Below are 71,426 nucleotides of genomic sequence, written 5' to 3' on the forward strand. Positions count from 1 at the left end.
CGATGGACCTTTGGTCTGACCCAGTATGGCCAGTCTTATGTTGTTATATTCTTATAGGTTCTGAATGGCCTCCAAATTTGCCAGCAGAAACCCCAAAATTCTCTCTCAGAAATTGCTTCTGCAAAGTAGGCCAGTAGACAGTTTGCACACACAGGTGTCACACTGGTACCTTTAAACTTGCAAAATTTCAGTCACAAAATAAAGTAAAAGCAATAACACGGCTACCCCTCTGAATCTAAAGTAAGGGTAGTTCAACTCAGTTATGTCAGCTGATCTACAGGTGGACCCTGACAATGACCATAGTCTTTATTTAACAATGGGGTGGTGAGATGTTTTAAAACAATGTATGAAAGGCTGGAAGGTTTTAAGTTATAAGTAGCTTACATTGATGTAACTTTTAGGATCAAAAATTAGATTTGTATACCTAGCAAAGCAAATGTCAAATTTGGAAAGATTCATTAAGTTGTTGTTTTCATTTATTAGTAGCTCCTAAATTGGTTAATTTCTTTCCCATAGTAAATTCCCCATATTGTGAGACTAAATGCTGTAATTTCTATTGATCTATTACCACAGTCTATTTAGTGAAATAATTAAAATGATTTATTAGGTCAGCCCAGTGTCTCCGCTGTTTAATAAATAATGTTGCACTGTGAAAGGCTCAGATATTCTTAAATGCTCACATATTGGCACCTACAAGAACCAGGAGTAAGGCTATATTGCCTTCTCCTAAGGGATAATTCATGGAAATCAGTGCAGGCATCGTCAAAATGCTTGTTCATGTGTAGGGTCTCAGTGAAAATATAAGCTCAGATTCTGTTCTTGTTCACCGATGCCCATCTGAAATAACTCCTTTGGCATTAGTTCAATTAGCCCTGATTTGCAGTGTTATAACTGTGTATCATTGGAATTATTCTATATGGGCATTGGTGTAACAGCTCTCTAGGCTGTGGAAAGGCATTTTAGTAAAAGGCTGAGTACCACTGTTTGGTGCTCATGGCCGTATTGGTTAAAACTAATAAGAGTTTTCAGATTTTCCTAGTAAACTTCCCCATATGGCTGTATTTACATCATGCCCCAGATCCTGTTAGCTGAGATTAAACCATGCAACAGCAGCAATCAGCATGAACATGACTTGGGTTTGCTTTTTCAAGCAGACATGGAAAAAATACTGAGGTTGTGAGGGAGGGGAGTGGAGGAAGGGGAAGAGGAGATTCATTAGGTATATATGAGTTAGTAAATTACACTCAATGTGCATTGATGAGAAACCCAGAGAAGCATTGTTTATGGTAAGGTCCACATCTTATGCTAATATACAGGTTGACTGAATATGTGTTTGAAATACTTTCTACTGGCTAAAGTCCTGATCCTGTAGAGTATGGTGGGGAGAGGGAGAGAAAGGATGACTTATTTGGGAGAGAACTCTTCATCAGCGCAATGAGGATTCATGCTGATAACTCCCAGAAACACTAATAGAAGTTACAAAAGTGAATCACCTCATACCATGGACAGAATAGATTCCACAATAATTCTGAAAGAAGAATCGGGGCCCATGATCTCCACCTCAGCTGGGTGGATAGCTAAATGAAGCAATAATTGTAAAAATAATTACATTTTAGAATATAGGCTGCAGTATTTTAATTTTGAAGATATATGTATACTATGCCTAACTAAGCATGAAGCTTGCTTTATTATTGTAGTCTAGCATGCATTGTTTTGGCTTTATTCATTTGTACCATGATGGGGAGAAATTATACTAAGGAAAATGCCCTTTTGGAAACATTGAATTTTTAAGCTGTTTTGTTGGATGCACTTTGAAACAGACGTCATTATCTTCTTTCTTGACCTTAACCTGCCACCATTTCCATTTTGCTTCAAATGGATCCATTATTCTACAAAATGAATTCAGCTGGAACTAATTGTTTTATTAAATAAAGTTTATTTTTTAACTGACGCTCCAGGCACTAAGAAAAAACACTTCTTGCTATGGCTGAGGTAAGTCCAGGTCAAAAACTCAAAAATAAGTATTAGCAAATGGATGTAATCAAGCTGAAGGACAAGTGAATATTCTACCTCAAAGCTGGAAAAAATAAATGCGAAACAGCAGCTTTGTCTTCTGCTGCCTAACCAATGCTACTTTCACACATCAGGGGTGTATATTTTTAAAAGAACCCTGCCATACTGAAATATAACCGTAATTGTTTTTATTTTAAGTTCCTATGCTTTCATATTCATATCTGGACTTCTAATAAGAGGCCTAATTTTCAAGCCAGCATCATCCCTTGGCATCACTGGTTCTCTGCACTGTTGAAAATTTGACTCCCTATTTTAGGATTAACTATGGATTTAGGACTTTAGCAAAAGACACACATTTAAAACAAATTTTGACCCCAATTTGACTTTGAAAATTCTCAATAACAAATTCTTTTTCAAAGTGGAACACTGACAAACCAAAAGCATAACAGCTCAATAAAATAAATAGCAGATTGCTAGCACAGACATGCTCTCAAAATATGAATATCAAGCAGTTCCCATGAGGCAATGTATAGCACATTAAATTATATTTACCTGATTATTGATTAAACGTATGATTTAAAGTACACGTAAATTCTTTGTGATTATCTTTGATGAACAAATGATTGAGATTCAGATTAATCAGAGGATCCTTCATGTCACAAATACTTTGTCTCAAATAGCCATTTTTCTAGTAAGAGTGGCCCTGATTCATCAGTGTGGTGTCCCCAACCGTATGCTAATGTTATGCCCCCCTAAAACACCATAAAACTGGACTAATAGTGTTGATTCTCACCCAAGATGTTTGTTAGACAGAGCTCTGTGCTCATTCCCTGCAGAAGAGCACCATTGTCCCTTGGCAGCTGTCTGCAAACACAGTCCAGCTTCAGCTGCAAGTCAGTGACTGGTTACCTCTGTTTGCAGGACTGTTCCGACTAAATATTTTAAGAAGTACACAATTACAGGAGCCCTAAACCTGCTACTCTTATATTTCAACAAGCATAAAGAACTGAAATGTCACTCTCTCCTGGAATAATCCTTGGCATGCACAAAGGTTTTCTCTTCTTGTTCCATTACAAACTGTATAAATTAATCTCATGATAAAATTAACAGAGAGATGAGGCAAATGAACCTGTATCACCACATTCATCTATCAGCTTCCGGCATTTCTTGAGATTAGGGTTCATTTAATTAACAACCTGGGAAGCTAGCTCATTCCAGAGCTGCAGCTGTACTTATTACTTTTGACCTCTTTAGGCGCAAGCCTCTATATTTTATTAGCTTGTTGTTGCAGAGATTGAAGGAATATCTTGTGGTGAACAGGGCAGGGCTTTTTTAATGTATTACAATGGTGTTGACCCTAAACAGATCTTTTAAAATGCAGTACAATACTTCATCCCAATCAGAAGTACGCAGCTCACAAAAAGCTATATTGTGTATAGTCTGATCAGATACCTTGGAATGAATTACATGTCTTTTCCTGGCCACCCCTGATAAAATGATGAGCACTCTCAGCTTCCATTGATTACAGTCTGAATTGAGAACCTAGCATCTTGCAGGCATCAAGACTTGGATCTTCTGGGTACTTTTTGTTTTCTTCTGTATGAGAATCTAATGGAAAATCTCAGTGCAATAGAGTCCTTCCATTCATGGATAAGCGAGCTCAGTTTAATTTCTGTTACTGGAGTCTACCTGGGCTTCTCTTGAAGTTTCATGTCACATTTCATATGATTAAGGGTCCATTTATAAACGAATAATACATGACTGACTAAGCTGCCACAAACATATTGCAAGCGTGAGTATGAGTGTGACATCATATACTCACATCAGTAGAGAGTACAGGCAGTCCCCGGGTTACGTACAAGATAGGGACTGTAGGTTTGTTCTTAAGTTGAATCTGTATGTAAGTCGGAACTGGCGTCCAGATTCAGCTGCTGCTGAAACTTATCAGTTTCAACAGCGGCTGAATCTGGACGCCAATTCTGACTTACATACAGATTCAACTTAAGAACCTCAGGCATCCCCAAGTCAGCTGCTACTGAAACTGGTCAGCGGCTGATTCCAGGAAGTCAGCCACTGGTCAGTTTCAGCAGCGGCTGACTTGGGGACGCCTGGGGCAGAGCAGCGGGGTGCTGCTGGGTTGGTCCCAACCGGCAGCGGCCCAGCTGCTGTACCACAGGCGTCTGGAGCAAAGCCGCGGAGCACGGGGGCAGCGGGACAGCCCAGATGCGCCATGGCTGTCCTGCTGCCCTCGGGCTCCGCGGCTTTGCTCTGCTTTGCTCCCTGTCTCCCTGGTCTGCAGACCAGGGGGACGGGGAGCAAAGCGTCGGAACACGCGGGCAGCGGACAGCCCAGACGCATCTGGGCTGTCTGCTGCCTGCGTGTTCCGCCGCTTTGTTCCCCATTCCCCTGGTCTGCAGACCAGGGAGACGGGGAACAAAGCAGAGCAAAGCCAAGGAGCACGCGGGCAGCGGACAGCCCAGACACGTCTGGGCTGTCCGCTGCCTGCGTGCTCCGCCACTTTGCTTCATCTCCCTGGTCTGCTGGAGACCAGGGAGACGGCCCCGTTCGTAACTGCAGATCCGACATAAGTCGGATCCATGTAACTCGGGGACTGCCTGTACTGCAGATAGTTACAAGTAATCTGTTGAGCCTTATGGAGATCAATAGCAATTAATTAAATCCTCTATTAATAATGTATTAACTTGTGACAGAGTATAGGGAGTTAACAGATGAGCCTGCACTCTGATCACTCTCACACCAATTGATTCCCCAGAGAAGGTTGATTGGGGGTAATAATCAGGTGTGGGCAGGACAGCCCACAGACTTCCAGGCTCTGGGCAAAGTAGGGGGTGTGGGACAGGGCCCCCGGAAGGGGTGAGGCTTTGGGCAAAAGAGGTGATGCCTGGGAGCTAGCCTTCACCAGCTATCCCTTCAGCATTGCTGTGGGCTTCTGCAGTGATTTGAAAAGCCCAGGGCTGCCATTACCACTGTAGCAGTGGCTGGGAGGGAACGCCAGGCCCTTTTAAATCACCAGGTCCTGGGACAGCTGGCCCCTTTGCCCCCTCTATTGGAGCTTGAAAACCTTTGAATGTCTGCACCAAACATCCATGTCTTGTTGCCTTAGAAGGGCAGAGTGTTAGAGCAGGGCTGGGCAAGAGGCTGTCAACAGGCCAGATCCAGCCCATTTACCCCTTTCATCCAGCCTGCAGCAGCTCCCAGCCACACCCCCTAACAGGTTTCCTGGGCGCCTTGTGGGAGGTGGGAGCCCTTTCAACTCCTGCTATTTAAAGGGTGCGCACCTTCCCCAGCGGCTACCAGGCAATGCATTAGCGGCGGGCCAGGACCTGCGGGCCTTTTCAACTGCTTCTATTTAAAAGGTTCAGACCTTCCCTGTAGCTGCTAGGGCGTGAGCCCTTTATATAGCAGGAGTTGAAAGGGCTCGCAGCTCCTGGCCCCGCTGCCAATGCGTTGCCTGGGAGCTGCAGGGGAGGTGCGAGCCCTTTCAATGCCTGTTATTTAAAAGCCCCACCCCTTCTTCCCGAGGCCTCACCACTTCTGGGGTGGCTGGCAACCACGTCAGAAATGTTTGAAGTGGCCCCCCTTCAAAAATTATTGCCCACCCTTGTGTTAGAGGCACAGCGCCTCCAGTGAATGTCAGAAGGAGTTCATCACAAGTTGCCCCTATACCAAAGTATCTATAAGTTAGCACAGATAGAGCCTTGGAGCTGGCCAGTGTCACGCTCCTTGCTGCAGTAATGAACAAGGGATGCCCAAAGCATTATTCTGCTAGGTGCCTTAGGCTATTGCTTCTCTAATGCAGGGGAGGGGGATATTTGCTGCTGCAATACTCCCAGTCCTCCTCAGCCAGGAGGGTGAGTCTGTGGCTAACTATGAGGCTGCAATCGTTGTTTACAGTGTAAGGGGGCAGATTCTCAAAGTTATTTAGATGCCTAAAGCTCTTTGAAAATCTGGCCCTTGGTCTCTCGAAGCAGTCTGCATTGTCTAATAGGGAAACAATGCCTCCACCCCAAACATTAAATCACACTGTAGCTAATCCGTATGGGTATGTCTACACTACCCTCCTAATTCAAACTAGGAGGGTAATGTAGGCATACCGCACTTGCAAATGAAGCCCGGGATTTGAATTTCCCGGGCTTCATTTGCATAAGCCGGGCGCCGCCATTTTTAAATCCCAGCTGGTTCAAACCCCGTGCCGCGTGGCTACACGCAGCACGAACTAGGTAGTTCGGACTAGGCTTCCTAGTCCGGAATGAGTCGTGGAATGAGGAGTAACGGTAGTTCGAACTAGGAAGCCTAGTCCGAACTACCTAGTTCGTGCCGCGTGTAGCCACGCGGCACGGGGTTCGAACCAGTCGGGATTTAAAAATGGTGGCGCCCGGCTTATGCAAATGAAGCCCGGGAAATTCAAATCCCGGGCTTCATTTGCAAGTGCGGTATGCCTACATTACCCCGCTAGTTCAAACTAGCGGGGTAGGGTAGACATACCTTAAGGGAATACCTGGATCTTGTTGCAATGACTGTGCAGAGGTGCTTACGCAAAGAATTACATGGAAAAAAGGATACATTTCTTACGAAGTATCAGAGGGGTAGCTGTGTTAATCTGAATCTGCAAAAGCGGCGAGGAGTCCTGTGGCACCTTATAGACTAACCGAAGTGTTGGAGCATAAGCTTTCGTGGGCAAAGACCCACTTCGTGAGATGCATCACTTCTTACAAAGGGCCTACATAAATGAGTTGACACACCATGTGACCATTTGTGCCTGTTAAATGGGACCACCCCTGTTTTCAGGGACTCTCCTAGTATCTATGACTTTTTTTTATCTAGTGTCTGGTTCCTGGTTTGTTTAGGGTTTTTTTGTTGTTGTTCTTTTGTTTTGTTTTTTTCTTGTAACCTGAGGAGCAAGGAGGAATTCAGCAGAGAGATACGGAGGAAGGAAAGGGGAAAGTAGTTTAAAAATTAGGGAGAGAAGAACTAAAAAGTAATGAGCAGAGAGGAGAAAGCTAGAAGGCACAGAAGAGTAAAAAGACAATAAGAGAAGGAGAAATTGGGGGAAGGGAAAGAATGGTGCCTGCAGACACAATGGAAAAATAGAGTAAAGGGGTTGGACCTCAGAGGATAGGGAACACAGATGTAAATACTATTTCCCCATGTTCTGCCCTTTTCTGAGGCATGTCTAAGGTTTTAATCTGAAGGAGGGGAGGTGTTATCTTACCTGAAGAGTGGAAAAGGCAGACAAGGACATGCTTTTCCTTTCCTCCCTCAGCTGTCCTCTCTGCGCACGTCCTAAGCCTGACCAAAACTCTTCCATGAACTCCAGCCCTACCACCATCACCTACACCCATGGCCCTATTTCTTGCTTTACAATTGTGGTCACTGTGGTAATACTGCTTTTTAATTCTCCTTTTCTTGTCCCAGCTTCTGCTATTCATGTGGAAAGTAGTGTATTGCTGCTAGGTTAATTATCATTATCCAGATCTGTAGGAAACCTGTAATGCTAGAACAAAAGGTGACTACATAACATTAACTCCTGGTTGGAAGTAGGCTGTGCAGAATTAGATTCTACAGAGAAGCACTGATAGTACATCATCTCTGTATGCCTGTAATATCAACAGAGAATGCCCCCAAAAGACATAGATGTGACTACAATTCTGATTCTTCAGGTACCTGCAGGTAAGAACAACCCTGTTCATTGGCTCTTAGTCTATCAGTCTATAGCAGTCACAGCATGTCAGGTTATTCATCAAGAGAAGGAATGGAAATTCAAATAGGATGGGAAATGGCCACGTACAGGACAAATCACCACTGATAGCAAAGGAGACAGCTGAGATGTCACTATTAAATAATATCAAATGTCAAGTGAAAAACCAAATGAGTTGGGGCAATGATACTTCTGTACATAGTAAAGAAAGTCTCAAAATTTCATCTGTTCTACAGGAGTGACTATTTAGCAGTAAACAGAAATGCAATACAACAATTTGGCACAGAAAATAAAGATGACCTTCTCAGAATGAAACTACAGGAAAAATTCAGGTGGGCAAAATGCAATTATTCACACTGGAATTGGTTTAGGATATTGGGGTTTACAACTGCAACACTTCTGTCATGAAGATCATCATGGGACTCTGAGGGTGTGTCTACAGAGCAACATTATTTCAAAATAACTTAGTCTGTGTCTTCACAACAGGCAGTTTTTTTAAATAATGTCAAAATACTGTCAGGCTGGAGGACTTCTTACTCTGACCCCTGTAACCCTCATTGTATGAGGGGTAAGGGAAGTCAGAGGAAGAGTGCTCTATTTTGAAATAAGTTAAGCCATGCTGTGTAGATGCACCCTTAGTGGTCAGACTCTCCATTTCTACACTTTATCCAAAAGGCATCATCCTGAGATGCATACTGACTCTTAAGACTATGGTGGACCAAGGATGTCAGCTACTGAATAACCAGTGCCACTTCCTGTAGTACCTAATTTTGCACTAGCAAACTTCCATCTAAGTAATCACAGACTCTACTTTGCTTTTGAGAGCTGACAAGATCACAGTACACAGCAATATGGCTATGGTCCAATATATTTCATGCACCTCCTTTTAGCACATTCAAATAACTAAGTACAGTGAATTTTAGATGTAAATGAGGGCATGTGGGCATCTAACAAATCTGTCATAGAAATGGCAACATTTTATTTCTACAAAAGTGTGGCTGCAAGTAACTATGGGAATACAAGGAAAGTCCTGTTTAATGCCCCTTTAAGAACAGGCCCTGCGGTATGGTGAGCCCTACAATCATATTCTCGCAAAGAGTTCAAAGAAATCTGAAGAGTCCCACAACAAAGGCTTTATAGCCATGGATATGAAGATAATGGCTGACAACACATTTTCAGGAATATTCCTAAAATGTTATTGCAACTCTACCTTAGAAAGTTTTGAGAGAGAACTAGATGCCTTTCATCTATCAAATTCTTCATTCAAACCAGGCTATGGTTATCAATGTAATAATATTTGATGGGTGCATGTTACTCACCATTGATCGCAGAAATACAAAACAGCCATAGATGTGGTAATTTGCACAGTAGGAGTTTAGACTCTGAATGACCGAGTGAAGTTTTGTGGTGCATTTTCAGGCATGATTATGGAAGTCTTCACAGCATCTCTGTATATCACACCTTGTTACATCAAATAATATCAGTCTGCAACTTCCATGATTACTAAAGTTCCCTTACTTCTTACAAATATTTTACAAAATGAAACAAAAAAATTGTCTCTCTCTCAAAATTAGAAAACTTGAAAGTCTTTACCAATATGGCTGTTTTTATAGATATCACATCATCTGGCTATGGAAGTGGTTCTTTTTCTAAGGCGGCTTTTCTTACTTTTATGTAAATTGTTGTGATTCAGATATATCTCTCTTTCCTCCATAGCATCTGAGTTTTTGAGTGGATGTGTGTATATATCTACATGAATGTATTTTTAATGTCTTCTTAATTTAGTAGCATATAGTAATATGCCTACTAGTTGTACATGTAAATTCTTTAATGACTTGAAAATCAAAAAAGAAGCCTACAAAAAAATGCAAACACAGACAACTTGTTAAGGAGGAGTATGAATGAAACACAAGCATGTAAGGACAAAATCAGAATGTCTAGGGCAGGGGTGGGTACTAAGCAGCTCATGGGCACGACTAGGTTCACCAGGATAGACTTTGGTGGGCTGCTGGTGCTTTATTTATTGTTGTGTACACAGGTACAGCCAGTTCAGTTCTCATTGGCCACAGATTGCCATTCCCAGTCAATGGGAGCTGTGGGAAGTGGTGTCTCGGTCCGCACTACTTCCTGACCTGCAGATGGACAGGTAAAAAAAGTGCCGGCAGCCCTTGGCTGCAAATGGCAAAACTGAGCCAATAGGAGCCGTTAACAGGTTTCTCAAAGTGGTTTTGCAGTCTTTTGCATGCTCTAAGGTGTTTCAACGAGAATTATATTGTTTCTTAGCTGTTACTAATTAAATGTTCATGGGTTCAATTATAATTTATATTAAGGCTTCTTTACACTGTTCTGAGTGAGTTATTCATTACTGCCCCTTTAGACAACTGAAGTAGTTTATGTAAAGAGGCCTTAGTGTAAATGAGAATCTGGCCTCTATGTGTTGAGAGAAGCTGTAAATGTGTACTACACAAAATCATTTTAATGAACTGCACTGGACGTTTCAAATAGCAGACAGATATTGCTACCAGACTTGAACAAACATGCCTATAAGACATAAAAAGACTGTCTTCTGCAGATCCACAGTCACTGGCATGAGACTTTTTCACTTTAATTCTGATCGTAGGCTGCCATCTAGTGAAAAAGGTATTAGTTACACTGTATTTTTGTCTCATTCAGAGTTTATTTTCTCAGAATTTCCAATCACAAGCTTCCAAAGATCATGAATCAGACCCTGCAAATAACTACATTAGCTTTAAAATCTAGAAATGTTAAATGATATACTTTGGGTATTTGCTTTATTATCTACCTTCTTTCTTTTCCTTTAGGTTGAGCCATATGTTCAAACTATTCTCCAAAACCATGAGAGCCAGTAACTTTCTTTTTCTTTTGAATGAAAGTTTAGATTCTGATGTGTTCACAGAATCCCAGGACTTGATTTTAAGAAATCAATCAAATTTTAAATGTCAAAATTAATTCAAAAGAGAGGGCAACACTATTTTTTAACCACATGTATATATGTTTAATATTTTGTGCTTTTAAGGCAAATGAAATAATCTGAAACCAGATTGATAAGAAATAGTAATCGTACATTAGGGTCAAAGGTGGGACCTGGCACACTACAACTGAATGTAAATAAAACAGTGGACTGATTTGTAACAACAATAATAACAATTAGACGCAGGTGACTAAAGTTAGACACCTACATTCATAATACACACACAAAAGCTTTGTTGTGACACAAATAGAGTTGCTATTCATATAACACATGTGACAGAAACCCAGGAGAGGGAAAGGGAAAAGACAGTTACCTATTTCCTTAACTGGTGTTCTTCCAGAAGTGTTGTTCGTGTCCATTCCACCTGCCCGGAGGATCCTCTGGTCAGCCATGGCCTCATCCCCCAGCTGCCTGGAGGGGACCTGGGCCAACTGCATCTGCACCTCCCCTCCCTTCCCCAGACCCAAGTATCTGCTACTCAGCCACCCTGGAACCTGCATAGGGCATATCAAAAGTGTCTTTGAAGATGCTTTTCCCCAGAGCATGTTGGGTCAGAGGGAGCAAGAGGAGGCACAGCTATGGCTGACCCAGGGCTTTTCTGGCCAGTGTTGGGGGAGAGGCTTCTCTGGGTGGGGGTAATTTTGGCTGGCCCAGGACTTCTCTGATGGGGTACAGGCACTCAGGGCTTCTCCAGGCAGCGGGGCCTGTGGCTGACTCAGGCTCCTCTTATGGGGGGCACTTGGGGCTTCTCTGGGCGAGGGGTGGGGCATGTGACTCTGGCCATGGGGGGGGAGAGAAGGTGTGAGTGGAAGGAGTGGAGCTGAGGGCTAGCTTTTCCCAAAGAGGGCTCCACACCCTGCTCACACACCTATGCCTGTGACCCACCCAGGTGATTTTAAAGGGTCTGGTGGGTTTCCTTGGGCTCCTGGGCCCTTTAAAATCACCTGGGCCCCTGAGCAATTTCTTCCTTTACAACCCTCCAGACAGACCCCCACCAGTGGGCCTCAATGCAGCTGTTGACAGTGATAAATTTATGCCAGGTATGGGGAAACCCGCAGCGTGCTTCATTCATCTGGCCTACTGCTAATCTCTGCACTGTGAGCTGCAAGTCCCAAGCCTGTTCCTGCACTTCCTAGGTGAAGGGGCAATCAGGAAAGTCCTGTGTGCTGTCCTTGCCCCCAGGGCCAGATCTACAGCTCCCATTGGCTGGGAACCAAGGCCGGTAGGAGCTGGAGGGCAGTCCTGCAGGTGCAGACACCATGGAAAGCTGCCTGACCCATCAGTCTAGGGGTTGAATATGCTGGCCATTTCAGGGAGCAACACAGAACCTGCCTTAGCCCCATTTTATCACCAACCAGGAGCCACCAGAGGTATGTACTGCCCAGCTGGAGCCCACAGCCTGAACCTCCACCTGCAATTTCCCCCCAAAGACCCCTAAGTTTGGACTACACACAGTTTTTGTACTGCTTTAAATATAGTAATTTAGAAACAGATACTGTTAAAGTAATACAAATATCTACTGTATGCCATTATACTGGTGTAAAAGTACTTTTACTGGTTATAGTTTACTAACCTAAATAGAATAAATGTATACATAAATTTAGGGAATAAATTATACCAGTATAAACACCTTTCTACCATATAATTGTGGGGATGGCATCACTATATCTGTTTCTAAACCCCTAAATTACTTCATCGCTTTAAATGCTTTGTATAAGACTTTGACAATTCTATGTATTGATGAAAAGGAATTATAATGATGTCCACATTGTTTTACTTCAGTGTTTTTCTGTCTGCATTTCACTTAGTTGTTTTCATTTCCATAATTTCACTTGCCCTTCTTTTTCTACAAAATCCTTCTATATACACTTTGGTTTTTTGTCTTATGCTTCCTCATATTTATTGGATTAAATTTTCAACTCCTTTTCCTCTGAATGTTTTTGTTGAGATATGCACACTCATATATGTATTCCTCCCTCATCCAACATTAAAATTAAATGTAAATTGGAGGATGAACACATAGAAGTGCTGGAAGAGACCGGCTTCCCCAGGCACTGGTATTGCCTGAATCACTGGATTTACACCACCAGCCTAGCCAGCACTGATTTGATTGTTAATCTCTTCAGTGCCTCAAGAATATCAGCATATATCCAATGTGCACTTGTAGGGTATGCCTACAGAGCAGTGTTGTTTTAGAATAACTTGAGCTGGAGGACTTCTGACTCTGACTCCAGTAACCCTCAATTTGCAAGGAGTAAGGGAAGTGGATGGAAGAGTGTTCTTCCTTCGTCTTCCTGCTCTGGTGACAGTGCCAAAAGCCGAATTAAGCTATTTCAACTTCAGCTATGCAATTAACGTAGCTGAAGTTGCATAGTTTAATTCAACTTTTGTCCTGCTGCGTAGACAGGCCGATATGGCTCTAAAGACTGGTAGTGCTTATCCTGAAACTCCCATTCATGAAAATTGAGCTTTTCTTAATAGCGGTGATAATTCAAAGAGTTACATCTTTTTAAAAGAGAGAGACTGCTTGCTGTGGTGATAGTGCTGAATGTTAGGAAGATATTTAGGATGATGCAGTGGATACCCTTATCCACTGGGTCTGGGAATGGCTAGCTCACTACAAAAAAGTAATTTTCACCTTTTTTTGGTATTCTCATCTTCTCATCAGCTGTTGGGAGTGGGCCTGATCCCTGCTAATTGAATTAGCCTCATTTGCACTGGTCATCCGAATAGTAATGTAACAATCCCATCTTTACATATATCCCTGCCAAAATGAAATTTCCACTTCCCTTCAGCAAGTCCTTTGTCCTGCTCCATCCCTGTGGCAGCCTGGGTTGGCTGTCTGGCTACTTGCAGGGTGGGCAGAGTGTGTATGTGGGGGGGGAGTGAGACTCCAACCTACCACTTTGTACTCCCCTTGTGGCTATCCTCTAAGCCACTCCAGAGCCCAGCCCATGAAATCTTATGCCCAAATAAATGTATTAGTCTTTAAGGTGCCACAGAACTCGTCGTTTGTTCTTCTTTTAGCAAACCAAAATCTCTGCAGATTTGGTACTTTAGGGTTTAGGTAATATGTACCAGGATAGTAACTAGGAGTTATAGTGGACCACAAGCTGAATATGAGTCAACAGTGTGATGCTGTTGCAAAAAAAGCAAACATGATTCTGGGATGCATTAACAGGAGTGTTGTGAGCAAGACACGAGAAGTCATTCTTCCGCTCTACTCTGCGCTAGTTAGGCCTCAGTTGGAGTATTGTGTCCAGTTCTGGGCACCGCATTTCAAGAAGGATGTGGAAAAATTGGAGAGGGTCCAGAGAAGAGCAACAAGAATGATTAAAGGTCTAGAGAACGTGACCTATGAAGGAAGGCTGAAAGAATTGGGTTTGTTTAGTTTAGAAAAGAGAAGATTGAGGGGGGACGTGATAGCAGTTTTCAGATATCTAAAAGGGTTTCATAAGGAGGAGGGGGAAAACTTGTTCATCTTGGCCTCTGAGGATAGAACAAGAAGCAATGGGCTTAAACTGCAACAAGGGAGGTTTAGGTTGGACATTAGGAAAAAGTTCCTAACTGTCAGGGTAGTTAAACACTGGAATAAATTGCCCAGGGAGGTTGTGGAATCTCCATCTCTGGAGATATTTAAGAGTAGGTTAGATAAATGTCTATCAGGGATGGTCTAGACAGTATTTGGTCCTGCCAAGAGGCAGGGGACTGGTCTGGATGACCTCTCGAGGTCCCTTCCAGTCCTAGTATTCTATGATTCTATGGTAGCTGTGGCATGAGAGTATGGGAGTATACAGAGGCTAATGGGGAGCTATTAGTAAGTTGGTGGTGATACCAGGGAATGGTACTGAGAATTAGATAGGACTAGTATCTCTTCTGGTATCAAGACACGGATGGCACTGGACTGGGGAGAGAACTGTGTTGAGGACATAATATAGAATGGGTAGTATAGGGAATTGGTGGTATTGCATCGGCAAGTGGCTGATATCAAGAAATAACCACAGGGTGGGATGAGGAAGGCATTAGCCAGGGGATGGCATTAGAGAGGGAGGGAGTGGTGTGGATGAAGGAATGGTATAGGTGAATTACTGAGGAGAGGATGATATTAGGGTCATATGTGCAAATGGCTGTAATGAGGGCAGTATTTGTCAGGGCCAGAGGTGAATGTAATTTAAATTTCTTACAGGTACTGTAATATTGCATCATGCCGGTAGGGAGGTGGGGGCTCAGGGCAAAGGGCTAGTAGGGGTTTACGTGTGGATGGAGTACGGGGTGGGCTCAGGGAAGGAGTTGTGAGGATATGGTGGGGGTTTGCAGAAGTCAGGGCTACTTAGCATGGCAGTCAGCAGCAGAGCCCCTGAGAACCCAGCTAGGAGTGTGCCACACCTCCTCCTGAGGCGAGCACCTTATCCTGTCAGCGCTTTCTTACTGGAGTGGGGCACTAGAGTGCACCAGCTTACTTTCACCTCTGGTGAGGAAGTTGGTTTCTGGGAGATATCAAAGAGAAGATGGCATTCCAAGCAGGGCCATAACAAGGGCGGGGCAAGCAAGGTGCTCACCCCCAGGCACATCATAATCAGGGGCGCAAAGCTCAATAAGTAAAAATAATAAGCTGCAAAAGTAAAGAGTGCGACGCATGCTAACCTAAGGAGAGGGGGCGAATAATTATTTTGCCCCGGCGCAAAAATACCTAATTATGGCACTGATTGCAAGGGGGTATGTCACAGGGTTCTGTAGGACAAGGATGAAAGTATTGGGAGCGGCTAGAATCAGGGAGTGAATGAAATCAGGAAAGGGGTGAGATTAGAAAGTATCTGGAAGGTATTGATAAGCATGTGGTAGTGACAAGGGAGGAGTGCTTTCAGGGTGGTATTAGGATGGTGATAGTAACAAGCATGGAGTAATATCAAGGAGGGAGAAAGGATGGGAGGAAAATCAGGTAGGTTGGAACTGATGAACATCAAGGAAGCATTGATTGTGTGATATTGACAAAGATAGTATCAGAAAAGTATTAGGCAGGGAGGGTACTGGGAATATGGCAAGGGGGTAGTATCAGGAAATGAGTAATATTGGGAGAAAGGTTATGTCACAGATAATTATTGTGACAGGGTAACATTGGGAGATAAATGAGGTGACAGTTACTGCAACAGTGAATGGGGGAGTGAATAGTAGATGAAAGGGGGAGTGTAGGGGCTGGCATTAGGTGTATCAGTGAGTGGTGGGTCTGACACTGGGGGTCTGTCTACACTGCAGAGTTTTTTTGGAAAAATGGCCATTTTTCCAAAAAAACTTCAATTACATCCACACTGTACTCGCGTTCTTTTGACAAAAATCAAAAGAACAGAGGGATTTTCCGACAGTGGTAAACCTCTTTCTATGAGGAAGAACGCCTTTTCCGAAAGAGCTCTTTTGGAAAAAGGCATGTGTGGACGTGGAAGAGGGTTTTCTTTTGAAAGAAGAGGCCTCCTGGAAATAACACAAGTGCCTTGGTGGCCACTCCGTCCAAAGTAATCACAACTCTATAGTTCGTGACTCTTGGCACCTCTTAAAGCTGCAGGCACCCTGGACAAGTCTTGTGGCAGAAAGCTGGCCCTGGAGCAGCACCCTGATCACGTGGTTCTCCCTGCCACCGGCTTCCTCACCCATGGCTCAGCCACAAGCCCCCAGATACCCTCCTGGCACTTGTAGGGAGCATGACCAGGACCCACCAAGAGGTACCAAGCAGCGGGTACTCTCCTGGTCTGGAGTGGAGATCCTGTCCCTCCTCAAGCTGTGGGGGAGAGGAGGAAACCCTACAGGATCTCCGACGCAAAGTGGACATTTATGGCCGGATGACCAAGGCCCTGGCAGAGTGGGGACACCCACCCCGGACCTTAGAACGGGTCTGGTGTGAGGTGAAGGAGCTCCACCAGGGCTGTGCGAGGGCCAGAGAACGCAGCTCACACTCCAGGGCAGGACCCCACTCCTGCCCCTACTTCAACCAGCTGCACCAGATCCTGGGGGGTGGGGAAGCCCTTTCACACACACACACACACACACACACACACCCTTAGTCATCGACTCCGGCCTCAAGACAGAGGAGGAGGAGGAGGAGAAGGAGGAGGACACAGCAACCACAGTCACACTGTCCCTGGAGCTGGTACTCATGAGCCTGGACATGTCACAGGCATCGTCTGACGCCGGGGAGGGATCTTCAGGTGAGTGCTCTCAGTTTTACACACACACACGGGGTGGGGGAGGCGGGCACAGAGGGGATGGTGTGTGAGCGTCGCTTGGCCCTCTCAGGCTGGACATCATGCTGCAGTCTATACATGTGGAACCACGTGCAGATTTATTGTGCATGATGCGGACTCAGCAGGCAGCCCTTGAGCACCTCCAGGCTCCTGCTCCCAGGCTCAGGGGAGGCCACACAGACATCTGGCCCTGGGTGGGGAGAAGCCCTTCCACTGCCTGACACGGTTGGAAGCAGGCTAGCCACAAGGGTGCAGGCACAACCCCAGACACACCAAGGATCCCACACACAGCACACAGGCACACCTGCACGTGCAAGGCACCACCCACTCCAGCAGACAGCGCTGTGAGCCACAGGTGTGTGTGCCAGCCCCAGGGAAGGCCAGGCTGCTCCAGGTTCCTCTGCCACCCATGGGATCCCACAGTGACTGAACACTTCCTTTGCCTGCTTGTCCGTCGGGGGGAGGGAAGCGGGCAGCATGTTTCCCTGGGCACCTCAGGGCCCGTGTGAGGCAGGGCCTGCTGTGGAGGCCACACATAGCTTTGTTCCTGGGACATTCCCCTCCTCTGGCCCGAGGACTGTTTGTCACTGCTCACAGAGGTGGGCACGGCCTCAAGGACAGAGTCTGCATGGATGACTGACCGCCCCTCACTTTTTGTGTTCTCCAAAGAATGGGTAATTACATTTTTGGGTGTAAAAAGTACAAAAATAATAAAGCGCTGTAAAACTTAAAACAAAAATGCAGTTTTCTCCAAGTTTGCTATTTCTTTGAAATACCAGGTGCAGCTTGACGCCGACCTCCCCACAGCATTTCAAAGTGGCAGCACCACATGGAGCCAGGGGTTAGCAGGGGAGTCCTGTTGTCCTAAGGCTGTTGCTACACTTCAAAGGAGGAGGTGCCCTATTGACTAATCGACTAGTCAATTACTCAATATTTAACATCCCTAGTTGACACTGCTATGTTGGTAAGGGTGTCACTCAGTGTATTGGTGAAGAACTGGATGACAATGGATGTACTCGTAGTGCCAGTGGTATGTTGGCAGCAAGATTAAGGAAGGGAAAGCCCCAGGCTAAAGGGGCCCTGCAAAAATTCATATTTTAAATTCTCATATTTTAAATTTTTATTTATATATTTGTATTTTTGTTTGTTTGTTCTTGTAAGACACCTTGAATATTTTAAATAGGGTAAAAATATTCAAATAAATAAATAAGATCTCTGGGCAACCAAAAATGCAGATGTTTTTGCAGGGTCCCCTTATCACTGGGCCCCAAGTTTCAGCCACTAAAACCGCTGCATTCTGACCCTATCTTATGGGGGGGGAGGCGGCTCCATGTACTGCTGTTCTCATCCTCTCCCATGTTGAATTGGAGCTGCAAGTGCCGGAAACTCCATCCAAGCACTTCCCCCACCTGCAGGCTCCACTCCACAGCTCCCGTTGTCCAGCAATTGAGGCCAGCAGGAGTTTCAGGGGGTAGTGTCTGTAGGGTACCATGCAGAGTCACCTGTGCCCTCACCTGACACGCAGCATATGGGTGAATGTTAGGGTGACAGTCGATGTACAGGGTGACAGTGGTGTGTTGGTGGGGTGACAGTGTACGGGTGAAGGGATGGTGACAGTGGATGTACGGCAGCATGACAGTGAATGTATTGGTCCCAGGGTGACACTCAGTGTGTGGGTGACAGTTTGGGTGAGAGTGGATGTATCAGGGTGACTCTCGGTGTATAGGGGAGGGGATGGTGACAGTGGATGTACACGGAATGACAGTGGTGTGTTAGTGCGGTGACCCTCAGTGTCTGGGCAGGGCCGGACTGAGCCATTCCAGTGCCCTGGGCAGACAATTTAATTGCGCCCCTGGTTGGGGGAGGGCCCAGCCCGGCCCAGCCCAGCTACCACTGCTGGCGCGCAGCCCGGGGCTACCCGAGGCGGGCCAAGCCTGGCCGTTCAGGGCCCCACGGCTACAAGGGGAAGGGTGCTGCTGGCCGGCGCTGCGGGGGTTAATGTGGCCCCACCCTGGGTGGCCACTGCAGGGTGGCTGCTGGGAGCTGCTGCAGCCCACGATCCCCATAGATTGGTGCCCCGGGCAGCTGCGTGGCTAGCCTATGCCTTAATCCAGCCCTGTGTGTGGGTGAGGGTTTGGGAGACAGTGGATGTATAGGGGCCAGGGTGATACTCAGTGTGTGGGTGAGGGTTGGGCAACAGTGGATGTATTGGGGCCGGGGTGACACTCGGTGTGTGGGTGACTGGGTGACAGTGGATGTATTAGTGTGACACTGAGTGTGTGGGTGAGGGTTTGGGTAATAATGGATGTAGACAGCAGTGCATTGACAGGCTGGGTGAATCAGGGGTGGCCTGATGGAGACAGTTTCTGAAGTTCCTTTCTGCTGGAGTCTTATGAGCTCATGGGTGTGCAGAGCGTCCCGCTGACCAGTCTCACACTCTCTTGACTCATTGGTCAGCAGCACTTCGGGGCTGGTTGGGAAGTAACAACTAAGGATGTGAAGTAACGGTTAATTGACTAGTTGAGTAGGCGATGGAATTTCTATCGACTACTCAACTAGTCAATAGGCACTTGCACATTTCAAAGGAGGAATTTGGAACTCCACATGTAGCCCGGGCCAGCGGGAAGTCCCGCTTACTCTGGGTTGTACGTGGTGTGCCAGCTCTGAAATGCACAAGAGTCCCCAGCAGTGGCTCTTGGGCATTTAAAGAATCAGCGCAGCATGGAGCCTGGAGACAGGAGCAGACTCAGGGTCCCCGTTGACCCCGGGCTCTATGTTGAGCTGCCGATTTAAAATGCCATGTAGAGCAGGGGTCAGTGGGGAGGCTCCCCACCTGACCGCCGGTTCAATGCAGCATTTCCCCAGAGTCCAGGGTCAGCTGGGGACTCCCTAGCTGTTCCCCGTGGAAATGCCGTGCTAGAGCCCGGGATCCGCTGTGCGGTGCTGCCACTTTGAAGTACCCCCCTGTTCCCACCCCTTGGCTGCCACTATCTGATAGAGACAGCAAGGGGAGGAATCCGCTAGTCTACTGATATTTGATAAGCATTTGCTTATTGGATAGTTGATTGGTCCTTTACAGCCCTGGTAAGTAGGGGTGAGGCTGCAGTTCCACTCCCCTCCACAAGAGGCAGCATCACGCAGCGACCTCCCTCCTTCCTTTCACTTCTTGGTGGCTTCCGGCTGCGCTTTTGCGCATGCGCCCTCCAACTGTTCAGCAGCCTGTGGAGCACGTGCGCGCCCCTTTCATGGGGGGGGGGAGGGCAGGTGTTACTTGAACAAGCACTCCTAGCTCGCAGCGCGTGCGGCCCACGTGGGGTGGGGATGGGTGGGGCCACGGGCGCGGTGCGCTTGGTCCTTATTGGCCTTGGGGAACAACGCCCCCCAGAGGCTGTTGCATTTCAGGGCGCGAATGCTTCGTGGATAATTGCGCCCGCGAGAGGGAGGGAGGGAGGAGGAAAACTCTATCCACCACGCATGCGCGGTCTCTGCGGCGGCTGCCCTTGAAGCGCGAGGGGCCGCCCCACGCTCAGTCGCATCGTCCTGATGTCATCGGCGCGCGCCGGAAGCGCCGCGTGTTGCCAAGATGGAGAGTAAGGGCTCGGTGGGCTCCTGCCTGGGGGTTTCTGCAGCCCCCCCCCGTTTGCCTTGCGCCTGTCCCGCGGGGGCTCTTCTCAGCCCGCCCTCGAGCGCTCCTCCGTGCGTGGCCCCGGCAGATGCGGGGGGGGGGGGGGGCAGTCGCGCGCAAGCGCAGGGAACGCGAAACGCCCCCCCCCCCCAGCTCTCTAGGGCGGGGGCGGGTCTGTCAGACCCCGCAGTGGGGGCGGGGGGAGCGGTGCCTCTGCTGACGGGGCGTTTTGTGTTTCAGGTGTGATTTACAGCAAGCTCCCGCCGCAGGCTGCCAAGCTGCTGGATCTCCAGGTACCGCTGCTTCCCCTGAGCCTGTGCGCATGGGGCTGTGCACCTGCGATTTTTGTGTATGGCTGGCGCTGGGCGTTAACAGTGTCTGTTTCGGATCAGTCATTTGGTCCAGATCTTGTGGTTTACGGTATTTTTCCTCTCCTAAGAGAGGTTAATCAAGGCATCCTCACAGGGATCTGGATATGCAGGGATAGAAAGCAGGATATCCAGAGATTTACAGGGCTCCAAAGATGGTCTTGGCATTGAGTTCTAGTCTTGGCATTTTGTCCAGAGTCATTCAGTAAGCACAAAATAGTTTCCACTTTGATTAGCAACTTATTCATTCTCAGAGCTTCAGTGCTCCCAAGTTGATCTGTGCAGGCAAGACCCTGCACCTATGTGGAGTCTGGTTAGAGAAAATGGACCTCAAATCAGGCCCTGGGCCCTAATTTTTTCTTACATTTACTGGGGGGGGAGGGAGTCATCCTGAATAATTATGCCTAATGATTTGAATGTCATTGGCTCTTCTCCTACCTGCTCTCTGAGAGTCAAATTTGGAGCCTCATAAACTTCATTGTGTTTTAGTGAATAATGCATCATGTTACAATGTTGGGTAAACTGGCCTGTCTTTTTTTTCATAACAGCTGGTGGTGTATGTTTAAAGGAAACTTTCAGGAAATAACTTCTACATATCCCTGAAAGTAATGTTTTCTATTTGAAACAAGATTCTTAAAAATCTGTGGACACTTCAGGGGAGAAACTTTTACTTTTCTTGCACAAATTATGGTCTTATCTGTATTTTACTTTTCACATTAGGACATTCCTATGAGAATGTTGGCTCTTAACAGAGAAAATTTGGAATTGGATAGCTAAAATTTTTAGTGGCATATGAACTCTTGCCTTTAAGTAATTTGTTTTAAGTCAGATTTGTCTGATTATTGATAGATGACTTATTTGTAGGGCCCTACTAATTTCATGGTCGATTTCGTGGTCACAGGATTTAAAAATTAGTACATTTCATTATTTCAAATATTTAAATCTGAAATTCTACAGTGTTGTAATTGTAGGGGTCCTGACCCAAAAAGTAGTTATGTGGGGGGGAGGGTCATAAAGTTATTGGAGGTGGAGGTCAAGTTATTGGAGGTGGAGGTATAATCACAGAATACTAGAACTGGAAGGGAACTCGAGAGGTTAAGTCCAGTTCCCTGCTCTCCTAGCAGGATCAAGCACCATCTGGATCACCTCTGACATATATCTGTCTAACCTGGTCTTAAATATCTCCAATGATAGAAATTCCACAACCTTCGTAGGCAATTTATTCCAGTGCTTAACCACCCTGACAGGAGGTGTGGTTTTTTTACTTCTATCCTTCCTTCTGCGCTGCTGTTGGTGTGGTGCTACCTTCAGAGGTGAACAGCTGGAGAAAGGTAGGTGCTGGCCAGGAGTCCAGCTCTGAAAGCAGAGCTGCCAGCAGCAACAGTGTAGAAGTAAGAATGGCAAAAGGTATTTTTGCCCTCACTGCTGCCTGCAGAGCTGGGACCTCAGACAGCAACCACCATTCTTCGGCCACCCAGCTCTGAAAGCGGCAGTGCACAAGTAAGGATGGCATGGTGCCCAGTCAATAGCTGCTGTTCTCCAGCCACCTAGCTCTGAAATTGGGAGCACAGAAATAAGGTTTGGTAATACCATTATGCCACACCCTGAAATATCCTTCCACGCCTCCTACAATTCCCTTTTGTATCAGGACCCCCAATTTGTGAAATGCTTGTCTTTCCTGTGAACTGTGTATCAGGGTAGGGCTGTTAAAATGAGTTTATTCACGTAAATGTGTAGCTGCTGAAATTTTCAACAATCATAGGTTATCATGCAGGGGGCCAGTCAGCTCCTGACTATCTTCCCCTCCACTGTGCTGCTGCCACTGTATCAGAGGATGCAGCATGGACAGGGACAGGCAGCTCCATGTGAGCTGGTATGTGCAAGGTAGCCAGCTTCAGAGCCAGCTCCCCACACTTGCTGGCTTCCGCCTCCGTCCATCCCCTCTTCCGTGCATTGCTGCTTCTGTATCAGAGGCAGAAGCTTGGCAGTTGGGCTGTTGTAACCATCCACTTTAACCAATGAGCCCGGACTCATCAGTTAACTGTGTAAACAGCTACACTTTCACATCCCTAGTTCAGGGTAGGGTAAAAGCACACTAAAAACCAGATTGCATAGTCCATGATGCATTTTTCATAGCCATAAATTTGGTAGGGTCGTACATACTTGAACTGAGTAACTTCACTTCTGTAAGTTATCTAATGTCTCTGCAATAATTGTCTTATAACTAACAACTAATGAATAGATTTCCATGTCCCAAAAAATAGTCACAGATAGCACTGATATGGCACCCTTTTAGCCTTTTCAGAGAAGAGAATGTTGGGATGGTTATGGGACACTAAATTACTGCCCTAATTCTAGAATTGGTTCCCTCATTTAAGGATTTTGAAGCACTTTGGTGGGTCAGTGTGGAAATGTTTTGTGGAAATATAAATGACTTCAGTATCTAGAATATTAGTTTTCTGCTGATATTAAAATTTAGTATGTATTTAATAGCAGTACCGACTACTGATGAGACAGCTAGTCAGTGATATTCTTAACTTCAACTTTTTTGTTTTGTTTTTGGAGCCTCAAGGATCAAAGGAGGCAGAAGCTTTTGTAAATGCTTTTCTGAAGCGTAGTATGCCACGACTGAAAGATGAAGCCATCCAGGATAAGCTAACCCGAAAAGCTGTAGTTCTAGAGCATTGTCCTAGAAGAAGGAAAAAGGAAAAACGGAAGAAAGCAAAAGGGTTTTCTGCCAAACAAAGGAGAGAAATGCGACTCTTTGAAATTAAACCAGAACAGCAAAAGTAAGAACTTCAAAGGCTTTCTTTCTGTAAGTTATCAGTAAAAGTTAAAAGCTTCTTAAAAGTAGTGTACATGCAGCAGCATGTATGTATTGGTGTTAACAGTTATTAATTAGAAGAACTTTTAATCTTTTGTTCAGATAATTTCATTCTCTGTTTGTCATGACACTTGCAATGCAAGGACAGTTTTGTTTTTTTTATTAATATTTTACAGCTATCTACTGTGCACTGTGAAAATCATTAGCATTGCTGCCTTTCTGTGCTTGTAAATCTTGATATGGTGAGAAGTCAATATCAAATTACTATATGGGGCCACAGATCTCTAGTAAGATGAGAATGACAGTGACCAGACTTAGTATCTCACAGTGCATTAAATGCTCTTATTAAAATGCATTCACTTTACATTTCCCAACTATGGTTGCAAACAGAACAGTAGTTTCTAAGCATGTAAAATGCAACAGCCTATGTGATGTATATTACAGTACATGCATTTTTTAGAGAGAACCTTATTTTGGAACGTTATATAGTTAATGACTTCATGGGATACTCATAGTAACAAGTTCTAACTTTGCATGTATATTGTAGTTTGTTTAGTAGTTGTATCTTGCAGACCTCTGTAAAGATATTGTATATTCTGTCTTGTCTCGTGCTGACTATTGTAGATATGAGTTGTTTCTGCCGTTGCATGAACTCTGGAAACAGTACATCAGGGATCTGTGTAATGGGCTCAGACCAGATGCGTAAGTTGAGTTTATTTTTAAAAATTTAAGATTGGTCTTTCAAAGACTATTGTAGTTTAATCACAATTATAAAACATGTTGTATATTTTTGTACATGCAAATATGTACTGACTTTTAACACCATAAACAAATTTCTTGTAAATCAATTTTTAACTATGTATTTTTTTTTAAGACAACCACAGATGATCCAGGCCAAATTGCTAAAAGCTGATCTCCATGGAGCTATTGTTACAGGTATTACTTTTTTTGTTCCTTTTTTGTAGACTTCTTCCAAAGTCCTGTGGGGTGACAGTCACCTTACACTTTATATTGTAGTCTTAGTATTTATGTAAACTCTCCAAATGTTATCTGTTTTGGAGTAGGGATGTAAGCGACTAGTTGACTACCCAGTAAGCCACTACTCAGCTAGTCGCTCCTTCCCCCACCTGCTGCCTCTGTATCAGAGGTAGGAAAAGTGGGGAGTAGGAGCCGGTGCTGGGGGAGCTGGCTGAAAAGCCAGTTTCCCCCACACTGTCTCCATAGTGGGACAGGGGAGGCAGAGGCTCGGGGACGGGGGGGGGAGGGAAATGGCGCAAGCCGAGACCGAAGCAGTCCCAGCTTATGCTGGGTCCCAAACACTGCACCTCTGCCTTTTAAATATAGTAAGAGCCCTGCAGGGACTCAAGCAGTGGGGAACCTGGGGCAAGCAAGGACTCCAGCAGTCCCCACTCACGCTGGGTCCCAACTGCTGCACCCCTGCCTTGAGGTGCAGCAGTCAGGACCGGGGGAAGCAGGGACTGCTTGAGTCCCCAGTCTCCCCAGGCTCCCTGCTGTGCCTCTGCCTTTTAAATGTAGTTAAGAGCTGTGGGCTACTTGATTAGCTGATTGATCGAAATTTAACATTCCTGCTTTAGGGTCACACATTCAGACCACGTTATTTGACCTACTACCCTTCCCAGACTTACCCGCTATAGTTCCTTTAAGTACTTCTGGAAACTCTTCTTTGTTAGAATTCATTGTTAATATGCACAGCCACCAATACCTGTGTGATTGCTACTAGTATCAGTTTGACTTTATACTAGAATTCGATATATTCATTCTGAATTACTATCTACCTTTTAAAATTATGGTGCTACAAAATGGATTACTAATTAAATATGTTTTTGTTTTCAAATTTGACTGAGTTATCTGTTTTGTTTTTTTAAGTAACTAAATCAAAATGTCCCTCTTATGTTGGGATCACGGGAATTATTCTACAGGAAATGAAGCATATTTTCAAAATTATCACTAAAGAAGACAAATTAAAAGGTATGTAGTACAAGTTTTCAGTATCTTTCATATTTTGAGTAGTCAGAAATACTGTTCTTGCATACTATTCATCTGCTGCTTTCTTTGTATGCCCAAATGACAGTGTAGGCTATATAATACTTATTAATCAAAATTATGCAACTATGTTCTTGTCAAACAGAATTCTTACCAGAGCAGAACAGCCATGGGCAGATTGGCTTTGTGGAAAATAGCAAAATATATATGGAATGTTTATCTGTCACTTTTGATGCTCTTTCTGAAATACTTACAGGATGTTTGAAAACATTGGATGCTCTTTAGCATTGGAATTATTGAATTAAGGCCTTTTAAAACTTGGTCATGCCAAATACCAGAACTTTGAAGGACAGAGATTTTCAGTAGTACTTAACTGACAATTTTTTTTTCTCTTTAACTTTCAGTTATTCCCAAGCTTAACAGTGTATTTAGCTTGGAGGTTGATGGCTTTATTTCCCACATCTATGGTAGCAAGTTCCAGCTTAGAGCAAGTGAGCGTTCTGCAAAGAAGTTCAAAGCAAAAGGAACTATTGATCTATGACTTTAAGGAAATTCGAAGAGATTGGGGCTATGCTCATAAACTGAAAACCAAGTTTAAAAACATGGACTTCTACATCTTCTAAAAAATTTCTTTATACAGAAGTATGAATTACAAGAAAAATTTAAATTGCATCTGTTTTATGTATGGGGGAGGGGTCTCCCTCATTCCTCAGATTGCAGTAATGTCAATATTTCATTTCTTGAAAAATAGAATAACATTTTTCATCCTTTTTTATAGTAAACTATTTGATTCACATCTCTTTATTTTAAAAAAAAATCCTTTTCCAATTATTGCTTCACTTAATGTAAGTTTTTGGTTTTGTTGTTTTAGTGTGTATATAATAGATTTCAATTTACTTATTTGCAGATAAAACATACTGTGAAGCATGTTACTTGGAAAATGGATGGATCCCAATTCCTGTTGTTAAAGGATGTCTCTGACTTATTTCATGGACAGACAGGGTTACATGGAGGAAGTCTTCCATACATCTTACAGTGTTTGTAAGAAGACTGTAGAAGATTTAAGGCTTCTACACTATGATCACTGTTTGGTGGTATAAATATCTGATATACATGATATAATTTTTATTAGTTAAATTTTATACAGTTGCTTTAAACTATTTTTTTTTCTATACCAGGAGCAGCTCTTTCAACTGATCAGTTTCATATTGACCTATGTGTTCTTATGTATACACACACCAGTGCTTACAAACAATATACAGATGAGGGAAGCATAAATGTATAGATAAGATTGGAGCAGTCTTTCTAGCTGCAAAGAATGAAACTATAGCCTGTCTCTCTCACTGTGGTGGGACTTGACTCAAGAAATTTAAAGAAGTGGCTACTCTGCCAGATTACCCATTTTGGCTGTCTTGCATTTGGAAACTCTGCAGAGATCCCTTTAAAATAATAGGACACTTGTAGATTTCACTGTGAAATAGAATATAACATTCACAGGGGAAGGGTTTACTCAATCCTTTTTGCACCTTCCTCCAAGTCTTCTGATTCTTTTTAAAAATTCCAAATACTATATGGAGACCCCTCTGTTTTGAATCTCTGACAATTATTAAATCAGATTGCTCTTCCCTCACAGCCATCCTAGTGTGGCAAACAAGAAGACCTAGTCAGCGACTCCTCCTGATGGCCTTTTAAGGTTCATATGTGTGAGAATATTTAAAGGGGGGAATAAATTTAACACTCCTAAAAGCAGTGCTGAGAGTAAGTTTTGTAATGCAAAGCTTCTTTATTGGTGTACTTTGCCTATGTTGAGGAAATGAAAGGAATATCCTTATACATTTTGCCCAAGAATTGCAATTTATTTTTCAAAGACTACTGTGCTGAAACGGTTTAAAAAAATTGAACATAGGCTTATGTTGTAGTAAAAAGAAAGACAATATTAAACTAGTCAAGATTTTGAAGAGCACCTCTGAAAACAGAAAATGTCTTTGTAGGTAAAATTCTCAGTGCATAAAATCTTCCCTTTCCAACCTTAATATTTTGATATGTATTTATTGTATATAATGTGCAGATGTTTGCACCATTAATGTGTTTTGTATGTGGTTCTCTGGATTTTAGTGTGAGTTTGTTTAATAGGTAAGAGAAGAAACATCCTTCCAATAACTGAGCTTTTTCAGTCAGACTCTGGAGTAAAGGGTTCCTTCCCAACACCCTATAATCTCCTCTTTGAAATAGCATATAATCTTGTGCCAGGGAAATTACTAAATGCTCAAATCTATGGTGCTGCTACATAACTACCCTCTAAAGAATGCTTCAGAGTGCTTTCATCTTCTTGAAGACCAACTGAAAAACAGTGAATTTCCTATCTCTCGTTGCTCTGGAGTTCCTCTCCTTCCTAAGAATCTTATAGTATGTAGTGATCCCTGGGGAAAGGGCAGGGATCAGTGTTCATGTCCCACTCTCCATTAGTACCTGGGCCTAGCCAGGAAAACCAATTATCTAACTAGTGGACCAAATCGATGATGAATTCCAATCACGTGCACCCTGAGACGTTGTACATATGCTGAGGATTACAAAGGATGAGAAGCTGGATGGGTCACAGTGACTCAGTTAACAGTGTTGCCAAGAAAGCTAGTGGTACATTAAGCTGTATTGGTGGGAGCATTGCCAGCACATTGAGGGAAGTGATTATTCCCCTCTCTTCAGCGCTGGAGAGGCCATACCTAGTGTACTGCATCCAATTTTGGGCCCCCTATCACAGAATACATGTGGATAAACTGAAGAGAGTCCAGCGGAGATAAATGAAAATGATTAGGGGGCAGGAGCACATAACTTGAGAAGCTGAAGGAACCTGTCTTATTTAGTCTGCAGAAGAGAAGTGTGTATGGGGGATTTGGTAGCAGTCTTCAACTACCTGAAGGGCGGGGGGGCAGTTCCAAAAAGGATGGAACTAAGCTATTTGAATCTATGCCTCAGTGATGGCAGAGGACAGAATAAGAGCAATGGTCTCTAGCTCAGGGAGGGAGGTCCCACACTACAGTGTGGGAAGTCTGGGTTGGCTATCAGGAAAGAAAATCACTAGGAAGGTGATAAAGTACTGGCTAGGGAGGTGGTGGAATCTCCATCCTTACGTTTTTACAGTCCAGTTCGACAAAGCTGGGGCTAAGTTGATTTAGTTGGGGTTGGTCCTGCTTTGAGAAGGGGTTGGACTAGATCCGTGGTCCCCAACCTGGTGCCCGCGGGCGCCATGGCGCCCGCCGGGCACTTTACATGCGCCCACGGAGCAATCTGGGCTGGCCGGTCCCGGCCCCGGGCGCATGGCCGGTCCCGGCCCCGGGCGCATGGCCGGTCCCGGCCCCAGGGGCGCCGCGCGTGCCCTTGCCGGCTCCGGCGCTGGCCTTGGCCCCGCGGCGCTTACGGGGGGAGGGCGCGCGGTGCGTGGCTATGGGGGGGGGGCCCCTGGGCGCGTGGCTATGGGGGGGGCCCCGGCCCCGGGCACGTGGCTATGGGGGGGCCCCCCAGCATGTGGCTGGGGGGGGCTGCCCCCGGGCGGGCAAGTGTCCCCGCCCCCTGGCGCCCGGCGGGCCAACGGCCACGCCCCCTGGCGCCCGCCAACCTGAAAAGGTTGGGGACCACTGGACTAGATCTCCTGAAGCCTATGATTCTAACTCCTTGTGGGAACAGTCATATCTGCTCTCAGCCTTCCTGGCTTGTTTGTCCTAGCAAAAGCTGTTAGAAAAAGAACAGGCTGAACCAGAGGTGACTGGGGTAATAGGTACTTTTATTGTTGATACTCATTTGGTCTCGGATCCCTCCTCCCTGGGATGTGAGCAGTGTTCCCTCTAAGCTGTGTGGCAGCACAGCTTCATGGGTGATTAATCAGCCCTGCTCGGTCAGAAGCTCAGGGCTCTGTGCACAGAACTTACTGACTGGATACAGCTGTGTGCTCATCTATCCTGAGCAAGCAGGGAAGGAGGAATTAAAACAAGTCTGTAAATCCTAGAAGCAGGGTATTCCTGTGCCATGCTCCACTAACATGGTTGCAACTACAAAGACCCCTTATTTGACCCTTACACACCCCCAACATAAGCTATTTTAGATAATCTCATTGTAATAGACAGGAGGAGTGCTGACCAGCCACTAAAAGGTTAAACTCAGATAGCTAGTAAAGGTGTTGGCTGGGGAGGGGCTGGGAGAACCAATCGAGATAGTGTTGAAATTTGGATTGGATATAGATTCCTTGTCTCCTTTGTGTGGGAGAGAGAAACCAGGAGTTGACACACAGAATGGTTTAAACCCAGACAGGGCTACTGTGTCTCCAAGGAATTTGGGGCATGGCAATGGGCCAAACAAAAAAAAAATTAGAAGCAAGTAAAAGGAAAAATGAATCTAGTTGCGTTCTGGGTGATTTTTCTTTATTTTGTGGTTTGGTTTGAACTGCTCTATGTGAATCTATGCCTCCCCTCCCTATTTACGACCTTGCATTGTGCCCAGAGACTTTTCTCTGTGTTTTAATTTGTTTTCCTTAGTTGTTCTGTAACATCTAGCAACCAAGTATGCTTTTTCAAGTTTCTTTTGTTTTATAATAAAAATCACTTTTTTTTAAGGTGGTGATTTGATTGTCCTGAAAGGGCTGTTTCTGTGTGAATCTACATACTTCAGACTGAAGGGTCAGCTACCAGAGACTGCAGCTTGTTTTTCTCTCTCCTTTTTTTTTTTAAGTTCTTTGGGGGCAAAAGAGCTTACGGTACCCCGGAGGGTAGGGGAGGTTCAAGGGTTCACCCCTAGTTTTAGGGATAAAATTACTTGATTGTACTAGCAATTCTCCAAAATCTGTGTATTGTGCTTCTGCAGGGAAGTTTTGGATAACCAGCGCCTGTAGAGGCAAGATTTTTTTTTAAGCTCTCTTGCAGGCCCTCACCTTCTGCACTCAGAGTGCCAGAGTGGGGAACAGCCCTGACTCTCGTAAAATAGGATTTCCATTACCTGAACATCATAGTAAACCTGCTCTGACCCAGTTCCTGTGTGACAGGGCTTTGGTGTCCTATCATTGGGCCTGTGAGACAAGCTGTATTCTGCAACTTATTGGACTGTGTGTGTGTGTGTGTGTGTGTGTGTGTGTGTGCGCGCGCTCCTGTCCCTCAGATCAGAGGCAGTCATATAGCTGTTTCAAAGTTTCATTCTTCAAGCATTCCTATTTGCAGGTCTTGTTAGCCAACACACATAGATTAGGCATAGAACATGCCATATTAATATTGTATTATACCCAGCATGTTGGCAATTATGTTAACCCAATTATGTTGTCTTTTCTACAGTTCTGTCCACATTGCTCACTTTTATCAAGAGAGATACACCCCTCTACAAAGCAAAACATACCTGTTGGCATTAGCAAATATAAAATTTGTCAAACACAAGATATGTTTGCTCTGTGTCCCAGTACAGATTCCTTCATGGGCCACTTATTTAAAATGTAGTATCCAAAACAGATTAAAAGGTACAGAACAACAAGGTAAGGAAATGGTAGATTAGATCTTATAAAAAGCTTTCAAACTTCTGGTTATCTCTGCTATAGAAGTGGGTTGGGGGGGGTGTATTTTGGGGAGTGCACCTGTGTGTGGCAAACTGACAAAACTATTAGAAACAACTTCCCAAAAGGATCAGTAACACAGTAACTCTTTCCTGTACTGTAGTATCACTTTTTACCAATAAATTGGCTAGGTTTGGTTAATTGGTCTCTCGAGTATATTTCATAATGAACTGCAAGTATAGTCCAACAACTGGATGCATTTGTAGCATCATACTCTCCTGAGGTTTCCAGCAGGGTTGCTGCATTTATGAAAACTGACTTTTATGTTTCTCAAGAGGGCTTCAAAATTAGTCTAACGGTGGGTTCACATTATTATTCACATGAGTGCTAAGCACTTACATTTGAATAATTACTGAGTTTTTGAAGATCTAAGAGGAGTCCAACTAGAATTTGAAGCTTAGTGTGCCGTAGAACCAACCCTGCCACAATACTCAAGTAGAGACACACAGCATTCATAAAATTATTTCAATAGCTCCCACAGTCTTCACAGTTAACATTTGCAACTAATGCATATCAAAGCTTGTTAAAAATGTACACATTTCACTAATTTTTACTCTTCCTATGTTCCATATTTGATTTTCATACCATCATGAAGCAAGATTACCGTGTTTTTATGAAATCCAAGTTACCTTGGATTTTTACTAATAACCTACTTGAAGTTTAAACTGGTAATAATCTTATTTAAAAGTATCCTGCATAATAAATATATAAAATGAAGACTTAGAAGTGAAAATAAGTAGTGTTTAAGATAGTTTTGTTTTGCAAAACCAGACTTGGTTTGGAAGCTGGTCTGAAATATGCAAAGCAAAAGGTACTGTGTATGTAAAACTACTGCACTTTGGTTTGAGTATCAAGGGTCATTTTAGTTCAGTATTTAATGCATGGGAGTGAAGCATGAATATCTTCCAGGCCCTGTAAGGTCTGTTAGCACTGTCGTCCAAACCTCTAGATGGCGGTTCTATCTGGTACCTTTTTTTGTGAACACAATTCACTTGAAAAATGTTAATGTAATACAGGCAGTCCCCGGGTTACATGGATCCGACTTACATTGGATCCCTACTTACAAACTGGGTGAGGCAACCCCGCACCAGCTGCTTCCCCCCAGCAGACCAGGGAGACGTTGAGTGGCTTTTCTCAGCAGACACCTCAGCTTGAGAATAAAGGACTGCAGGAAGTGAGGTGTGGGAGAATAAAACTGAGCTCTGGAGAAATGTTTGGCTAGAGTTTCCCCTACAATATGTACCAGTTCCGACTTACATACAAATTCAACTTAAGAACAAACCTACAGTCCCTATCTTGTATGTAACCCGGGGACTGCCTGTATATTTATTCATAGTCTGAAGTAATATCATTGTAATAAATTGCATTTTCATAGATCTCTAGCCACCTTGCCCCTACTTTATTTCCACTTTCTCTCTCTGCCTTGGCTACAATTACCTAGTGCCAGTGGTAAATGGCAGCTATCAGGAAAAAAAATTCTGAATACCCCAAATGATGAATTCTTCCCCTTTCAACCTCCTTCCCACCTGCCCCCAAATGCAACACTTATAGTCCTCGACTTCTGCCAGGACCAACATAGCACCTAATGTAGCTGTTTATTAAGAAGGGAATAATCCCAGTTTTCCAATTAGGAACAGTCCTCAAACAGACTAACCCATTGGTATATTCATTTGGTATATTCATCTGATGTCCATCAGCCATTGTCTTTAATGCTGTCTGCAAAGAACTAACATAAGATGGGGGCCTAATGAATTAACTTCACTTCTATTTCATGGCCCTGTATATCTCTTTGGGGAGGCAGTCAGATATTACAACAATTAGCTACTTTTTCCACTTTTGAGACCTGTATAGTCAGTTGTGTTGCTAATGGTCGCTGGCTTTGGTGGTGAATATTATAAAAAAATCATCTCTTTGTAAGCAACATTTCTAAAAGTTTTGCTTCAAAGTTTGTTGACATGAAGTGGCATTGTTTAAAGCTATCCTGTACTTCAGTTTGGGTTTGCCAGCAAAACTTGCTTGTGGTTTTTCAGTTCATCCTGCATTCATGTCAGTAAAAGCTTTTAGACTGTCTCACTATCATGTTTGTGTCTTTTCTCTTGTATTTATATATAATATGGCTAACGATGTATAACTCTTCTTGGCATTGCTCTGCCTTTATCTAAATATCTATCATGTCCTAAAATAAATAAGATTTTAATTATAACTAATACCCTCTTTCACAGAAGTAAAATAAACAAATTTCATCCTGTATTTCCAGTTTGCACTGCTTAAGTGCTGTCTTACGTAGCCCAATACCATTAAAACTTACATGTTAGGGCGTTTCCTTTTGTAAATAAACCTCCAGTTACTAGGCTTTTATACCTGCACTGCTTTTTAAACGGCTTCTAGCATTTACAACCACACTTATAATGGAAAACTCGAGTCTACAATAATTTCCCATTTGAGTTTTGTTGAATTTTTAGTAGGTTCACTTGTAATTGTTGTCCTCAGCTTGATGTACAACTTTTAGGCCCATTTACACCTCTTTCTCTAACTCCTTACCTTCTTCCACTCACTGTGTATCCACCTGGGCTCTAGTCTCTGCCTCTTCCTAGCTTCAGAAAATCCTTCTGGCTATTTCTAGACTAACTCTGCCACGTCCAGGGAATGGATCTGCTCTTCCAACATTTTTTGCGGAAGTGCAAACACGCTCTTTCGGAAGTCCTGTCTTCCTCATGTCATGAGGAAGAAGGGTTCTTCTGAAAGAGGAGGTTTTTCTGAAATTTGGCCCAGTGTAGACTTGTGAAATTTTGGAAAAACCTCTTCCGAAAAAATAATAGGAAAAAGGTACACAAACTGTGGAGCACAATTTACATACCTTTTCCAATAAAAAGTAGCAGTCTAGATGTAGCCTCTGTGAGGTAAGCTTGACTTTATTCTAGAGCAACAGTTTTCAAACTGAGTTGGAACCCCAAAGTGGTTTGCAAACAACCGTCATCTGGGCTAACTTAGCCTTACTGGAGCCCAGGCCTGAAGCCAAAGCCTCACCGGAAAGGGCTCAAGCAGAAGCCCAAGGACTACAGCCATGAGTGGTGGGGCTCAAGTTACAGGCCCCCTGCCTAGAGATGAAGCCCTTTGGCTTTGACCTCCTTCCCAGCTGGAGGGATTTGGGCATGCTCAGACTACAGTCCCACTTCCTGAAGTTGTGAGGTAATTTTTGTTGTCAGATGAAGTTTGTGGTGCAATGAAGTCTGAGAATGCCAGCTCGTATATGGTTGCCTTGTATTGTCCTTTAGAATAGATTCTTATGCCCCATCCCTACCTTTTTTTTAAGAAGCTGGTGGCACTAGCCTTTTGAAATTTGTCAGGTCTTGTCCTTAGAGATGTCTTGTACTTGCAATTCCATTCACATTTAGCTGAGTTACAAACTGCTGAAAATCACCATTTCCCTTCTTTCTCTTTTATTCCTCAGGAAAATGGTGGCATAACTAAACACAAATATTCTCAAGAGCCATGCCCGTGCCATTCCCCCAGCAGCACATGCTGTACTCAGAAGAGCTTGGAGCAGCTGCAGCAGATCCAGGGGAGGGGTCAAGGTGGGGAAGAGAGAACCTGAGGCTATAGCTTCATGCACAATCCACCTGCACTGAGGGCATCACCAAATCACCTCTCCAACCCACCACATGGCTACAACAACTCACGTCTCTCCCTTACCATGTTGCATGCGACAGCAGCCCTTGCCTCTTGGGATGGGAGTAGAGAGATTGAGCAGGCTTCCCTGATCACGCCAGCTTCAACATCAATTGTCCCCCATTATTTCTCTAAACTCGGTCACTGACAACTACCAACAGCTATTCAGTAGTTTTCCCATTTCTTTCAAGGTCATATCTTGTGGAATTATCTGTCATCTCCAAGGCTGCGTCTAGACTGGCATGATTTTCCAGAAATGCTTTTAACGGAAAAGTTTTCTGTTAAAAGCATTTTCGGAACAGAGTGTCTAGATTGGCTGGACGCTTTTCCACTAAAGCACTTTTTGCGAAGAAGCGTCTGTGCCAAGCTAGACGCGCTTTTCTGCAAAAAAGCCCCGATCGCCATTTTCGCAATTGGGGCTTTTTTGCAGAAAACAAATCTGAGCTGTCTACACTGGCCCTTTTGCGCAAAAGCTTTGTGCAAAAGGGTTTTTTGCCTGAAGGGAGCAGAATAGTATTTCCGCAAGAAGCACTGATTTCTTACAGTAGGAAGTCAGTGCTTTTGCGGAAGTTCAAGCAGCCAGTGTAGACAGCTGGCAAGTTTTTCCAGAAAAGCGACTGATTTTCTGGAAAAACTGGCCAGTCTAGACACAGCCCATAAGTTAAAGCACCACCATGGGGATGTCTCACCAGGAAGAAGGGGGAATTAAAAGTATGGTTTATGGGGGGAAAGGTATGGAAAAAACCAAGAATTGCTTTAAAATAATGTCACTGATGAGTGAGTAATGGGAAGTGTATTAAAACCAGACTGTGTTTCTGTATAAAGACTGTGCAACAGGAGCCGTGATTTGCTGTTAAAAGTCAACATGATAAAAGAGCAGGAAATGTCCTGTGCTTTTCCCAAGGGTCTTTGGAAATGTAAATCATTTTGTTCCCTACAAGACTAGAAAGAACAGTAAACACAATGATATGGAAACATAAATCACAACACAAATTTTCACTGGCCTGATTTTAATTTAACTCCTATTCCTTGATGTAGTATCTAATTAAGACATCTGTTAAATGTCTATAACATTAATTTAATAGGGGGAAGCTAATAGAACTTTATTGGCCCAGTCCAGTTCATTAACATTAAGGGCCTTTAATGGATGTCTTAAATAGACATCATTAGTGAGAACACTGTACAAATTAGAATTAGGCCCAATCATGTTTCATTGTGCTGTGAAGGACACATACTCATATGTGCTCACACCACATGAACAAAATATAATTTACTGGCCATAGCGGAGGTTCCATTTTTTACTAAACTATATTTCAGCAATCAAAAATGAACATCACATAGCAGGCTCCTTACGATAAATAATATCAAGGTGTTTCATTATTTACAATGGTGTGTGCTGAATAGATGTTCAAAGGTCTCTTCAAGGTAATCACATGCTAGTAGCACATAAAGACGGATGACAAATGAAGAATAATAAGGGATCTGAGCAGCTCAAGCACTCAAGAAGCCTTTACTGCAGTTGGTAAATCACCTAAAGAGTCCTTTTTTAATGACTCTGTGAGACGTTCCAAACTGCTTTCATAAATCACTTAAGCAACAACAAATGACTGTACAATACCAGCTATCATTGTCTACCCTAGACTCCTTGAATTGTGGGTTTCTAGAGCAAAAAAACAGTCAACTTCCCCCTGCTATTTGTGAAAGAAGGGAAGCTATATGACACTGGAAAGACACAACCACCCACTAACGTTTTGCTGTTGATTCATGATTTCTTCCCTTCATTAACTGATGTATGTAATACTTAATGGATTTGATACGATAATATAGGAGAACTAATCAGAGCTATCTGGGACACACCTACCCCATCACATGTTGAACACAAGCTGACATGCAGTAGGAACACATTTTTTCATCAAGTCTTTCACACTTCTTTTGAGGACTGTTGTCTGTAAGCCAGTGATCAGGCTTGCTTTGCAGACACCTATGGGTTTTTTTTTCCAGATTGCGTTTAAATTTCTACTTTCCCACTAATAACAGATATACTTACTTAATATATGTAATAAGGAAACTGCTTTGAAGTGTGTGTATATATACACTATGTAGTCACTTCTGTTACTGCTACAGTGTAACTATGTCAGGTTGAATTTGGTAGCTATATAAACCCATGGACAACAGTTAAAGCCAGAATAGGAAGAAGAGAACTAACTCCATTTGAAACACCAGGATCAGGTAAGGTAGGTCATACCCCATATTAAACCAGGTGGCCCACAGAAGTTTTACTCACTTGCACAATATGGTTAATTGTTTCATCCAAAAGTGGACACTTCCAGCAGCACTGTGCTTGTCCTGCTGGACTAGTGTCTTAATGTTGATTTAGCAGGCAGAGAGTCACACTGAATCAACAGTGCTACTTTTTTGAGAGGGTGTTCTGCCGGGCACTGCACCATTTTTGTAGTAATAAGACAGAAAATGAAGGTGAGGCCAGCTTTAGTGACACTGGTGGTCTTAAACTTGTGGGCACATCTGCTCTCTGCCTGGAGAACTCAGCTCAGTTACATGCAAGAGTATAGACAAATATTTATTTTAAAATTAAACTTCACACCTATGTCAGGCTGAGACATTTTGGTGCTCAGAAAATCAGAAGAACTGGATAAGTTTACATTGAACCATTTAACATATTTTTTGCATACATGGCGGGGACAATGTCTTTGTAGAAACTAACTTTCAGCTTTGAAGTATCCTACAGCTATAAACTTAAAAAACAACAAAAGGTCTGGTGACACTTTATAGACTAACAAAACATGTAGATGGTATCATGAGCTTTCGTGGGCACAGCCCATTTCTTCAGATGACCAAAGTTACCTACAGCCATAGGCAAGGTTGGCCCAGTCATGGCTCTCCTTAGCCTCTTTTTTCTTCTGCCCACTCAGAAGCATCTAAATACCATTGAGAATCTGGGCCCAACATCACTCTCTCACACCCCATATAAGTTTGTTGTGTTCCAGCATCACCACTCGCCTCCATCATATGACATTTGGAGAAAAAAGGTGTACATTACCTCAAGACTGATATTGCCAAGTAAAATCCTTGTACCAGGTTTTAAACCTCAGTTGGCTAGTTGGGGTACACTCAAGGTGGAAGGTAAAGTGTTGACTGAGACAGGCTATACTGAAGTAAAAATCTGCATGTGCCTTGTCTCCATGAAGCTGTTTCACTGCAAGAAATCTGTCATGAGTGATAGAAAAACACACCCTGCTCTCTGACTGAAGCCAGGGCCAGTAACAACCATGGTTACTCTTATCCCAATGATCTTACCAGCTTCCTACCTGCAATAATCTTTCCAATGGTAGGTGACTGAAGGACACTGAATAGCCCTTATGATGAAACACACAGCTCCAAATATGTCAGCCAAAAAAAACCACCCCCAAACCTGCTGGATGATATTTATCTGGGCTTAGAATTTCCCCTAGAGCTTTCCACACACTCTAGTTCAACACAGCATATTGAGAACTTTGCTCTTGGGTTACCTGTTAAAACTATTTTAAAAGCCTTAAACAGAAATCACGGGTTTTATGAAACTTAGTGAAAGGTTTCACCTTCCTGTTTCATGCTGGGTAGTTATAGTGCCCCACCACCAGACACATATGGCTATGTCTACACTTGCGGCTTCTTGCGTGAGTAATATGCAAATGAGGCTAAGCGTGGAATATCGCCGAACCTCATTTGCATACCTAATGACCCACCATTTTTTTCAGAAGAGGCTCTTGCGCAAGAAGGAGCATCTACACTGCCCCTTCTTGTGCAAGAAAAACCCTCTTGCGCAATGCCGTTACACCTATTACTTTTCAGGAAGAACGGCATTGCGCAAGAGGGTTTTTCTTGCGCAAGAAGGGGCAGTGTAAACGCTCCTTCTTGCGCAAGAGCCTCTTCTGAAAAAAATGGTGGGTCATTAGGTATGCAAATGAGGTTCAGCGATATTCCACGCTTAGCCTCATTCGCATATTACTCGCGCAAGAAGCCGCGAGTGTAGACATAGCCATAGTGTGACCAGATATGCCAATTTTAAAGGGCTAGTCCAGATATTTGGGGGTTTGTCTTATATAGGTACCTATTACCCTCCCCCTCTCCCCAAACACACACACGCACGCATTATCAATTCTCCATTACCTAACTCCCTGTTCTGAGCTACACAGACACACAAATGTTATCACTTCTCCATTACCTAACTCCCTATTCTGAGCTATATTCTCTGTGGTGTTTAGTGTGCATTTTTATTATGATAAAAATCTTGTTCTGTATGCTCATTTAATTAAATTAATTAGAAGAAGTGGAAAATATGGGATCAGCCATGTCACTGCTGCTGGGAGTAGCCGCTATATCTGGCAAATGCTCCCTCCCTTCCTCCTGCCCTGATGGCTGAACAAACTGTACCTGTGGTCTATAGGTATTTCTAAATCACCCAGTGCTGAAAAGTCTGCATGCTGGGCATGGATTACAGAAAAGCAAAGAAAAATGGTGTGTTGGTGGGAAGTGCTCTCCCCTGAAAAGTCCTTTATTGGGCTGTCATTACATCAGTGTCTGGCAGGAGCTCAGTGGTATTTCACTTATGTAATGGTTGTAGGAGCAGGTCCTTGATTGATCATCGAGATGTTCAGCTTGTCCACAAGGGCTTTTCTTGGGTGCTTTCCACTGTGCAGCCACCCAGCAGTACCCGGGACTTCCTCATTAGGGCTGTGAGTCTGCCTTGGAGATCTCAGATTCCGTGACGTTCCGGGACCTCTGGGACTTGTATAGCAATGGGTGTACTTGGTCTCGGGGGCTGCCTGGAAGCCTCGGGGGCAGACATCCCAGCCACTGCTAGGGCAGCCTCAGGCCACCACACAGCCCCACACTGAGCAGCAAAGACCTCAGGCTGCTGAATGCTGCAGCTTCCCCCAGCAGCAATGGGGTCTTGGGCCCCTGGACCTTCCCCCGTGGCAGCAGGGGTCCTGGACTGCACACTGCTGCTCAGCCCCCAACACCAGTAGTAGTGCCCCCACTCAGCAACAGGAGGGGTCCTGGGCCATGTGACACCTCCCCCAGAGCACATGCTGTGCCCCTGATCCCACTCCGCCCCTCTCCCGCTGAGCACCTGCAATGCTTCCAGACTACTTCCTGCCCCACAGCACCTAAAACTTAGTCAGGGGTCTATAGCACAAGTCATGGATAGGGCACAAGCCTCTCAATTTTGTTTAGTAAAAGTCTTGACGTGTCTATGAGTTTTACTAAGAATACCTATGACTGAAATTAGTCTTCACAACAGACCAGTGCTACAGATCTTAGGTGTGCTGCTGTTCAACTGCCAAAAAGGCGGCATGAATCCTATTAATGCCCACCCTGTCACATTCGGTCACCCTGTCACACCCTGTCACAGTTGTGGAGGATGGGTCAATAATTTAACTAATAAAAGCCAACTTGGAGAATGGTGGTTATGCACTATATCCTTCCACTATAACATTGGTCACCAACCAGTAGATCAGGATCTACTGGTAGATCTTAGAGCCTCTGACAGGTGATCCTGACTGGTTTGGCCAGGAAGCTATCAAATGCTGGCACTTCAGTTACCCCGCCAGCCACTGTCATGCGGCTCCTGTCCTCTGCCTTGGAGCTGCCCCCCTGGTAGCCTCCTGCTTGCTGCGCAGGGTATAGGAGGGAGAAGGGGGCTCGCTTATGTCACGGTGTCCCTCCTCCCGCTACTTCTATACTCTATCTCTACACAGAGAGAAAGGGATGGAGGGAGCTTGGCAATGCAAATCTCTGTCACTCTCGCACACTGAGGCTATGTCTAGACTGCCCCCTTTGCGCAAGAAAATATGCAAATGAGACAAAGCGGTGAATATCGCCGCACCTCATTTGCATACTTAATAAGCCGCCATTCTTGCGCAAGGGGCTTTTACATGGTTCCTTTTTGCACAAACCCCCCCTCTTGCACAAGAGCCATTCTTCCTGAAAAAATATGCAGAACTAGGGTTGCCAGATGATTTAACCAAAAATACTGAACCCCCTCTCCCCCAAAAAAAGCCCCAGGGAAAAAATTCTGTTCAGAAAAATAAAGGGGGAGACTAAAATTGTTAAGCAAAAAAATTAAAAACGTATTTAAAAAAAACCCAGTGTGGCCCCTTTAAAAAATGCTTTTGAGGCTTTTTGGCCCTAACAGGCGGCCGGCAGCCATCCGCCATCTTGTTTCCCTGCTCCGGGCCAGACAGCTCCCTTGCGGAACCCGGTAAGGACCCAGATTTTCACCTGCTGTCCGGAAAAAAATCAGAAAATACCGGATATTTTAGGACATTTTAAGTGTTCAGTATTTTCTGCATTTTTTTATCAGACAGGAAGTGAAAATACCGGACTGTCCGGGTCAATACCAGACGCCTGGCAACCCTAGGCAGAAGGGCTCTTGCACAAGAGGGGGCCAGTCTAGACATAGTCTGTGTGTCGCTGTCATTCTCACAAACACACACTCCTTCACACTCATCTCCTGACCCAACACAGACGTGGGGAGGGGAGGGTTGTAACATTTTTTACTGCTTGTAAAGTGGGTAATTTTTGGTTTGTGACTGGTCTGTGCATTTCATAATTTTCATTTCTCTATTACACTTACATTTAATTCTTTGAGTGGTGAGTTCTAAAATGCCTAACCTGTGGGGGCTGGAGTCATTATCCCTGTGGTAAGTGCTGCGCCTGGAAGTGGCTGGCATGTCCCTGCAGCACCCTGAGAAAAGCAGAGCAGTTTCCATATGTCTGCAGACACCACTCCTGCTGCTCCCATTGATCAGTAATGGGGAATTGTGGCCAGTAGAAACTGTGGGTTCAGTGCCAGTAGATGTGGGGTAGCACATGGAGCCACAGCTGTACATGCCAGCTGCTTTTAGGAGTGGTACAGGGCCAGGCTAGGAGTAAGCCTGCCTTACCGCCACTGCTCCACCAGCCGTCTCAGTTAAATGGTGCCCAGCCGGAGCCTGCTTCCTGAACCTCCTCCTGCACCCAACCTCCTGCCCCAGACGTGAGTCCCCCTGCACCCAAATGCCTTCCTAGAGCTTGCACCTTGAAGCCCTTCCTGGACCCCAATCTCCTGAGCTAAGATCCAAGCCCCTTCCAAACTTCTAGGCTCAAGATCAGAGCCTGCACCCGAACCCCAGCCTGGCAAAAGTGAGTGAGAATGGGAGAGGAAAGGGGATGGAGTGAGCAGCGTAAGGCCTTGCAGAAGGGATGGAAAGGAAGTGGGGGCAAGGGTATTTGGGTTTGAGGTAGATCTTACATTGCACTTAAATTGAAAAAAAATTATTTTGTTTTTAAAAAGGTTGGAGAGTACTGCACTATAAAAATAGGTCCTAGAAGAAAGAGAATTTAAAAAGATCAGGGAAAAGTACAGAGTTGCTGTGGGGAGGGAGATATGACTTAGGTGACACCTGTGTGCTTTCTCCACCTTCTTTAAACACAGCAGTGGAACCCTCAACATTCTGGGCAGAAGGGTCTGGTTGCTCCTGATGACGAGTAAGGCTACATTTAAGTCACAGCTGTTTTTAGCACAAGTCATGAACAAAAATTCACAGCCATGACTTGGGCTATATGTCCCTGACTAAATCTCGGGCGCTCAGGGGAGAGGGGGATGCACCATGGGTAATTGGAAGGGGCACCATGGGTGCTGGCATGTCTGGCCTGTAGTTGCTCTGGTGAGGGGGATGCCGTGAATGCTCAGAGGAGTGGCAGGAGACACTGTGACACAGGATCCCCACTGCTGCTGGGGGGGCGAGGGAGCATAATTGTCTGAGACTGCCCCTGCAGTGGCTGGTTTGCCCCCTGACCAGCTGCACCCAGCTGCAGAAGTCACAGAGGTCCTGGAAAGTCACGTCATCAGTGATAGATTTGCAGCCTTGCCTATTACTACAAATCTATCTTTAGTGATATAGAGCTCTTATTTCCCTAAACTCTCAAAATGTGCTCCCAGCATCATTATATGCCAAATAAAGATTGCACTGAAGAACAGCCTCAGTCACAGGAATGTGATTTTATTCAGGCAGCCAGGCAAGAATCAATCAACACCAAAATGCAAAGGAATTTCACCTTTTGCTTTGCCATCGTACGAGTCAGAAAGTCTGGCTCCTTTCCTTTCTTCACCTTGTGAGGTGCCTGCGTGGACTGAGAGGCTGTGTCTACATTGGCATCCCTTTCTGGAAAAGGGATGCTAATGAGACCAGTCGGAATTACAAATGCCGCGGGGGATTTAAATATCCCCCGCGGCATTTGCATGAACATGGCTGCCGCTTTTTTCCGGCTCGGGGTTTTGCCAGAGAAAAGCGCCAGTCTAGACGGGATCTTGCGGAAAATAAGCCCTTTTCCGCAAGATCCCTTATTCCTACTTTCAAGAAGGAATAAGGGATCTTCCGGAAAAGGGCTTATTTTCCGCAAGATCCCGTCTAGACTGGCGCTTTTCTCCGGCAAAACCCCGAGCCGGAAAAAAGCGGCAGCCATGTTCATGCAAATGCCGCGGGGGATATTTAAATCCCCCGTGGCATTTGCAATTCTGAAGTGTCTCATTAGCATCCCTTTTACGGAAAAGGGTGCCAGTGTAAACACAGCCGGATTGTCTACATTTAAAAAAAAATGCAAATCCCACCGAGTATCACACAGCTCACCCAGGTATGCCATATCTGTGCAGCATTTTAGTTGGGATTTGTGTATCTGTGGGTGGAAACTAGCCGTAGACGTTAATGTTGGTTTTTAGCGTAACATTTTCTTAGGCACTTTTTTGGCTTCATACTCCTGGGTAACATTTTCTAAACTTCCTAGGACAGATTTTTACAGCTATTTAGACATTGCTCAGCTCAGCCTTGCAACACCTAAGGTCTAGATCTTCAAAAGTATTTAGACACCTCACTCTCACTGATTTCAGTGGGCGTGTCTGTGTGAGCTAGGTGCCTAAATACCTTTGAGGAGCTAGGCCTAGGCTCCCAAGAGAATTAAACTGGATTATCATATCCTTAGGCTACGTCTAGATTGCATCCCTTTTTCGTAAAAGGGATGCAAATTAAACGTATCGCAATTGCTAATGAAGCGGGGATTTAAATCTCCCCCGCTTCATTAGCATAAAAATGGCTGCCGCTTTTTTCGGCATGGAGCTTTGCCGGAAAAAAGCGCCAGTCTAGACGTGGATCTTTCGGAAAATAAAGCCTTTTCCGAAAGATCCCTAATCCCTTATTTTAAGAGGAATAAGCTGGCATCATCTGGGGACTCCCCAACTGATCCTGGGCTCAGCTGTGCGGCGCTGCTGCTTTCAAGTGCCCCCTGTTCCCCTCCCTTTTCTGCCTCTATCTGATAGAGGCCGGGAGGTGGAGGGGGTCGACTAGTTGACTAGTCGACTAGTCTTTAACATCCCTATTAGATGCACCCCTAGTGAGGTAGGCACTGAGCTTTCCTCTAAAGTTTGTAGAATGCTAACCACACTGACAGTGCTCATTAAATAACATTTGTTGGTATGGGGGGGTAGGGAGTGGGATTACACGTCTTGTGTATGTCAAAATTGCCCCATAAATCTGTATGAATGGTGAGTTTCTTTCAGTAAAATTGTCTGCTCTGCAACACTCTTTGCTAGTGTGTTCTGTGACTAAAGGATTATTTTAAAATTATGGACTTGCAAATGTTCGGCTAGATAGTTCTCGGGTGGTTAAGGTGCCCATTGAAGAATGTAAATGATGTAATAGCTATTGAACACCCCATTATAGGGCTGCTTAATTAATGTAAATGATAGTTATGCCTCACTCACAGAGGATTATTTTACACAGAGGAACATCTACTCACTGCCACAGTAGCCATTTCAATAGTTTTTATAGGAGCAGTTGCATTATGGCTTCATTGAGTAAAAGGAAAGTAGCCGTCCTAAATAATGAAGATGGAAGGCTTTATCGTGCCAATAAAGAGTTCTACCGTTTTTTATTTCAAAAATTAGCGTTTGATTGCAACTGTATGATAATGAAGGGGAAAGCAGCATTGGTACATGGAATCCTTCTGCAGGCTTGGTTCCTGGGGAGCTCTGGAACAGATTTTCATTTATTCTGTATGGAAATGTAAAAGAAGAGGAATTTAAAAATAATAATAATAAATTATTCTTTATCATGCACATTGGTGGGCCCCACCCTGCATACCTTGCTGGGGAAAAACTCCCGTTGAATTGAATGAGTATGGAGTTCTGGTTCTCACTCATTACATTTAATGTTAATGTTCTGGCCAAAGCCCAATACAGTGATGAAATGCAGAGTTTAGTCAGCCTTCCAATCTTTATCTCATTCTATTTTGTCTTGGTATTGCAGCGCCTTACTGCAATATTTTTTGCAAACCTATAGTCAAAGGACTTGGCATTTCTGTTCTAAAATGCTGTTTTAGAGTCATATATCACAGTTTATGTAGCTATAAAAATTCTGATGAGACTAAAACTTGGCATCTGAGTTCTCAGTTCATAAACTAATATTCTTAAAACAAATCCTTGCTTGAAAATACAGACACGTACTAGTTTTAGATGCTTTTTTGGTGTCTCTGTTGCTAAATAATTTTCTATCTAGTATCTTATGCAGCACCCATTACTGCAATATCTGAACACTTTATTTTTAAAGTTGGTACTTTTAGACCAGCAGGGCAATCCCAGGTGAGAACATTTCTTAGATATCAGCTTCTCAAAACAGCAAATGTTCAAAGAGAGTTTATTTTTTAAAAAGCTACAGCACATGAGCAGCCAATGTGGGGGCCAGAAAGCATCATATATACCTTATACCAAAGACACTTTGAGCCCTGACATAACTGCATAGTGGAGCTAGAATGTGCTGGAATAGCATTCTGGATCTATTCACATTAATCTGATACACTGTAGCAATATCCATGAAATTATATGGTGAGAGGTTTGCAAATTAAAACCGCTTCACATGAAATCTCCAGATGATTTTTGATTTTGTCAAACCCATCTAGCTCATATGTGTAGAACCCTCCTCCCTCCCATCCCAATGATTTTTTTAGGGTGAAAAATCCTGTTGGAGGTGATTTTTGTGATATGGATGCCTGTCTCCTGTCAACTGAGCTGAACTAAACATACTCTTTTCACACTAGCCTCCAAACAGCCACTGTAATAGAAAAGCTCTGCATTTTAATAACTAATTATCTTGGTCAATGGGAGGTTTGCCCAAGAAAGGACAGCAGTATTGAGGCCATAAAATTTATGTTCCTTCACCTCCATTCGCACAGTTCTTTTACTTTTCTGTATCTAGCCCATATATCCTAGAATTAATAGGTCCCATATATATCCCAGAACTAATCTCCAGTGAAAACACAGACAAGAGGTCTTTAAAAAAACAGTAAATAAAGCAGCAGTTCTATATTTTTCATCACATAGATAGCAGTGTGCCATTTCTTGTTGGTAATCATTTGCAAATAGGATTAGAAACAAGTATTTTACACACTCTTGTGTATAAAATACTCTGAGTTTTGTTTCCAGTGTTGTAAGGGTGTGTCTAGACTACAAGGTTTTTTCAAAAAAGTGTCCTTTTTTAAAAAAAACTTCCCCTGCGTCTAGATTGCTGCCATGTTCTTTCAAAATTAAATTGAAAGAACACGGCAGTCTTTTCGACTGCTATAAACTTCATTTTAAGAGGAAGAATGCCTTTTTTTTTAAAGTGCTCTTTCAAAAAAAAGGCATTCTCGAATGCAAACAGGGCTTTTTCGAAAGAGAGCATCCAGACTGCCTGGGTGCTCTCTTTCAAAATAGCGGCTCACTTTTTTGAAAGAGGCTTGTGGTCTAGACGTACCCTAAATGTACTAAAAGCCAATTGTTTAGGAACTTAGGAGCTTTTATTAAAGAGTGATAAACATAATGTGCCACTTAATGAAATGAGAACTATACTGCATCAGAGAGAGATTTAAGCTCTTCATGCTTGTGCAATCAATTTTCCCTATTCTTAATGTAAAATAAATTACTAAGATGAGCAAAATGATCAATCATATTGATTAATCACTACTAACAAGAGTGATACACACTGGATTGACATTTATTATTTGGTGAAGGGAAACAGTGCTAACCTGTTTTTTTAAGGAAACGCTGCTTTATATTTTTTTTCTTTGGAGTCTGGCAGCTGCATTGCTGCCAGTCTGCCTCATAGAATCATCCACATTCTCTATTTCCCAGTGATGTTCTTGTGAGGACATATTATAAACTGTATGAACCTAGAAAAGGATATGGGGATGCGGAGCAGGGCTAAAGTAGTGGAGCAGTCTGTGGCTAAATTATAGATATAACATGAGACCCTGAACTGGAATTAGGTTTTTCAGGTAGTACTCCATTGAAGATGATCATAGAACAAGATTTTGTAGACTACTCTGTTTTTTTTCAATTGTATAGTGGGACCAATAGTTTATGGTCAGTTTTGCAAAGCTAGTTTTCCCTACATGCAGCAGGATGGGCTACAGCATCAAAAACCCAAATATCAAAACTTGTGCAAAGAGGATGTACAAAACTACCATGCTGATTTGCACTTGCCTTTCAATTGTGTAAATGATGGCACAAGCTGAAATGCTGTGGCAATCTGTGTATAATATTCCCACACTAATAGTTTTATAACCATGGTTCTATTGTACAGGCTTCTCAGTGCAGTCCCATATTTAACTTTTTGCTAACAACAAAATACATTATCCTTACTCTCTGCAAATTCTGATTTGTATTTTAAAAGCATGACACATTTTTGCATCAGTACCAGAAGATGGCGCAACATCCTAACAAAGTGAGTTATTCTAGCACTAACCGCACATAGTCTCCTGCACAGATTTAAAAAGAGGACTTATTAAATGAGTTAGGGTAACCCATTGGGATCAGTTCATTGTTATCACAGCAGGCACACATCTGAGTGTCAGTCTCAGAGCGGATGTAGTTGTTGAACATGGCACAGGTTTTCTATATCACATCATACTGTATTTAAATATTATTGGACATCCAATCTGAAAAAAGTCATTAAAAGCCCACAGAAAAAGAAACAGTGTCATTTTGACCAGAAAGTTTGACAATTTATAATGTAACTATGTATTAAAAATAGTAGTATTCTGGGATGTTTGGGAAGTGTTTTGCCCCAGGTGATATATTTTATGTATTTTCAAAGGTTGGTGGGTTTTTTTTTTCTTTCATAGGCACATAACAGAATGTTTGTATCATGTAATATATCAAAATACTGTATATGTCATGGTGTATAGAATGGACTGAACTGAGAGAAGTTTTCCTGTCTGCTATTTCATATTTCGTGAATAGCATCCAAGGATTCCTAAACTGGCAACTGATGTTAATACAGCATACGCCAGGATGAAATAGTTTTAGAATATTTCCACTCTCTGGACTTCTGTCATATATGATGAAACAGTATACTGCAAAGCACAGATGATTAAATGGAGAAATCAAAATGAATGACAATGACCACCTTGAGATGTGAGCATGCATCATGCATGAATGTCATGGGTGAAATAATAATAGAGATGTAGCCATGTTAGTCTGGGCTCGCTGAAACAAAAGACAGGACTATGCAGCACTTTAAAGACTAACAAGATGGTTTATTAGATGATGAACTTTTGTGGGCCAGACCCATGAAAGCTCATCACCTAATAAACCATCTTGTTAGTCTTTAAAGTGCTGCATAGTCCTGCCTTTTGTTTCATGGGTGAAATAGGCAGTGTGATGCAAAAAAGTAGATTTGAAACCATTCTTGAGGAAACCAACACCTGTGTACTTCTGCCATGCACTGTGAGGGAAAGCACTGAACCTTGGCTTTAGAATTCACAAACTTAAGAATGAGTCAGTGAACCCTTTGAAATGGATGGCATTTGGTGATTCCAGGAACAATGATGTTCTCCCAGAATCTGAGAAGAGACACCACCTGAAGAAAGCTAACACGGGCATTGAAACATTTGCAGATATGGAGAAGATACATAGAGAAAACAGAATGGAAGCACAGACTTCTGGCAGACTTAATACACAGCATCCAATCACTCCACCAGCTCATGGACACTTACGTTACCCAAAGGAAAAAACTTGTCAGGTGCATTTCTGTTCCAGGAAAACTATGCAGTGGATTTCTCTCAACTACTGTTTGGTTCCCTAACAGCAAAGAGTGATAGGAAGCAGAGATGATTCCACTTACATTTCAGTGTGATCATGTGAATGATATTAAATGGAGCTATGTAACTATAGAAGCCAGACTTCTAGCCAGCTATGTATCATGCCCTACATGAGAGGGAGCCAGACTTCCAGACACTTCAGTGATATAGGGGACCATGTCACCTTTGAGCAAATATCTCAACAAATACTGTAAGAATCAGCGGCATCTTTGCACAAAAGATAAGACTCTGACCAAGTATTACCTGACTACATTTTAAGACAGCAGTAATACCAATAACAAAACAAAAGGGTGGAATGCAGTCTTCACCAACCAATCTCCACAAAGAAACTACCAGACGGAATGGCTGCAGATGAAATTGCTGCCCAACTATTATAAAAGTTGTGACTGAAAGAAGGACCAAGCCTTTCAATGCTGAACCAGGAACAAAGCCAGACAATAGCCACTTGTGACCATTGCAACAGCGAAAATGGGCCCACCTGGAATTGCATAAAATTTGTGCATGACCAGAGAGAATGGCACACCAGAAACAAAGACATTTGTAACTTGTGGGCCGCACAGAAGGGAGGGAGACCTCTTTGATCCATAAAAAGGGATAATCACAAATAATTTGGTAGTCTGAACAAAGCAATCAAACAGAAGATCAAGCAATAGCTATTGATTGCCAGATATTCAACAAGCTGATAGCTAGTGTCCAATCTGGAGATGTTAATAAGGAAGATTTGAAGAAGTATGACCTGGCACCTTTCCCATTTTCCCTCTTTAAATTGAATAGATCTCTAAGAAGGACCCAAAAGAGCAACACACATTTTTGTCTGGAGAAAAAATATCTGCCAATGGTTCATTTCCCAGCAGACACAAGCCAATATTCACTGTCACTGACCACATGATGCTGTGGCAGACGGTGTCCACTGATACTGCCAAGGACAAAACTTTTGGGGGACTGTCTGATCAGCTACTGAACATTCTTTTTGGACTTAAATGTCAATACACCGGTGGTGGGGCTGACAATTATGCAGTTGAACAATCTATCAAATCTGGTGAGAGGGCCCACACAGGGAATGTCCAAATGCAAGACATTTGGAATCCCACTATGTTAACACCATTACCAAAGCAACAGTTGAAGACGGTATTCAAAGACTAACACCGACATTGCAAAGTTTATCCTCTGGGACTGGATCACAATGAATAACCAGAGATTGCCTTGCTGGTGGATCTCATGACATGGCACAAGTTGTAGAAGTAGTTCCTGGAAACTTTTCTGCAATACCAGAACTTGAGGCAGTCACAAGGTAGCAGATTCACGCACGTTCTTGCATGTTGCTCATGCAAAGCAAACTTTTGAAATAGGGTGGTTAACATGGCTTCTGGACTCAGATATTGCACCTGTGGGCCCAAGATATTGTTCTGTTCTAGGTCAAAACTGGTGTTTGCCTAAAAAAAGAGATGCATTTTTATGTACAGAATGGCTATGGAGCTGGGACCAAATACGTGTCTTGTGCTGCCAAACGTTCGTACCATCAATGGATGTGCCTCTGCTTGAGCGTTCAGGGGCTTGGGGAAGAAAGAGATGGCTGAAAACAGCAGCTGTGCACTCAGAGAAGTAGGAGGAGGAGTTCAGAGCTCTTCTCTCCCCGCCCTATGAGCTGCAGGCATGTGGGGGAAGAGGAGCTCCAGATTTCCTGTCTCACAGAGAGTTGGACTCCCCAGTATCCGGGCTCTGTGTGTCTGCCATTCATTTAGACTGCTTGGTCTCGGTTCCCCAGCCTTGTCTTGGGAGTGCTGCAGTCACCTGGGCTGATGGTATCTATTCTGCCTTCCTCACCCTGATCTCCATGTCCATGGCACTCACAAAGCAAACCCATTCTCAGCTCTCTTGGGCTCAGTGATGTGTCTGTGATATGACCCAGGCTGAGCGACCTCTCTTGTCTGGTCTCAGGGATCTATGCCTGAGGCATGCCACTTGACAGCTCCCTTACCGGCACAGTGCTCTGTCTGCAGAATGGACCGGTACATCCAGCCTCGGGTTCCCACTGTCTCAGCACAGTGGCCCTGCTCCACCAAGGGACTTAGAGGTGGCAATACTCAGCATTGTGATCCCTAACTCTGAGATGCCTACAAAATCACGGGCACAGCAGTGAGCTTCCCAGAGCCCTGAGGCTTATACTTCAATGCATGGGGAGAGATGGACATCACACAAGAGAGGACCCACATAAGCAGCTTGCTAGGCAAGGAGCTACCTAAGTAAGCCAATGGGAGATGCCAATGAGAAGGGGGTGTGCTAAGCCCCTTTGTGCCTCTGGCTGCATGTACCTCTGGTGTGGATTGAACGTGCCCATTCTTAGCTCCCCAGACTTCTGAGTTGGGCTCCCGTGGCATGTACTAAGCATTCTGGTTCTCAGTCACGACCTAGCTCAGCACTGCATGCTTGCTGCACTAGCATTGTCTGTGCCTCCAAGTAAAGCTCTGCTGGTGTTGCCTGGGTTGTCTGTCCCATTGTCAAAATGGTCAATGGAAAGGCTCTGTTCACCAAATGACACTAAAACTCTACCCCAGGTGCTGCTCGGAGTCTTCACCTGGCATACCAATTCTTAATCCAATCTGGCTCTGTATTTGCATTTCCAATTAAACACAGGGCATTTGTAGAGAGGGGAAGGGTGATTTATTTCAAGAGCCCCTGGACCATGACCCCAAAATTTACACAATGAATGGAACCCAGAGCCTTCTACTACAATACACATTTCCAAGCCAATCGGACTCAATGAACTTCAGAGCACTTGCCTTTAAACTAAAATGCTACTACAGCTGTTGAGTTTCTCACACCACTTGGCATTCTCTATTTTGCTCACAGTAGCCCTCCTCTGTAGAACCAACATCAAAGTCTAATACTGCTTGGATCATTGGATTTTGGAGCTATGTGTTGGTCAGAGACAGGGAAGACTAGTGAGAAACGTCTATGTGAGTACTGTTCATTTTTCACCCTAGCTTTGTGCCACAGAAAAGTGATTTCTTCCCATCCCAAGAACAAGTGTGACATATCAGCAGTGGTATGTCAGTAACCCAACTGTATGTTCTCACTTATTAGATTGTTTCATTATCTACAGTGTAAGCAGTTTGGAGGGCAAAGAGCAGAAACACTCAAACCTGGCCTCACAGCAAAGATGATATGGCAGCTAGGCCACTGCCTGTTGGTGGTTTTATAAATTAGAACCATTACTTTGAGTTCATGGCATGGACAGCCCAGACCTGACCTAACCAGAGAGTTAATGAAGACCCAAGCTGTCCCTCCTCAGTATCACTAGCAAGATTTGAACTTAAGTAATTGTGACCCAACCCAGTGGCAGCTTTTTCACAACCAGCAGTCTGTATCTCATAGGTATCCTTATTATACAGTGGTAAGTGTTGGGGTTCTGCTGAGACTTCTTCCCCTCACTTACCCAATAACTCAGTTTGACTACTGTTTTGCCACTCGGGTTTCTTTATTGACAGCCAAACAAACTACACTTGAATTCATTAAGTTCAAGTGTGGGAGCGGTTTACAGAATATACGACATATCCAAAGTTACACAGCAAACCCATCCCTTTATATACATGTACACATTGCACTGCATTTACTATACATTGCCCCACGTGGTTGGCGATTTGCTTGGTTATTTTTTAGAAACCAATCCCCTGTACTGCATGCTCTGTCCACACCCCATTCATGTTCTAGGTACTGCATCTTTGTATTCCCATCTTCTCTTAGCCATGTATCTTGCCCATTGTAAATGATTTCCTGAGTGTTCCCCTTATTTTAGCTAGTACAGACATTCTGTTTCCAGCTTGCTGATCCATTTACTTCTGTAATCCTCTCTCCTAAGAAATGCAGCTTCATCCATGTCCAATTAGTCAAGTCAAACCAGGCCTAGAGTGAGAAGCAAAACATCTGTGGATAAAGGACATTACGAATTGTTTGCTAAGAAGAGCAAAACAATTGAGAAACTGCCACTGTGAGTGGCTTCCTTCAGGCAGTACCTGAAATGTGCAAATCATCTATCATACATGCAGAATTATGCAACAGATCAGTATCTTCAAGCATCATCTGTCAGCAACAGATGAGTGACAAACAGTACAGGACATCTTGTTCCTAAAATGCTGCTGTTGTCACATGCTCCAGAAGTCATTTTCCCCTTTGTGCAGTGTAGCTGTGAGAGTATTTGTGCACCAAGGAGATGGAAAATACTACAGGGAAGAGAGGGTGTGCTTGCATACTTGCAACTGTGTATTGAACACAGGAGACACACTTTCTGAGGGAGAGTTTCAAACATCTACATATGACTGTGACTGTTTTTATGAATAAATATAGCTCAAAGGGGACTTTTATTAGTCATCAGTAGCACACAGCTATATGTAGGGTTACATAAGTGTACAGAGTTATACAGTAAAACTCCATTAGTCCGGCATCCAATGCTCCGGGACTCCTGATGGTCCGGCACCATCAGGAACCCGGAAGTGCTGGGGCAGCCGGACAGGCTTCCCCCATTCAGCTGCTGCTGAAACTGACCAGCAGCTGAATCGGGGAAGCCGGGAGCAGAGCAGCTGGGGTGCTGCCGGGTTCGGTCCCGCAGCCCGGAGGGGCAGCGCTACGGGACCAACCGGGCAGTACCCCAGCTGCTTTGTTTCAGGCGTCCCCAAGAGCATCTGGAGTGCTGCTGGGTTGGTGCCCTAGTGCCGCCCCTTGGCGCTGCGGAACCAACCCGGCAGCACCCCAGCTGCTCTATTGCAGGCATCCCCAATTCAGCTGCTGCTGAAACTGACCAGCAGCAGCTGAATCAGGGACGCCTGGGGCAGAGCCGGACTATCGTAAGGGGGGGCTATGAGGGGTCTGGGGTGGCATCCCCTCCCACCCCACTCCAGACCCCTCATAGACCCCCTTCTGATAGTCCGGCATATCTGATAATCCGGCACCCCCTGGGTCCTAAAGGTGCCGGATTATCGGAAGTTTACTGTACATTGTTATTCACATTATATAGTCATATGAGACATTCTAAAAATCATTACTGTTACATATGGCAGATACAAGTATTGTTATTGTATTCAATGACAGTAAGAACATAATCAAAGTGTATTATGTGCTTTCAACCTATGTATCTAATAGAGCAGATAAAATCAAAAAATGTATGTTTATAATTAGGGGTGAGGGATCTTGTTATCTTCCCAACTTCATAAAAATAGAAGACCGAAAAACTTTTCTCAAATCAATCCATTCTACTAATCATGGCAAATATTTTGATGTATTACCTGGTACATAGTATTGTGTGGTTTCATCTTTTGCTTTAACAGAAGGCAAAAATATGTGGGAACATACATCAAAAATATCAGCTGGGGTTAAGTATTTCCCTGTCTAAATATACTATTTTGAGTACACAGTTGTATTAACAATTGCATTTAGACGATCTGTATTAACTCAGGTAAAAATTAAACTGGTTCTATGAGTTATGGAACTTTTTGTGATTTTATGATTTTTCATCTTATTTAAACATTTCATAATATTAAAAACCCCACATCACTTCATCATCTATATTCACCGTGGAGAAAATCACTAGATATGGATGTAACATGTGGAAGCAATGACATTTTTTTCTAGCTGATGGGTTACCATGTAGTCTCCAAAATGGGCCCCTGACCATAGACTAACAGAGAAAGAAGTCTATAAAATCATGACTGATGTGGAAAAAGTGAATAAAGAAGAGTTATTTACTCCTTCCCATAACATAAGAATTAGGGATCACCAAGTGAAATTAATAGGTAGAAGGTTAAAACAAACAAAAGGAAGCACTTCTTCACAAAATGCATAGTTAACCTGTGGAACTCTGTCAGATGATCTTGTGAAGTCCAAGACTATATCAAGGTTCAACAAAGAGCTTGATAAATTCATAGAGGTCAGGTCCATCAATGGCTATTAGCCAGGCTGAGTAGGGATGGTGTCCCTAGTCTCTGTCTGTAAAAAAATGGGAATGGGTGTTGGGGGTGGATCAATTGATTAAAACCTGTTTTGTTCATTCTCTCTGGGGCACTTGGCATTGGCCACAGTTGGAGGACAGGATGCTGGGCTGGATGGACCTTTGATCTGACCCAGTATGGCCATTTTTGTCTTCTTATGAAGAGAGACACTGCTGTAGTATGAAAAATGTTCCATCACCTGCCATGAACTTAGCTGCTTTACTGCACTTATGTCTGTCTCTATGGCCAGTTTGGTGCATGTTATATCCTACTGCCAGTTGCTCTCCTCTAATGTTTCTATCACAATTGAGTCTTACTTATTGAAAATATGTTTTCTAAATCACTTTCCTCATCAAGATGAAAATTGGATACGGACCCAAACTAAGTGAAGCCTTTTCATCTTTTGAAACATCACCTTTTATTTCATCATCTCAGGCATATATTCTTAATGGAAATTGCACACTTTATAGACCCATTCATCAAATTGAGACTATAACCTCCTGTCTTCTTGTAGGACAAATGGATATAGATATAATACAGTATTATGCTTTTTCTTTATTCTCAGGTTTAAAAATACAACCAAAACCATAAATGCAGGACTTTATTCTCTTGTCAGTGTTTAGAAAGTGAATGGTCTGAACAACTCTTGACATTAGAACAATAATTCATTCATAATGAGGCACACTTTGGTCTGACATTGGCGCATGCAATGGATCCAAGAGCCTTTAACCATGCAGGATGTGCACCAACAGTGCAATATAATATTGCCCATCTCAGCAGAGCTTGTTGTTGCTGGAGCAGAACCCCTTCATGTGACTGTAGGACTATTGCTCTGTTTCAAAATTTCAGACACAAGAAAGTTTTCTGCTAGGGCAGCCTCTGTGCCCTTCCTCCAGCTGCCTCCCCGTTGTACTCCAGCTTGGAGAAGGCAGGACTGCTTCTAGTGGGTGAGTGGAATACAGTCTTCAAGCCCCTTCAGTACTTGGCCTCTTCTGAGACTACAAACAAGGGGGACGATTAATATCAACTGAGATGATGGGTTTTACCTTTGTCTACTAGAAACAGGCCAGAGAGCCATCAAGTCATTTAACAAATATCATTAAACAGACGTCAAATAGATTTAGTTTTTAAACTCCCAATGGCAGCTCTTCCATAGAAAGGGCAGTCAAAGAGCACCATCAAACTGGAGCCAAAGTTTCCTTCTGGAATCCTACACAGTGATGACCATTAGGGTACGTCTAGACTACAGGCTTTTGTCAACAGAAGTTTTGTCGACAGATACTGTCGACAAAGCTTCTGTCGTCAAAGAGCGTCTAGACTACATTCAGTTCTGTTGACAAAGCAAGCTGCTTTGTCGACATGGCAGTGTAGACGCAAAGGACAGTTTAGATGCAATAACGCCTGCTGTCAAGAGAACTCTGTCAACAAAAGGCGTTATTCCTCGTAAAATGAGGTTTACCAGCATCGACAAAACTGTTGAGTTTTGTCGACGTTATGTCGACAGAACTCAGCGGTAGTGTAGACGCAGGTTTAGTTTTGTCGACAAAAGTCCACTTTTGTCGACAAAACCCTGTAGTCTAGACACACCCTTAGGGGCCCAGCCCACTGCAGTTAACTGAAAGACTCTCCTTGCCATCAGTGAGCTTTGGATCAGTCTCCTAATTCAGTGCTCTATGATTTGCTCTGAACGCATGTTATTGTGCTGAAGCAGGGAGCATTTCCAGGGAGCTGAACTGTGAGGCCTCATGGAAACTTCTCCCTGATGTGTGATAGTCCTCAACATGATTAATTTTGAAAATGGCTTGTATTTATCCCTCTCCATTACCTGACAGCGTATGTTCTCAGCTTTCTTGTTGCCTCATGGGGGTCATCATTGTAGAATATCAAGATAAATTAATACAGGATCTTGTAAAATGTCATAACATAGTAAAATATTGTGGGGGAAGGGAAAGGAAATCATTTAACTGATTTATTAAAACAACTTCTTTAGAATCTGCTTACTAAAACTTTCATCTATTGGCTACTCAGCTTTGAATTTTATGTGTAGCCTGTCCCAATGAGTTAGGTGAAAGCTAGATTAAAATGAGAGCTAATAAAGCTGGTGTATGTTTGTCAGTTATAAATGCTCTTTTTAAAAGGAACACGCTGCAATTAAAATTCATTTTTCTATGAATACATGTCCTCAGAGGATCGGGCGTGGTAGCATAGACCTGTAATCCCAGCAGGGAGTCTGGGATGCAGCAGGCTATGCCGATCAGATACCTGGTGCTGCTGAGAGACTGGCTAGATAGAACAACCCAAATGACGTTGTTCTGTCTGCAAGGGCTCATGGAGCACTTGACCACAGGGGTTGGTCAGTTTCATATTTCCTTACTGCTCCATTCATTTTTTCTGATGCTCATTCATTAGCCCATTAAGGGGATTTTTGGGTGGCAAATGCTCCATAGCAACATTTAAATCTGCCCTACGTTTTAATTTTAAAAACTAAAAATTAGATTTTTAAAAATGAGGTCAGGAAATGTTATATCATTATGGTATATATAGCTGGTGAGAACATTTTTGATCAAATGTGTTTTCATCATTCATCTACATATGCAGGTTGTTCGAAGCTGGAACATTTTGTTCAGATTTGCTGATTTCAGTGGCTTTTTATAGAATATTTTCTTAGGTACAGAACACTTTGGTTACTGGTCAGATAAAAGAAGGAAGGAAGGAAGGAAGGAAGGAAGGAAGGAAGGAAGGAAGGAAGGAAAGAAAGAAAGAAAGAAAGAAAGAGACTGACAGACTTTGTCACCTGAAATGGGTGTTTCCACACAATTCCATTTCATGAAAACATTTGAAGGGTTTTGGCTTTGTTCCAGTAAATGAAAACAAATTTCAAATCTTCAAAGTTAACCATGAAATAGACTTATTAGCTTCTGACTTGGTCTAGAGGCTTATAAAACTTTAAAAGTGTTTTTGAAGACATCTAGGCTACGTCTACACTGGCCCCAAATTCCGGAAAAGGGATGCAAAGCAGGTAAGTCAGAATAGGGAAATCCGTGGGGGATTTAAATATCCCCCGCGGATTTAAATAAACATGTCCGCCGCTTTTTTTCCGGCTTGGGGAAAAGCCGGAAAAAAGCATCTAAACTGGCGCGATCCTCCGGAATAAAGCCCTTTTCCGGAGGATCTCTTATTCCTACCTGAAATCCCTTTTCCGGAATTTGGGGCCAGTGTAGACGTAGCCCTAAAGTTGTGACTGAAACTGCCTAATACTTTAGATGGAGCATCATTTATCATTTTGACTTTCTATTTTTCTCAGCAGTACTTGCTTACATGTTTTCATACAACCATATTCCTGTCCCCTTCCCAAATGGCTTCATTTTCTTTTATCGATGAACATGTAAATGAGTGTGCAATGTTGTCCTGACCAGCTTGCTAGTTAGCTTTTGTCACAATGCCTTTCTGTATCCTGAAATCATTAATGTCCTGCATAGGCGTGCTCAAGGGGGTGCCCAGACACACCCTAATGTCTCAAAAAAAAGTGGCTTTGTGTTTTAACTTAATTGAATGATATGCTCTTTTAGTTTTAAAGTATGGATTGTTGTATTATGCAATAAGCTCTGAATGTAGAAATGTATAGAAAGCCCGTGTTCGCTTGCAGCTTGTCCTCTATGATTGAGTATTCAATAAATGTTCGCAAATAAAAAATAAAATTCCCTGGGTGCACACCCTAATGAAATATGCTGCGCACGCCTATGATGTACTGGTAGTTTTAGGTCCTGCTAGGTGGAAAACACAGGCTTAACGTTGCTGATTCTAGATTCTCATGCCAATAAACCGGCAGGGAGCAGTTTAAGGGAGGTGCTTCATAATTTTCAGCAGCATCTCTATCAACTAGTTTAGGAGCATCATTGAGTAATTGTCAGGACAGTTTTCTCTTGTCCTTATTTCCCCATAATAAAGTGATATTTCTAGTAGGCTATATCCACACTGCAGACCTTTTTTGGGATACCAGAAGTATCCTGGAAAAGCTCTGCCTCATCCAAGGAACACGTCTGCTTTTTTGAAAAAAAAAATTTGGAAAAGCAGATGCGTTTTTCCGGCATCCCTCATTCTACGAGGAAGAAGGGATGTTCTGAAAGAAGGTTTCTTCCAACATTTGGTCCTGTGTAGACAGACCAAATGTCAGAAAAGCCTCTTTTGAAAGAAAAGCAGAAAAAGATACGCAAATTGCGGTTCACAATTTACATATCTTTTTCAGACGTTTCTTAGTAGTGTAGTCATAGCCATAGTCTCATTATAGAGTTGGTAGCTGGAAATCTTGGATTATAATTCCAGCTCTCACACAATTCCCTTCTGAAGTTTAAGTCACTTAAAAGCTCTGACTCATTTTCTCCCTTCTGTAAAATAAGAATAATAATTGCTGTTCTGACTAGGGTTTATGAGAGTTAGCTAACTTGTAAATCACTTGGGCAATAGTCAGCTCACAGGCCAGACACGGTTCACCAGTGTTAACCCCTGGTAGGCTGCGCCACTGTATTCACCAGTGCCTCGACTGGTACGGGCACTTGCAGCTCCCATTGGCCATGAATCACCGTTCCCAGCCAATGGGAGCTGTGGGAAGTGGTGCCCAGTCCTGACTTGGGGAAATTGTAAAGCACTGAATAAAAACATAGTAGTTACAGTGGGGAAGAGGTCTTGAAGACCATGTGCGAAAACGGGGGAAACTCAGGAAGCCTTCAGGACAATGAGGGACGCAGATAGACATTGTGTGTCAGTGTCTGTAACATAAATTGCTGTGTTAGGAAACTAAACATATCATTTAATAAAAACAAGGCATCCTACAATGAACGCACTTTGCCATATTTATTCCTCTCTAAACACAGCAGCACACAGATTATAGGAAATAGTTTTACATTTAACTTCAACCCCAAGTAGTGAAGAAATGGATTGTATCTCACAACATAAATTTGCATCTACCATCATTTAATGGGTGTTTTATATATGCTATGTACTACTGTGTTTTTATGGAAGGCAAAAAAATGAATTACTTGGGAATTTGTTTTTAATTAAGCAATAAGTCTCAATGGGGCACTGCTATCATATAATAAAACCACTCCTGGGGTGTTGGGAGGCATTTGGTCCAGATGAGTGCCTCAAATCACCCCCAGATTGTGATTAGATGATTACTCCCTGGAGTTAATATTAGATGGTTCTCTCTGGAGTTGTCTTATTGCTAATATAAAAAGGCTTTGATGTGGGGAAACTGAGTAGCTTTTGTGCTTGAAGAAGATGAATTTGGCAGTTTAAAACTGTTGAGCAGTGTGTCTGAGCTCTATGGCTTCCATAGATCAATTCACCTATTTAATATGCTTGAAAGACAATCACAATGCATTCCCTTGATCCAAGCAGATTTACAATTAAGTGACTTTTTTTTTCCCAGGAGGTGGAAGTATGCAGAGAGATAAATAGTTCCAACATAAAGCCAAACAAGGGGCTGGGGTATTTGATTCTGAGATATGTTTTACTGGCTTTACCCCCTTATAGCAAATAAATTAATCCTAATCAGTATTATGCTAATTACATTAATGAAGGATAATACATGTAGTAGTAGTAAGAAATTCTCCCAATCTGGGTGCATTGTGAGGTATGGAGCCTAAGGCATTAGAGGAAGACCCCATGAAAGAAATTCAAACAGCCAAAACTATAAAGAGACAAACTAATGGGAATGCCCTCTACAAATATTACAAAGGAGAGTGAGGGGAGGAGGCTTAAAAGGAAACATCATATTTTGAATCAAATTGTTGTGTCTTGCATACATCCCAATGCACTGAAAAAGAGAAATATCTGAAAACATGAACTCATAAAGACCCCATTCCTCTCCTGCAAAGGGCGGGATGAAGGGCAGGATACTAAGGCATGCTCAGAGTATGCCGCATATTCTTTTGGAAATGGAACACAGGGAAGACGTTCCTAGATCACCCACCAAATCTTGGGATGTATTCACAGTTGCAGGATAATGCTCTCTGTCCTCTCTTTGGCCTCAAAGAATTCCCTCTTACACAGTGAGAAAGTACCCCAGGAACTCACAGAGCTTCTTAGAACACTTTCCCCCTTCCCCATACTATCCTGTAACGGGGTGAGCTGGCAGTTGGTCGAAAAATATTCACTTTTCTTCCAGACAGACCTGTTCTGACAGCAGAGGATCAATGGCGGGGGTGGGCAATAATTTTTACCCGGGGGCCACTTCAAAAATTGTTGAAGTAGCCCGGGCCACACTGGAAGGGGCAGGGCCTAAACAGGAATGGGCAGGGCCTTAACGGGAAGGGGTGGAGAAGCCCCTTTGCCTCCCCTTGCCACTAGGCACCTATGCCCTGGAAGAGGCTTGGCATGCTCCCCCACCTCCAGGCCAATCAGGGCCTGGGGGCGGGGAAGTGAGGGAAGCCTCCTCCCACCCTGTGAGGAGCACGTGGCACTTTGAAGCGCTGCGCGCTGCTCACAGGGTGGGGGCAGAGCGGAGAAGGCCATGTGGCCACGTGGCTCCAATCGTGACCGGGGCTGCTGAACCAGCTGCTGCCCTCCTTGTGGCCCACCTGGGCTGCAGTTCCAACCCTGGGGAAATCAGTGCTTCTTGCGCAAATACTCTGATGCTCCCATTCAGGAAAAAGCCGACCTGCACAAATGATTTTGTGCAAGAGGGCCAGTGTAGACAGGCAGCTAAGACGTTTTGCACAAAAGCAGGCTAAATGGAAAAAAGCCCTAGTGGCCGCTCCATAGCTGCAAGCCAGCTCCTGACTTCCTGGTAACCCGAGACCCCTTAAAGGCAGATGCAGACTGCTGAGGCCGAAAGGCAGAAGCCCTTCTGGGACCTCTGGCCACAGCTCTGCCACGCGACCCCTGCCATCTCCAACACCACCCAGACCACGATGGCAGCTCCAGGGGGCGGATCAAGCACCCGCACCCCCAGCACAGGAGGCCCCAAGGGGCCAAAAAAGAAGGGCCCTGTCCTGGTCCTTGGGGGAGCTGGAGGCACTGCTGGACCTGTGGCAGGAGGAGGAGGCCCTGCATGACACCCGCTCCCGTCACCGCAATGTGGACATTTTTCACCACATGGCCCAGGCGCTCGCCCACCAGGGTCATCCAGCCCGGACCCTGGAGCAAGTCTGGGCAAAAGTAAAAGAGCTGCGCCTGGGCTATGTGCGGGCCAGCGAGGGCCAGTGGGAAGGAGCCGACACCTGCCCCCAATACCGATGGCTTCACTGCATCCTGGGCCAGCCAGCAGCACAGGGACCACACGTCCCTGTGGACACCTGCGTGCGCCCCTCCCCGCCCCCATCACCAGGACCACCAAGGTGGGGGAAGGAGACACCAGCAGCAGGTCGGAGAACGAGGCCAGCACTGCCACCCTGCAGGCCCCCTCCAGCAGCACCGATGTCTCCTGTGTGTCCTCGGAGCCCGGGGAAGGAGCCACCGGTGAGTGTTGCACTTTGCACTCACAAGGGTGGGGCGGAGGGGAAAGGCACTTAGGCCACGTGAGCTGTAAGGGCTGTGTAGCATGAGGCAGTGTGCAGCACGTGCAACTATGTGGCCGTGGCAGGCAGCTCCAGGGCACGCCTGGGACCGTGCTGCTCACACACATCTGGCGGGACCAGGGGGGAAGTGGATGCCAGCTGGAGCCAGCCAGGGCCCCAGGGACTCAGCCCAGAGCCCGCACCTCCGCAAGGGTGCAGCACTCAGAACGGCACACTGTCCCATGCCTGGCTGTGAGGCACACCCAGCTGCTCCTGGTAAAACCGCAGCATCACAGCCCGTGAGTGTGGCCCCCACTGAGTCCCTCTCCTGCTCCCGGTGCCTTGGCTGGCCCCCCCCCCCCCGAGGGAAGTCCCCACTGCGGTCACACATGTCCCAGGGCTACTTGTGTGAGGGCTAGCGGGAGGGGGAGGGGGTGTTATACCAATAAAAGCAAGCAGGATCTTATGAGGGGGATAAGGCAAAAAGCCACATTTATTGTAAAGATAATAAAAAAATAAAGAAAAGATAGAAGCAAACAACGTTGTTTAACTACTTATTCCTAACACTACACTTTTATATATATATATATATATATATAAAACCATTCATTCATCCATTCATTCAGGTTCTGTGTATTTGTTATAGTTACCAGCCTGGAAGTTGCTTGTGACAGAATACTGGCCAGGTATTCTGTACACAAGTGATTGTAGTGGGGAGCGAAGTCCTGATCAGATGCGCATCTGAAGCTCCTGGTAGGCTGGCAGCAGAACCTTGGACTCTGATTCCATAGTTTTTTAGTCCAGTTCTTATAGGAATTTTTTCCTATGCCAGTCTATGGAAATTGCTGCATCATGCTGATGTCTCCAGGGTGGCTGCCAGGTGCTCGTCAGTGATCTCATCGGGTGGACCTCCAGTACTTGGTTTTCTCCACTTGACACCTTTTGGTTGCACTGGCACCTGATGCCTTCTTCAGCCCTTTGTTGCTGTATTCTCAGGCTGGCACCTCTCAGAACCATTCATTCATCGTCCAAGCACTCTCTCATACATTCATACAGTATTTTGTATAATAATAAAAGTTGTAGTTACAAAAGTTTCTGGGTGGTATTGCTTAAAACATTTTCTGAGTGCTAAGTAAAGTTACAATGTTTTAAAGAGAACAGGCATCAATTATGTAACAATGCCCTTAGTCAATTACAGGGCTTGGCTCCCATAGCAGAGTTAGTGGCTTGACAATGCATTGTTACAATGTATCTCTGCAATGTCAATTTCAAGCAGCCCCTTGCACAAGCTTGAGCATGCACTGGGGCAGAGGGGGGGGCTGTTTCTGGCTACATAGGATTATATTCTTAACAGTTCTAAGTTACATGACCTAATACATTATATTCTAAAGGGGCAATAATAATAATAAATCTAAACATTTAACAATCTTAACAAATAATAATAATAAGAAGAAGAATTAATAATAAATCTAAACACTTTAAGTTGTGGGGAACAAATTATGGGGAGTCACTTCCATTTGGGGGAATCATATTTTTAATACATTGATATGTTATCCCTACAGGGGGAAGCACTCGGGCTGGTCCTAGGGCCGCCTGAGTTTTGCTGCAAGGATGGGACACTCCCCAGACATCCCACCAGCAGGCCTGTGCAAGGGAGGGATGGCCCAAACCCCTGGGTGATCCAGCCTGGAGTCTTGGCTGCCCCTGGGCATGGAGTGCAGCACCCTCCCCCAGCCCCACTCCCCCAGGACTTACCTCCATCACGATGACACCAACAGTCGATCTGCCCACCCCGAACTGGTGTGCCACCGATCGGTAGCTGTCCAGGGTGGCCAGCTTACAGACTGCGATGGCGACCCTCTTGTCGATGGGGATGGGTGCCCGAAGCTGGGTGGTGGCTCTCTGGAGCGCAGGGGCGAGCCAGGCACACAGCTCCCGGAACGTCCCCTTTCGCATGCAGAAGTTCCTGAGCCATTGCTGGTCGTCCCATTGCCCCAGGACCAGCCGGTCTCACCAGTCCGTACTGGTGTCCAGTCTCCACAGTGGCCTCTCCATGCTGGCCTCTCCCTGGTGAGGGAGTCCAGAGCAATCTGTGCCTCCTGGTTCTGGAAGAGGAGGGCAGCAGCCTGGAGCACCAGCTGCAGGCACTCCAAAATGGCTGGAAGGGGCCAGAGCAGGCACATGGCCACCCCTGGCTCCATGGCACAAAAAACAAGGCAGATGAAAAAAAAACAGGCAAAGGCACTAAAAGGCACAAGGCAGTGGTGTCCAAAAAGGCAGAGGGCAACCACAAAAACTGCTACGGCTGTCAGTCCCTGTAAGAGGTCCTATAGCACGTAGCAGGAGAGAAACGGCTGTCCAGAGAGATCCTTTTAAGCACGTGTCTCAAAGGAGCGCCAGCTCCCGCCCCTGGAAAGGTGGCAGCTGCCCCGGTGGCCGGGGCAACATGGAGGGCAGCTGCTCTGGTGGCAGGGGCCATGTGTTTTTGTAAGCAAAACACACGTAGAGTTATCATTGTATTCATAGATCATACGTTCATCAAAAAGACTAAATAAAGGAGCAGTGTGGTTTTTGTGTCTCAGTGATCTGGTTTTCAACATTTTCAAGAAATCTGGGTCTCTCAATGTCACTGTCACTCATTTGTTTAAGTGTGTCTGTCTGTCTTTGTTTTGCACTGCCACTTTTCTCAAAGCAATTGCCATAGTCTTACCATGAGGATGAACAATTCATTACTCAAACAAGAAAAAAATAATTTGCTGCCTAGCGTCTGAACCTTTAGGGTGTGTCCACTTCACATTTTCTAGCTTTCCTCGGCAACAGTGAGGACTACAAATACAATTTTTTAAATAGGTGAAAACAGACATTGTGATGCAAACTTTTTTCCAGTGAGGCTTTAAGAAAAGTAATGCAAGTCTCATAATAAAAATCACAAAAGGTGGCAAGACTGGAGTAGAGGAAATGGACAATACAGCCTGGGTCTCACCATACTGATTAAAAACTGTTCTTTATCAGGGCTGGTTGATAATTTCTGAAGGAAAACCGGGCCTTTAACAAAAAAAGGAGTGCTCATTTGCATATGTTCCGCTCTCATTTGCATTTTCTCTTCTGATTCCCTTTTGCAGAAGAGGTTTTTGTGCAAAAAAGCGCTGTGTAGATGGTGCCTTTTTGCACAAAAAAACCCTTTGGCACCAGAGCCCTTCCTCATTCAGCAGGAGAAGGGCTCTTGTGCAAAAGCGGTTTCTGTGCAAAAAGGCGCCGTTTACACAGCGCTTTTTTGCAGAAAAACCTCTTCCGCAAAAGGGATCAGAAGAGAAAATGCAAATGAGAGCTCAACATATGCAAATGAACGCTCTATTTGCATTTCCTCTTACGGAAAAAGCTTGTAGTGTAGCCATAAGCCTAGAGGCAACACTGTTCACCACTGTTACAATAAATGGGCCAGATTCTTTGTTGGTATAAATTGTCATAGTATCACTGACTTCAAGATAGTCGCAGCCTCTCTGTTGCTCAGAGCCTCATGTGCAGAATGGGGATAAACATATTTCCCCATCCATAGACGAGTGGTGAGGAGAAATTCAGTACAGCACTGAAAAGCCTGTGAACAAGGCAGTGTATAAATTGGGAAAGGGTTCACAAATAAGGAAATGATTTAAATATCTAGAAGCGGGGAGTAAATACAGAACACAGGTAGAATTACTACCTATTGTAATTAAATACTCACTTCTGAATTACTGGTTACTCTGAAATGGAGTATCTTTTTTCTTACATTTTTTAAGCCTCTTGTTTATCTTTATGGTGTTTATATTGTGTTACTAGATTTCCAGCAACCACATCACATTTGCTGTAATTTAAATAATTGGAAAGGCTTTGAGCACATACTACTGTAGTTCCCTAAACATTTTTAAGCTAGCTAGTTCGTAAGCAACTTACCAGCTCTCAGGTCACCACCTGTTGAACATTTTGTCATCATGGTTTTGAAGGGAAGGGTGTCAGGAGCAGTTCAGGATGTCAGGAGCAGTCTGGAAGCAGGGTGAGTCCAGACTCTAGACCCAAACAAGTTCTGATACATTGAGCCCTGCAAATCTGCAGATATCTGCCTTGTACCTGCAGACATCTGCTTCTGAAGAGGTGGATGTGGATGTCCATTAGGGATGTGAAAGGGTAATCGCATGGGGGAAAAGGGGAGTTGAGCAGGATCCTGCTTAATCCGTTAGCCAATTAAACCTATGGTTTAACCAGTTGTCTGATTAACTGGGATTTTACATCCGCAGCTCAGTTTTGCAGATACAGATACAGATGTAAGTTTTTGTATTTGTTCAGAGCTCTACTGACCTGCCTACTCCCCCTGCACTTCTGCATTCATCCTGGCATACTATTCTGCCACTAATTCGCTATTTGACCTGAGAGATATAAATAAGTGGATTTTACTTGTTCATGCCTTTAAACTGGAAGCTATTTTGAGTCTGTTTGTGACTCATTCCCTATCATACAGTCCTGTTCATATTTATGCCTTATATAAAATACAGTTCATTGATGAGCATATTCAGCCTCAGTATTTTCAGGTAAAAAAGACAGATACATACAGAGCTTACACTACATATTATGTCTTGGATCTGAAACCCATTGATGTCAACAGTAAAACTCCCTTTGATTTCAATCGGCTTGGATCAGGCCTTATATAATTGTTGAGGTTAAGTGCATCATCTACTGTGAATAGAACAAACTGTTAAAGCTGCTATTTGGTTCCTAGGGAAACCCCTAAAATGCTTCTCGCCATCTAGCTGCCTCATTATTACCATTTGTCATCTAAAACTGGCAAGGGACAAAGGAAGCACATGTTTCCTAGACTTTTTCAAGAGCTGAGCAGCGCATAATACTGCCACTGCTAAGCACAAATGTTAGCAAAAGCAAAACACTGCTTCAGAGCCTAACAATAGGAGTGTTTTGAAACCTTGCCAAAAATGCTGCTCAATACAAATGGTTTTATGGTAGTTTAACCCTTCACTTTCCTATTTTTTTCTTAGCATTCAACTCTTGGTAACAATAGTTTGTTATTTCTAAATATGCCATAGGAGTAGCCTGTGTAATTTCTAGGAAGGCTGACAGAAGTGACGGCCCCACGCTCCCGGAAGGGGGAAGGGCCTCGGGGGAGGGGCTGGGATGGGGCAGCACCTGTGGCAATTTAAAGGCCCTGGGGCTCTGGCTGCCGCTGCATCCACGGTGCAGCATCACCAGCCCCAGGCCCTTTTTAATTGCTAGACCCCAGGGTAGTTGCCCATTTTGCCCCCTTTGTCAACAGGACTGGTAATTTACATAGTCAGTCTCAATTGTTATTCACAACTACTTAAGTTGCAGCTAAAGACCAATGAGGTCAGAGCCTCATTGTACCAGGGACTGTATAAATATATCACAACTGACAGCTTTTAAGATACTGGTTAATCCAGGTGTGCATAGGGAGGAATCATAATGAATTTATAATACTTGGATGATTCAGATGTGCAAGCCCAGCGACGTGAGGGGTTCTCACATAATGATACAGCCCCCATAATTTCCACTTGAGAGACAGAGTATGGTCAAGCACTTACGAGCATGGGACTATGAGTCATGGACTCTGAGGTTCTATATCTGAGTCTGCCAATGATTCATGGAATCCAACTCTACTCCTACTGAAATCAACGGCAAAGCTCCCATTATTCCCATGTTCAATGGAAGTGTGATCAAAAGCTCTGCCTGACTTTGACTGTAGCACTTAGCTTCTTGGTGGCTCATTTTACCTTTCTGTAAAAAAAGGATCTAAAATACCTACCTTGTTCACAGATTGTGTAATGCTTGATTACGGTTTGTAAAACATTTTTAAGAGCCTTAGAATAAAGGTCAGCACGTGAGCAAAATACAGTAGCAATGTTTTTAAGAGGAAGAGAGGGTATTGTTCATTCTGCAGCTAGACCTACTCAGACAATAGCACCAGGAAAAATGGGTCCTTCTTCTATTCAGAAAAAGGAGAGGCTAACTTCAAAGTCAACCCATATCAAATTTTACTTCCAGCAAATGGCCCGGATATGCCTGACTTCAAGATTTCTTTTCTTTTCTTTTCCTTTTTTTTTTCTTTCATTAATGTACTGTTGGAAACAGACATTTTTAATTCTAGAAAAACTCTTTTAGATCATTTTACAGATGATATAAAATCATAGAAGATTAGTGTTGGAAGAGCCCTCAGGGGATCATCTACTCCAATTCCCTGCTCAAAGCAGAACCAACCCCAACTAAATGATCTCAACCAGGGCTTTGTCAAGTCAGGTCTTAAAAACCTTTAAGGATAAATTCAACCACCTTCCTAATGAACCCATTCTAATGCTTCACCACCCACCTAATGAAGTAGTTTTCCCCAGTATCTAATCTAGACCTCCCCCACTGCCGCTTGAGACCACTGCTCCTTGTTCTGTCATCTGCCACCACTGAGAACAGCCACGCTCCATCCTCTTTGGAGCCCTCCCTTCAGGTACAAGTTGAACCTCCGAAATCCAGGAACATCTGGCTGTGTCTAGACTATACCTCTCTATCGACAGAGAGATGTAGATTAGGCACATTGAAATAGCTAATGAAGAGGGGATTTAAATATCCCATGCTTCATTAGCATAAATATGGCTGCCGCTTTTTTCTAAACAGAGCTTTTTCGGAAAAAAAAAACCAACAGCAGTCTAGACGCAGATCTTTCAAAAATAACCCCTTTTACGAAAGATACTGTATTAGTCAAAAAATGAGGTTTACAGGATCTTTCGAAAAAGGGTTTATTTTTCGTAAGATCCGCGTCTAGACTGCTGGGTGTTTCTTTTTTTAAAGTTTTGTTTTGAAAAAAAAGCGGCAATCATGTTTATGCTAATGAAGCGTGGGATATTTAAATCCCCGCTTCATTAGCAATTTTGACGTGCCTAATCTACATCTCCCTGTTGACAGAGAGGTGTAGTCAAGACGTACCGTCTGGTCCAGCAACATTCATGGTGCAGCAGGACTGCGGATGTTGCTGGATCTGAGAGCCCCGGCACCTGGGATTGCGAATCAGCTGGGAATCCCATCTCTGGGGCAGCAGCAGGACCGGCGAGCCCCATTGTGGGGAGCCTTGGCCAAGCAGAGCAGCAGCAGGGCAGCCAGCAGCAAAAACGGGGCAGTTGGCAAGCCTTGTCCCCGGGGAGCCCCAGCGAAGCATGACAGAAGCAGGGTAGCCAGCAAGCCTTGTCCCCAGAGATCCCAGCAGTGCACGGCAGAAGGGGGATAGCTGGAAAGCCCCTTCCCTGGGGATTCCCGGTTGGGTGGGGCAGAAGCGGGGCCACAGTGGCTGGAGAGCTCTGTCCCCAGGGAGCCCCTGTGGGCCAGAGCCCAGTGACAGTGGACCTGGAATGGAGCCAGCCACAGGGAGGGGGAGAGTCCTTGGAGACCAGTGGCAGGGGACCTCCCCTGATCCGGCAAATCACTCTGGATCCTATCACTAAACTCCATCTTATCTACCTCTCCCACCAGGTTAGTGTCATCTGTGATCTTGATAAGATGAAATCTATCCCCTCATCCAGATCATTAATAAAGGTGCTTGACAAAACTCACCCCGTGCCCGAACTTTGGGTGACCCCTCTTGATACTGGCTGCCAATTAGGCATCAAGCCATTGATCATTACCAGTTGAGCCCAACAATCTAGCCAGCTTTCTATCCAGTTTATAGTCCATTCATCCAATCCCTGCTTCTTTAACTTGCTAGCAAGAATACTGTGATAAAGACTAGGTATATCATGACCACCACTTTTCCCACGTCCACAGAGCCAGTTATCTCATCATAAAAGGCAATCAGGTTGGTCAGGTGTGACTTGCCCTTGGTGAATCCATGTTGACTGTTCTTGAGCACCTTCCTCTCCTCCAAGTGCTTCAAAATGGATTCCTTCAGGACCTGCTCCATGATTTTTCTGGGGACTGAGCTGAGGCTGACTGGTTGGCAGTTTACCAAATTCTCCTGCTTCCCTTTTTAAAAACCATTGACACATTTATTAGTTGTACTGTTTCTCCTGTGAGTGCTGTACACTTAAACTCTAAGGCTACATCTACACGGCAGGCTTCTTGTGCAAGAACTGTATTGTGCAAGAGTTCTTGCGCAAAAGGTCTTACGCAAGAGCACGTCCACACTGCCATGTGCTTTTGTGCAAGAGCGTCCATGGCAATGTGGACGCTCTCTTGCGCAAGAAAGCTCTGATGGCCATTTTAGCCATAGGGGTTTCTTACGCAAGAAATCCCTGTTGCCCATCCACAAGCTTATTCCTCGTGGGGAGAGGACTAACTCTTGCACAGGAAGTCCTCTTTTCCAGCGCTTTACTGTAAATTTACTTGAGCAAGAATGCGTGTGAAGTATAGATGCTCTGCAAGCTTTTGTGCGAGAACAGCCATTCTTGCACAAGAAGTCTGCAGTGTAGATGTAGCCTAAGTGAACTTTTTAGTAAAGGAGGCACAATAAATATTCCTAATACAAATTCTATAAACATTAAAATACACTGATCCAACTTGCATCACAGAGGTCTTTCCACTTGGCCCAGTGGTACCAGATCAGGCTCATATAAGAGACAGGGCAGTGTGGTAAAATGGTTTTATTGGCACTTGTTAGTGGTAAGTGCATATCTTATACATTGGCTGTGCCATGCATAAGTAGCAGCAGCAGCATCACAAACACATTCTAATAAACCTTTATAACACACTACACCCTGTAGAATTT

The 71,426-nt window shown here is 44.1% G+C and overlaps 1 protein-coding gene across 3 annotated transcripts; it reads left to right on the forward strand.

Moving 5' to 3' along the window:
• Positions 1–20,396: 20,396 nt before the first annotated feature.
• On the forward strand, positions 20,397–30,381 carry POP4 (POP4 ribonuclease P/MRP subunit). 3 transcript variants are annotated; one of them, XR_016350506.1, is made up of 8 exons: positions 20,399–20,547; positions 20,823–20,875; positions 23,516–23,739; positions 24,399–24,476; positions 24,649–24,710; positions 25,662–25,763; positions 26,183–26,420; positions 26,686–30,381. XR_016350506.1 is itself a non-coding variant. In XM_075940184.2 (7 exons), the coding sequence occupies exons 1-7, from the start codon at positions 20,541–20,543 to the stop codon at positions 26,757–26,759; spliced, it is 600 nt and encodes a 199-aa protein (XP_075796299.2). In that variant the 5' UTR covers positions 20,397–20,540; the 3' UTR covers positions 26,760–30,381. The 3 variants fall into 3 exon arrangements, 2 of the variants coding, with proteins under 2 accessions (XP_075796299.2, XP_075796298.2); XM_075940184.2 differs by lacking the exon at positions 26,183–26,420 and having other exon boundaries at positions 20,397–20,547; XM_075940183.2 differs by having other exon boundaries at positions 26,183–30,381.
• The last annotated feature ends 41,045 nt before the right edge of the window (positions 30,382–71,426 follow it).

The sequence above is a fragment of the Pelodiscus sinensis genome, chromosome 12, assembly GCF_052426305.1.
Source record: "Pelodiscus sinensis isolate ZL-2025 chromosome 12, ASM5242630v1, whole genome shotgun sequence".
In the NCBI taxonomy this organism is placed as follows: Eukaryota; Metazoa; Chordata; order Testudines; family Trionychidae; genus Pelodiscus; species Pelodiscus sinensis.

Coding starts and splice junctions, on each gene's coding strand:
- POP4 (XM_075940183.2), top strand. Junction 23,740..24,398: donor ATTAAACCAGAACAGCAAAA/GTAAGAACTTCA, acceptor TGACTATTGTAG/ATATGAGTTGTTTCTGCCGT. Junction 24,477..24,648: donor AATGGGCTCAGACCAGATGC/GTAAGTTGAGTT, acceptor TTTTTTTTTAAG/ACAACCACAGATGATCCAGG.